At 44.3% G+C, this 69118-nt stretch overlaps 3 protein-coding genes and 2 long non-coding RNA genes across 12 annotated transcripts; 3 read left to right on the plus strand and 2 right to left on the minus strand.

The window, feature by feature from the left end:
* Positions 1–4908: 4908 nt before the first annotated feature.
* Positions 4909–11284, minus strand: HMGN1 (high mobility group nucleosome binding domain 1). Its single transcript, NM_001034772.1, is given in 6 exon segments — positions 4909–5758; positions 7466–7594; positions 10563–10613; positions 10696–10725; positions 10811–10843; positions 11174–11284. Coding segments are annotated over 6 exon segments (306 nt in total). The 5' UTR covers positions 11189–11284; the 3' UTR covers positions 4909–5710.
* A 691-nt stretch (positions 11285–11975) lies between these two features.
* On the plus strand, positions 11976–15381 carry LOC132345905 (uncharacterized). The gene is made up of 2 exons (XR_009495489.1): positions 11976–12838; positions 13323–15381. It is a non-coding gene; the product is annotated as an uncharacterized lncRNA (long non-coding RNA).
* A 5990-nt stretch (positions 15382–21371) lies between these two features.
* Positions 21372–31053, minus strand: LOC534913 (mariner-like transposase). Of its 5 annotated transcripts, XM_059885348.1 has the most exons (5): positions 30898–31053; positions 30593–30625; positions 27498–27549; positions 23351–25935; positions 21372–22486 (listed from the first exon to the last, which is right to left on the minus strand). In XM_059885348.1, exons 4-5 carry the CDS (start codon positions 23381–23383, stop codon positions 21470–21472), a joined length of 1050 nt encoding a protein of 349 aa, XP_059741331.1. In that variant the 5' UTR covers positions 23384–25935; positions 27498–27549; positions 30593–30625; positions 30898–31053; the 3' UTR covers positions 21372–21469. The 5 variants fall into 5 exon arrangements, with proteins under 5 accessions (XP_059741331.1, XP_059741333.1, XP_059741332.1 ...); XM_059885350.1 differs by lacking the exon at positions 27498–27549 and having other exon boundaries at positions 23351–24785; XM_059885349.1 differs by lacking the exon at positions 27498–27549.
* Positions 31054–31139: 86 nt separating this feature from the next.
* LOC132345906 (uncharacterized) lies at positions 31140–34238 on the plus strand. 2 transcript variants are annotated; one of them, XR_009495490.1, is made up of 2 exons: positions 31140–31644; positions 32449–34238. It is a non-coding gene; the product is annotated as an uncharacterized lncRNA (long non-coding RNA). The 2 variants fall into 2 exon arrangements; XR_009495491.1 differs by having other exon boundaries at positions 32452–34238.
* A 7681-nt stretch (positions 34239–41919) lies between these two features.
* On the plus strand, positions 41920–56914 carry GET1 (guided entry of tail-anchored proteins factor 1). 3 transcript variants are annotated; one of them, XM_010801620.4, is made up of 5 exons: positions 41920–42074; positions 49935–50100; positions 51082–51177; positions 54187–54301; positions 56018–56914. In XM_010801620.4, exons 1-5 carry the CDS (start codon positions 41973–41975, stop codon positions 56052–56054), a joined length of 516 nt encoding a protein of 171 aa, XP_010799922.2. In that variant the 5' UTR covers positions 41920–41972; the 3' UTR covers positions 56055–56914. The 3 variants fall into 3 exon arrangements, with proteins under 3 accessions (XP_010799922.2, XP_059732531.1, NP_001029531.1); NM_001034359.2 differs by having other exon boundaries at positions 41970–42074; positions 51110–51177; XM_059876548.1 differs by lacking the exon at positions 54187–54301.
* The last annotated feature ends 12204 nt before the right edge of the window (positions 56915–69118 follow it).

Below are 69118 nucleotides of genomic sequence, written 5' to 3' on the forward strand. Positions count from 1 at the left end.
TCCCCACAATGAGAGGTCTGAGCACCACAGTAGCCCCTGCTCGCCACCACTAGAGAAAAGCCCGAGCAGCAACAAAGACCCAGTACAGCCAAAGATAAATTAAAAAAAATTGTAAAGAAAACCCCAAACATATATGAAGAAAATCCAACATGTTGAAAACAATTATTTTTAGCTTCCAGGATTAAATGATTGTATTTTTCAATTTTTAAAAAAAATGTAATCCTAAACAATTATGATCTGAAAACCAACTTGTTACTTTCTGAGCTGCTTCCCATCATCTATTTAAGATTCTTTTTTACCTATTTAAGGTTAATGTTTTCAAACTCTCAGCTGCCTTGCAATTAAGTGATGGAACAACTCTGGATTGTAATAGGCAGATATATACTTAGAATTTATCTGTAGAGATTAATAGAAATCACCCATATTTCAGTTTCACAATGCTTGTTTTAATGGGGAAAATGTCTGACAAATTACATTCCTGAAATAAAATACTACGCAGTGCTTACAAATGCTATGGAAGAATACTCATTAACCTAGGGAAAAAGTTCACAGTATGGGAGAGACTACAAAACTGGATGTAGAGGGAATACCCTGGCGGTCCAGTGGTAAGGGCTCTGTGTTTTCACTGCCAGGGGCCCAGGTTCTATTCCTGGTTGGGGAAATAAGATCTGTAAACTGTGTGTCTCAGCCAAAAGCAAAAAATAAAAATGGAAAAAAGGACTTTCCTGGTAGTACTCTGGATAGAAGAATCACTTGGCCAATGCACGGGACAGCGGTTTGATATTTGGTCCGGGAAGGTCCCACATGACTCAGAACAACTAAGGAGATGCGCCACAACTACCAAGCCCGTGCCCCTAGAGCTAATGCTCTGCAACAAGAGAAGCCACCACAATGAGAAGCCAAAGCTCCACAGCTAGAGTATCCCTCACTCTCTGTAACTAGAGAAATCCCTGCTCACAGCAATGAAGACCTAGCACAACCGAAAAAAGAAAACCAAAATGTATGACGCCAATTTTGTAAATTCATACAAGCATAGAAAAGGATCTGAGAAAAACGCATCTTTAAATAGTTGCCTAGAGAGTGATTTATAATTTCAGGTGTTTTTAGCTTGTCTGTTTCCTGCAGTTTTCCCCCCAGTGAGCATGGATTGCCCCTGTACTCGAATTAGACACACATACATACATATTTCTCCTCCCTGCACCTGCCAAATCCCCTAATTCCTGTCCCCAACCTCACAGACTTTTGCACATGCTTCCCAACACCCCTACAACTCTTTTCTGGGGCTTCTGTGATTATCATGCATCTCTGCATCACGCACCAGGCTTTTGTCTTTAAATCCTCTAATTGGATTCATCTGAAGGTCAACTCCAACCTCAGTTCAGTTCAGTTCAGTCGCTCAGTCGTGTCCGACTCTTTGTGACCTTTGAGGCCATGCCAGGCCTCCCTGTCCATCACCAACTCCTCGAGTTCACTCAGACTCAGGTCCATCAAGTCAGTGATGCCATCCAGCCATCTCATCCTCTGTCGTCCCCTTTTTCTCCTGCCCCCAATCCCTCCCAGCATCAGACAAGCCCAAATACAGGGCTCTTGCTGACTTCCCTAGGTAACAAATGAGACTGTAAGATTTGTCAGTGAAGTGAAAGTCACTCAGTCGTGTCCGACTATTTGTGACCCCATAGACTATACAGTCCATGGAATTCTCCAAGCCAGAATACTGGAGTGGGTAGCCATTCCCTTCTCCAGTTGGGATTTTCCCAACCCAGGGATCAAACCCAGGTCTCCCACACTGCAAGTGGGTTCTTTACTAGCTGAGCCACCAGGGAAGCCCTGGTTCTATTTGTCAGCATTATTACTAAACAGTTCTCTTCCTTGTCCTTTGAGGTTTGCTGTACTGATGTCCACTCAACCATTCCTATCACTTGGTTCTCGTTGTTCAGAACTAGTTGTTCAAAGTGTAGGAGATGAAACTTTTCCTGAGTACTGATCCCAGAAAAGATGCCTCAAAGTGGTGTTCTTTTTCCTATTTTTTCAATTGAAGGACAGTTGCTTTACAGAATTGGTTTCTGTGAAACATCAACACAAATCAGCCATAGGTATACATACCTAAGACATAGTTTTTAAGTAATAGTTTTGACAGCTGAGGGGAACATCCACTTAAGAGTTCACTTTTTAAGAAAACTAATGTCTCTTTAAACATACTATTATAGCAATGAGTTCAGAATAAGAAAATAGTTGTGACTGTAAACATGTATCATGTTCTTAGGGGTGGGATGGTTGGGTAGTACAATAAAGACTGCCAGATGGGTTACAAGGTTAAAACTATTTTCTTTGTTTTTTTAGATACCCCTTAACCTGTGAGAAACAGCTGCTAGAAATTCTGGTACCCAAAAACTGCATAAGTAGCCATTCACACAGCAAAATGTTTCAGCTCCTTTAAGTTTGCATATGCACTTTGACCTATTCTATCAAAACTCATAAAAGTGTCTGAAAGGAATGGCCATCCACTCCAGTATTTTTGCCTGAACACCCCATGGACAGAGGAGCCTGGCGGGCTACAGTCCATGGGGTCCCAGAGTCAGACATGACTGAGCAACCAAGTTTTATTAGCGTCAGGATCAAGAATTTTCACATTCTCCAAGGGTTGCCAAAGCCCTCTTTTTTTTTTTTTTAATTTAATTTTTAAACTTTACAATATTGTATTGGTTTTGCCAAATATCGAAATGAATCCACCACAAGTATACATGTGTTCCCCATCCTGAACCCTCCTCCCTCCTCCCTCCCCGTACCATCGCTCTGGGTCGTCCCAGTGCACCAGCCCCAATCATCCAGTATCGTGCATAGAACCTGGACTGGCGACTCGTTTCATATATATTATATTATACGTATTTCAATGCCATTCTCCCATATCATCCCACCCTCTGCCTCTCCCACAGAGTCCAAAAGACTGTTCTATTCATCAGTGTCTCTTTTGCTGTCTCGTATACAGGGTTATTGTTACCATCTTTCTAAATTCCATATATATGCATTAGTATACTGTATTGGTGTTTTTCTTTCTGGCTTACTTCACTCTGTATAATAGGCTCCAGTTTCATCCACCTCATTAGAACTGATTCAAATGTATTCTTTTTAATGGCTGAGTCATACTCCATTGTGTATATGTACCACAGCTTTCTTATCCATTCATCTGCTGATGGACATCTAGGTTGCTTCCATGTCCTGGCTGTGATGAACATTGGGGTACACGTGTCTCTTTCAATTCTGGTTTCCTCAGTGTGTATGCCCAGCAGTGGGATTGCTGGATCATAAGGCAGTTCTATTTCCAGATTTCTAAGGACTCTCCACACTGTTCTCCATAGTGGCTGTACTAGTTTGCATTCCCACCAACAGTGTAAGAGGGTTCCCTTTTCTCCACACCCTCTCCAGCATTTATTGTAGACTTTTGGATCGCAGCCATTCTGACTGGTGTGAAATGGTACCTCATAGTGGTTTTGATTTGCATTTCTCTGATAATGAGTGATGTTGAGAATCTTTTCATGTGTTTGTTAGCCATCTGTATGTCTTCATTGGAGAAATGTCTATTTAGTTCTTTGGCCCATTTTTTATTGGGTCATTTATTTTTCTGGAATTGAGCTGTAGGAGTTGCTTGTATATTTTTGAGATTAGTTATTTGTCAGTTGCTTCATTTGCTATTATTTTCTCCCATTCTGAAGGCTGACTTTTCACCTTATAGTTTCCTTTGTTGTGCAGAAGCTTTTAATTGTAATTAGGTCCCATTTATTTTTGCTTTTATTTCCAATATTCTGGGAGGTGGGTCATAGAGGATCCTGCTGTGATGTATGTCAGAGAGTGTTTTGCCTATGTTCTCCTCTAGGAGTTTTAGTTTCTGGTCTTATGTTTAGATCTTTAATCCATTTTGAGTTTATTCTTGTGTATGGTGTTAGAAAGTGCTCTAGTTTCATTCTTTTACAAGTGGTTGACCAGTTTTCCCAGCACTACTTGTTAAAGAGATTGTCTTTAATTCATTGTATATTCTTGCCTCCTTTGTCAAAGATAAGGTATCCATATGTGCGTGGATTTATCTCTGGGCTATTTTGTTCCATTGATCTATATTTCTGTCTTTGTGCCAGTACCATACTATCTTGATGACTGTGCAAAGCCCTCTTTTTGGTACCAGTTCAACCCAAATCAATGTCCTCTGGATTTTTTTCTGTAGTTTCACTTTTTAAGATGCCACATCTTGCCACTCCCTGTGAACTCTGATCTTCTGGGGACATTCAAATGGCACACAGCCTTTGCAGAGTTCTATGACCCTGTAGGAGTCATTTCTAAAGCACTCATGCATCCTACTCATCAAATCCATATGTGGTGTAACATCAAGTGTAGAGAGCTCTAAAGTCTCTTCCATGGCTTCGCCCTCTTCAGTGCTGACCCTTGCAAAGTGCTATCTCTGGCCCCACTTCTGCATTTACCAAATCAGCACAGGTGTCCAGTATTATCTCTGAAGACTATTTAGATGGGAAAACAGGACAATACACATGAAAACAAGTCTTGAAAATATGCACACACACCTAGTTCTAGCTTACTCATTATTTAAAGCTTACTTCGTAAGAAAAGTAGTAATTAGGTATTTATTTTGCTTCAGAGGACAAGGCGCTCATTTCCCAAAAAGCCAATTTAGTCACAAAAATATCTGCAAGGTACACTGTAGAAGTATTATAGAAAAAAGGAAGTAAGAACAAACGCGGAAATTCTTTAAAATCTAGGGAACTCCCTGGCGGTCCAAGGGTCAGGACACTTCAGGCTTTCACTCCTGAGAGGGAATGAAGATCCTCCAAGTCACTGAGCCAAAAATAAATATATATATATAAAATTTAAACCAGAACTTAATACATGCATTTCATGAAATTCTTTTATAACTGAGATTTTATTGGTTGTTTTGAGGATCACTACACAGACATTTCAATTTGTACACAATTCTTCACATATGTACCAGAAATCTAAAATATGTAGTTGTGATTCATAACAGATATTCCAGTGACTTTCCAGCTTAAAATTTGGAGCAAACTTTCCTTAACAGGATATCAAGTACCAATATCTTCAAATATTGATATGTTGTTACATCATAAGTCCCACTGATTCACAATTTAATATCATATACACTACATACCGAAACTGTCAATCGTTCACAGCACATTAACCAAGTTACTAGGAAAACTGGACTACCACGACCAAAGATGTTATAGTATAGTGCACAAAATTCTGACCAGGAGAGCCAAGATCAAAAAGTGGTTTGCTGTATGAAATAATTCTACCAAAACGATATGGGAAGAGAAGTAATTTAAAGTGTTCAAGACATTAAATGCACAACTGACTCCAAACTGCCATTTAGTATGCTTTTGTGTTACAGGATATAAAAGCTACCCCCCATCTATGGAATGTTAAGCTGACACCCAAGACAATCAAAGCCTCCCGTATCCAATATCCCACTATTTTCTGGTTGTACCAAAAAATAAACAACCAGCAAATGATTTCACCTCTTAAAAAAAAGCATTTACACTTAAAAAATGGGATGAGGTGGGATTCCCTCCTTTTTAAAAATGTTTCTAGAGCTACTAAAAAACTTGCATTTACAAAATAGTTGATAAAAATATTCCTCTGGATTGTACAAGAAGGGAAACAGGGACCACTGACAGGACTCGGTATGTGGTTATTAATCAGACTTGGCTTCTTTCTCTTCTGCTTCATCAGAGGCTGGGCTCTGCAAATCAATGAAAAAAAGTGATCAAACATTTGACTCCTGCATCATTGCTATAATAAATGCTATATTTAGCATTTATAATAAGTTTTCCTCATTGTACTATTAAGTCTTAAAAATACATTCAACTCTCAATATTTGTAGATTCTGTACTGGTGAATTCACCAACTCACTACAAGTTATTTGTAAACCCAAAATCAATACTGATGGCATTCCCACGGTCTTGTGCAAATACACAGCAGTAAAACCACGAGTCACGTGACATGCAGTCTCAGCTAACCCTGCTTGTTTCAGCTCTAACGCTGTAAACAAGCATTTATTTCACAGTCTATTTAGTGCTACACGTATCAATTTTTTTTGTCCTCATGGTGGAGAAAATGTTGACTAGACAAGTCTAGTGTTTTTCAAGACTATGTGCAACAAGGCTGTGGTATACATCTGTGTATATGGAGAAAACCGACAACGGACAGCTTGACTGAAGCACAAGTTACACTGCTGCCTCTCTTGGCCCTGCGTTCTATATAATTTCTCAAAAACACGTATTAAGCATGAAAGCACATAAGGTTGGGGGCTTCCCTGGTGGCTCAGTGGTAAAGAAGCCACCTGCAAGGCAGAAGATGCGGGAGACTCAGGTTTGATCCCGGGTGAGGAAGATCCCCTGGAGAAGGACACGGCAACCCATTCCAGTATTCTTGCCTGGAGAATCCCATGGACAGAGAAGCCTGGGAGGGTACAGTCCATGGGGTTGCAAAGAGATGGACATGACTGAAGCTACTAAGCACACACGCACTTAAGGTTATGGTTTGATCTGTTGATGGAAATGTTGCAATGAGTGTATTTTGAGACTCTAACCCTGTATTTCCACTACGTTCAACTATCCAGTACTTGGAGCAACCTTATAGAATACAACCATCACAGATAATGAGAATCAACTATAGTTTGATAAAAGGGATTAGAAGGTGACATTCTCCCCTTATAATTGTATTAGTTATTTACCACAACCTTGAAACCCACTTATTTTTATAGGTAAAATCTTTTTTTTCAGAGCTTAAAAGGATAGATTGAGGACATCAACCCTTTTAATTGATCGAAGTTACTACCTAAATCTAGACAAGTGGCTACTTTTAAGAAAAACTTCATTATATAAAAGTTAAGAAAAATGTGAAAAATTAAGGGAATGGATTAAAAAAATTTTTAAAGGAACATCCAGAATATTAGAAACTAACAAAGGGAATGTATGTATACCTATGGTTGATTCATGTTGAGGTTTGACAGAAAACAAAATTCTGTAAAGTGATTATCCTTCAATTAAAAAATAAATTTATATTAAAAAAAGAAACTAACAAAATTATTAAGATCCACAGATGGCAATTTGGTTAAAAAAAAGACCAGAATGTTTAAACAAAATCCCTACATTATGTAAAGAAAAATAATTTAGTAAAAGAAATCTTTAAAAAAAATCTAGCAATTAATAAACATATATACAATAAAAATGGTGAATCTGAATGTAAAATTCTGTGTACGATTTCATGTTTACAGTTAAAAAAAGAACCCATTAAAGGTAAAATTTAAAATATTATCTAAATTCATAAAAAATATTCTGCCCACTTGGAGCAAAATACAATCTTTGTTCAATATTATAAAGATTGTCTTATCTGCTACATTATTCACTGTTGAGAGTCAAAATTAAATCACACACACACTCCTGACCTCCTCGTTTTTAGTCTCTCCATTTTCTGCAGGTAAGTCTTCTTTAGTCTCCTGGTTGGCCACTTCCGCCTGTTTTCCCTTTGCTCCTCTTTTCCCTTTTGTTTGCACTTTTTTGTCTGAAGATTTATCCTGTGATAAGATAAGAGTATATTTAAGTATCAACTCTGCACTTATCAACATTTTTTGACTTGCTAGGAATTGTCCCTACCATAGCTGCAGTGTTAGTGCTGCCGCTTGCCAGTCTGAGTTACAGGACACACTTCAAGGTCAGCCCGTAGCCAACAGGACCACATAGCATGCTGAGGTCCTAACAGCACCTGTATACCAAGCCTCACCAGACTCAAGACAATTACATCTAAAGCCTCAGCAACTCCCCTTCTCCACTGTTCTCTGAAGTTCCAACAGGAAAGAACAGACAAACTGAAGAATTTTTGCAAGGCTCTCTCCCAGCCCCCAACCCTACCCACCCCCAAACTTCTTTTAAGTGGGAACAACAATCAAATTATCAAATAACCACTGTCCCGAGGATTCACCTGAGAAAAGCACCATGTTGTAAGGTCAGATTGATTATCCTGCTCCAGTTAGTCCCTTGATACATAATCAATAGCTAAAAAGATCGAGTTTATAATTTCATTTAGGCATATGAAGTATCTGAAAACACACAGGTATGTGATGATAAAAGACCTTCAAAGGTTATGCCGCTTTAAAATAATATACAACAGTATTTCTGGATTCGATCCACCAGTGGGGAAGGAGAAATCTAACAAATATTTATTTCCTATAAGTAGAGGATGTAGTTAACAGTCAAATTAAGTCAAGTCACCAGTGAGTTGCGTAATACTGACCAATACTTGCATTAAACAGCCACAAAGATACAGAAGACCTTACAACTTTAATGCTAAGGGAGCGGGGGATCAGTGGAATGGATTCTGTGCCAATAGTGGCATTCCATACATGACAGCAAGTCAACCACTAGCAACTGAGTATCTTTAGAATAAACAATAAATCATCTAATAACAAACGTATTTGGGGCAACACTGCTACATACAGACACACCATGAAGTGTCACAACACTTTCTGCATTTAAAAATAATTCTTTAACAATCTGATGGCTTTAGATTTCTCATTAATTTCATAACCGCTATCAGAGCATCATGAAAGTATAAAACCTTAAGTGGATAACAGCCTAGACTGAAATATTACTTTTAACTACTAACAGCCGGAAATCGAGATGAAAGAAAATAAATCTACGCATCTATAGAATGGTAATCAATACACCAAAAGCTTTACCTTCTGTTTAAGGCTTTAAAGTGGATCAATTATGAAGACAATACTACTTTATTAAAATTAAACGGAAGAAAAACTTCTCCCTTTTCCCATCACTTTTCCTTTAGGAAACTGAGCCGACAGGTTTGTTTCTCAAGGAACACGTGAAAACTTACCTGTTGGCCTCTGAAAGGGAAGAAGAAAAACGTTAATTACATCTAATGGCCCCAAATGCAACTGATAGTAAAATTTGATTTTTTTCTTTTTGGCCGCACTGTGCACCGTGTGGAATTTCAGTTCCCTGACCCGGGATCGATCTGGGGTCCCCTGCATTGGGAACTCAAGAGTCTTAACAAACTTACTACCGGGGAAGTCTCTGAACTGTTTTCATTAAAAACAAAATAAAACCCCAAACTTTTAGGACAGATTAAAACAGAGACAGGTAAATAAAAAAGATGTAAAAGAAAACAAGCATAGCATTTTAGCCAATTGGTTTATTGAAAAAGTAAATAATAAAAGACGAGTAGTAATAGTATACTTTACAAGTGGATACTTTCCAACAAGATCTATTTTCCCTGCATTCATGAAGTTTCCCTTTACTGATTTTTCGTATGGAATTCTTCATTTTCAGGTCTGAGAAATTCCAAGTTGGCCTACTACACCTATACCTTCTTTAAATCCACTTTGAAAAGATCACAAAACAACTTTCTATTGGGAAAACGCTGAAATTTTTACACTCAGCTCTGTACAATGTTTAAATAAAGACAAAGGAAAATTTTTTGGTATTATTCAGTATTTAGCTTTCACCTATACTCTTAGGAAAGGGGAGATAACAATGAAGACTGAGGGGAGAGGAGGCTTCTAATAGCAAACTTTCATCTAAGTTTTGAGTTAACAGAAGTTAATCACACCATGAATTTCCCCTGAAGAACAAAGAAGAGCTTTAGAGGGTGGTATCAATGCTAGATCCAAAGAGTCACAAATGATGTACACATATTTTGCTGTCCCAACTTAGATTTTCAAAATACAAACATCCAACAACTACCCAAACACTCTCCATGTGAATAAAGCAATCAGGAATCTATTCCAGAGCAACACTATTTACGATCATCTTAAAGAATGTCAGGATAAAACAATTTAGAGAACTTTCACATGAACTATACAAAATAATCTTAAAAGAGGAATGTTCTCAGAGAATATAATTTTTGATCTCCCCCTGCACATAAGGTATAATCCCCTACCTTGCTTTGCAAACCTCATATGCAAAAACAGTCCCCATCTCCTGGCTTCAGTCCTAGCTTTTCTGATACTCAGAATAGGAAGGCCAAACATGCAACAGAGAACCACCAACAGGGAACCATTAACCATAACATACACATTACAAAGAATGAATTACCCTGGTGAGTGAAAGTTATTCAATATTTTCAGTTTCAGAATTTAAATTTCCCAAATTCTGGAGCAGCACTAATGTGATACGTTATACTCTCGTAAGCCAGGATGATGACTACATTCACTGAATTTTTCTCATACTAAAAAAGGCAGTTGGTGATGGACAGGGAAGACTGGCATGCTGCAGTCTATGGGGTCGCAAAGAGTCGGACACCACTGAGCCACTGAACTGAAAAAAGGCACTGTTTATTGAAGTTATATAACATAAAACTAAAGTGGTAAATAAAATAACCCTCCGACGACTTTTCGGCAGACTGTGACAACAAACTGTGGTTGATTTGCAGAGTCTCAAAGTTAAGACCTCCGTTGCCAGCAGTAACCGTTAGAGACCTGCAACAATTCAAAGACACCATGATCTCTAAAGGCTGAGTCTGAAACCTACCTTTCCCGCCGCCTTTTTTGGCTTCGTTTCCACTTTTGCAGGAGCCGGTTTCTGAAAGACAAAGGTAACACTGAGCTTCTTCCCTAGGTTCGAACCCACGGAAAAGAAAGGTTAGGGGGCTTGCTTTACTTACAGCTGACAACCTCGCCGACCTCCTCTTGGGCTTTGGGAGAAAAAACGAAAATGAGCAAGGAATACGCGGTGCGGAGCAAACCTAGCCCACCCCCGGGAGCGGAGCGTGTTCTTACCTCCTCCTTCGCCGCCCCCTCGGCGGAGCTGACCTGCGGGAGAAAGAAGAGGGCGAGTGGGCACAGCCCGTGAACAAAAGTGCCCGCGCGCCCCGGGCCTGTCTGAGCGCGAGAACAATGCCCGGCCGCGTGACGTCAGCGGATTCCCGCCGCCGCGTTCGAATCTCGCACCCGGCTCCTCGAGCTGCCGAACGTTCCAGAACGCGGCACGGAGGCCGCCGTGCGCTAGCCCTCCCGCCCGCCGCAAGTTCGGCAGCCTTCCCGGCCCAGCGCTGCAGAGGAAGCGGCGGGCCTGGGCCTCGCGGGGCTCTGGGGACGGCCGGGCGGCGGAGTGGGCGTGTGCGGGACGCGGCCACTGCTCACCTTCCTCTTGGGCATCGTGGCGACGGGGCGGGCGAGAGCCGGGTGCCTGAGGGCCGCGGCGCGCCGAGAGCCTTCGCGAAGCTGAGTAGCCTGACCGCTGCCGCTCCTCCCGCCGCCCGAGCTGCTGGGACCCGCGGCGGGGGTGGTGGGAGAACCGGATGGAACCGGATTGGGAGCCCGCCCCCTCCTCCCCCCGCGTCCCCCGGCCGCGGGCTCCCCCTCCCCGCCGGCCGGGCCGCCCCTCGCCCTCGCCCCCGCCCATTGGCTGCGGGGTCCACCGCTCCGCGGCCTGCACCCCGAATAGGTGAGGCCGGCCGTCACTCGACCACTGCGCCCCGCCCCCGCTCTCGGCGCCCCCACCCGCCCGCCGTCTCGCGGGGCCCCAGACCCAGGCGAGGGGGCGGGGCCCCACAGGCCGCTCTCGCCTGACGGTAGTTTGTTTGAAGCCGAGCCGCAAAGTGCGGTCTGCACGCTGATTGGCGGACGCCCGCCACGTGGTCTCCGTGTGCGCCCACCCACAACCCCTCCGGGGTACCTGGTCGCCAGCCAGCGCCAGGGAAACCCCGAGGTTGAGTCCCTTCTCTGTAGGGGCAGTTGGGTCGGAAGGTTTATAGTTCACAGAATGGGAAGGGAGAGACAACGGGTTTAACTACGAACCAATTTTGCCCACCTCAGTCGGTAAGAAAAGCTATCTACTAGGTTTACAGTCTTGCTGGCCTGCGGTCTTAATGCGCAGGCGCGGGATGGAAGGTCGTGGGAAGGAACGTCCGCGCGGGGCGCCACTGCGCAGGCGCGGATCTTTGCGACGGCGCTGGATTCCCAACCAGTATACCCTGGTCGGGTCTTTTCGTATAGCTTTTTAAAAAAAGTCGTCCGTCCCTTGAGGGGCTCGGGGTGCTGGCGGTTCGTCTCAGGAGCTCAGTGGGCGTCTGAGTCCACACCCACCAAGCCGAGGACGCGCGGACCCACTCTCAGATCCCTTGGCCGGCCGATCCTCTCCTGCGCTGAAGTGAAAGGGCAAGAACGCCCACCCAGTTCTTGTTTGTTTTCTAACCACTTCCTGACCCAACTACCTTTCTGAGGTGGAAAAAAAGAGTTTCACGCTGGGAGTCAGCTGGGAACCAGTGAGAGCACGTTACCCAGTTTCTTTACTGAATAAGAAAATTTTGCTTGTAAGGACCACTTGAGTTACTGCAGAAGAAGTTTTTAATCAGAACAGTGTTAACTGGAGTTCATGGAGAGGAAGAAACAGACTGAAAACAGACTGAAAGTCCACGACTGAAGAGCTCCAGATAAACCATGACACTATCACATAGTGGAATAATGAGCTACTGCGAAAAAGAATGAGGCTGCTCTTTGTAGAAATGAATTTTCGAAACCACTAGTCAGACTCTAACTCCTGATCCATAAGTACTGCCTTCCCAGCTCATTCAAGAAAGTCTTGGACTGCCCTTGCGGTCCAGTGGTTAAGACTCGGGGATTCCACTGCAGGGCTTGTGGGTTTGATTCTTGGTCCGGAAACTAAGGAGCTTCCCAAATGGTGCAGCGGTAAACAGTCATGCCTGCCACTTCAGGAGGTGGGGATTCCTTCCCTGAGTGAGGAGGAGGAAATGGCAACCCACCCCAGTATTCTCGCCTGGAGAATCCCATGGACAGAGGAGCCTGGTGAGCTATATTGTCTATAGGGTCCCAAAGAGTTGGACTCCACTGAGCACACATGCATGCACTGGGAACTAACATTCCCAGATGCATGGGAATGCTTGGCCAAAAAAAGTCTTAAGTTCTTAGAGTGGTTTATATGGTCCTCTGCCAATGGGCCCACTTCAAAAGGTTTTTCCCCTTGGTTCTCATTACCAGTCTCAAATAGGCTGGGCATCACTGTTTCAGGCCTTGTCACTTGCTGTTCCCTCTGCCTGGAATGCTTCCTGTGCTGCTTCAGACCAGTGCCATCTCTTCCTCACCATCTGTGGGTCTTTCCACAAATGTCACCGTGTCATTGAGACCATTACTGAGCTGTCAGTTGAGGATTGCACCTCCCAATCTCTAGTTCTTGCCACATCTGTTAACTAACTAGCTGCTGCTGCTGCTGCTGCTGCTGCTGCTGCTGCTAAGTCATTTCAGTCATGTCCGACTCTGTTCGATCCCATAGACAGCAGCCCACCAGGCTCCGCCGTCCCTGGGATTCTCCAGGCAATGACACTGGACTCTTGAGAGTCCCTTGGAGTGCAAGCAGATCCAACCAGTCCGTTCTGAAGATCAGCCCCGGGATTTCTTTGGAGGGAATGATCCTGAAGCTGAAACTCCAGTAATTTGGCCACCTCGTTCGAAGAGTTGACTCACTGGAAAAGACTCTGATGCTGGGAGGGATTGGGGGCAGGGGAAGAAGGGGACGACAGAGGATGAGATGGCTGGATGGCATCACTGACTGGATGGACCTGAGTCTGAGTGAACTCCAGGAGTTGGTGATGGACAGGGAGGCCTGGTGTGCTGTGATTCATGGGATCGCAAAGAGTCGGACACGACTGAGCGACTGAACTGAACTGAACTGATGCTGAGTATAAAGTTACATGTTCGTTGCATATTTCAGCAAGGTGCCCGGAGAGGTGGTGCGATTGGTTGCTTGTGAGAACAATTGGGGGAGAGGGGAAAATGAAAATTTACCTTTTTCTTTTGGACAAGAACCCTAATTTTTTCTTTTCTTCTTGAGATCTATTCTGGCAATCCTGTCCCCCTTTAATGTAATCTCCCCCTTTTCAGTTCCTTCCACGTCACCTTGCAGTATTTCTTTTATGATTGGTCACATTCCATAATTGCTTTATGTGTTTAGTTATTTGCTGCCTGTCTCCCTCACAAGAGTGGGAGTTCTGTAAAGGTAGGAACCCTGTTAATAATCGTCCCCAGAACCTTAGATGTTTGTTCAGTTAGTAATTCTTTTGGAATTGAAGTATATTTGATTTACAATGTTGTGTTCATTTCAGGTGTATAGAATAGTGATACACACACATATGTAATCTTTTTCATATTCTTTTCCCTCACAGGTTGTTACTCGCTCCCACGCCCTGCTCCTGTTTACATTAAAAAATAATAGCGTTGGGACTTCTGGTGGTCCAAAGACTAACACTCCTGTTCCCAGTGCATGGGGCCCCAGTTCAGTTTCGTGTCAGGGAACTAGATTTCACATGCTGCAACTAAGACCTGGTTCAGGCAAGTAAATATTTATTCTAAAGAATAGCATCAGAGTGTTTCCAAGTTTTGGCACAAACATGTACTGAGCCCCTACCCTCTGCCAGTGGTTGTGATAATCCCTAGGTTCAGATCAGATCAGATCAGTGGCTCAGTCGTGTCCAACTCTTTGCAACCCCATGAATCAAAGCACGCCAGGCCTCCCTGTCCATCACCAACTCCCGGAGTTCACCCAGACTCAGGTCCATCGAGTCAGTGATGCCATCCAGCCATCTCATCCTCTGTCGTCCCCTTCTCCTCTTGCCCCCAATCCCTCCAGCATCAGAGTCTTTTCCAATGAGTCAACTCTTCGAATCAGGTGGCCAGAGTACTGGAGTTTCAGCTTTAGCATCAGTCCTTCCAAAGAAATCCCAGGGCTGATCTCCTTCAGAATGGACTGGTTGGATCTCCTTGCAGTCCAAGGGACTCTCAAGAGTCTCCTCCAACACCACAGTTCAAAAGCATCAATTCTTCAGCGCTCAGCCTTCTTTACAGCTCAACTCTCACATCCATACATGACCACAGGAAAAACCATAGCCTTGACTAGATGAACCTTTGTTGGCAAAGTAATGTCTCTGCTTTTGAATATGCTATCTAGGTTGGTCAGAACTTTCCTTCCAAGGAGTAAGCGTCTTTTAATTTCATGGCTGCAATCACCATCTGCAGTGATTTTGGAGCCCAAAAAAGTAAAGTCTGACACCGTTTCCAGTTTCCCCATCTATTTCCCATGAAGTGGTGGGACCGGATGCCATGATCTTCGTTTTCTGAATGTTGAGCTTTAAGCCAACTTTTTCACTCTCACTTTCACCTTCATCAAGAGGCTTTTTAGTTCCTCTTCACTTTCTGCCATAAGGGTGGTGTCATCTGCATATCTGAAGTGATTGATATTTCTCCTGGCAATCTTGATTACAGCTTGTGTTTCTTCCAGTCCAGCGTTTCTCATGATGTACTCTGCATATAAGTTAAATAAACAGGGTGACGATATACAGCCTTGACGTACTCCTTTTCCTATTTGGAACCAGTCTGTTGTTCCATGTCCAGTTCTAACTGTTGCTTCCTGACCTGCAACAGATTTCTCAAGAGGCAGATCAGGTGGTCTGGTATTCCCATCTCTTTCAGAATTTTCCACAGTTTCTTGTGATCCACACAGTCAAAGGCTTTGGCATAGTCAATAAAGCAGAAATAGATGTTTTTCTGGAACTCTCTTGCTTTTTCCATGATCCAGCAGATGTTGGCAATTTGATCTCTGGTTCCTCTGCCTTTTCTAAAACCAGCTTGAACATCAGGAAGTTCATGGTTCACGTATTGCTGAAGCCTGGCTTGGAGAATTTTGAGCATTACTTTACTAGCGTGTGCGATGAGTGCAATTGTGCGGTAGTTTGAGCATTCTTTGGCATTGCCTTTCTTTGGGATTGGAATGAAAACTGACCTTTTCCAGTCCTGTGGCCACTGCTGAGTTTTCCAAATTTGCTGGCATATTGAGTGCAGCACTTTCACAGCATCATCTTTCAGGATTTGGAATAGCTCAACTGGAATTCCGTCACCTCCACTAGCTTTGTTCATAGTGATGCTTTCTAAGGCCCACTTGACTTAATTCCAAGAACGTGGTGGTACTTCAGTGGGGAGAAAAGTATTAATACACAAATTGGCCTGAATTACTAAGTGGAAGAGGAAGCCACTAAAAGAGACAGAACATCCCAAGGCATATGTTCTTAGCAGAATGAGACAGCCATGCAGAACCCTTAGAGTGGCATGGATGGACACACTGACAGTGGGAAGGGAAAATGCGTGAAAAGAGGCAGAAAAAAGAAGGGCATCCTGCAGAGAGCACTTGACGCCAGGCTAAGGGATCTGGCTGTTAGCCTGGGAGACATTGCAAGGTTTGTTTTTCCTTTTTTCCCCCTGATATCCATTTGTGGGATTTTAGTTCTCTGACCAGGGACTGAAACTGGGCCCTTAGCAGTGAGAGCTCATGATTCCTAACCACTGGACCACTAGGGAATCCAACAAGGTCTTAAGGGAATGATGTGCTGAGAGCTCAGCCTCATGAAGGTCTTTCTTCCATGAGAACTGACAATGCACTGGGCCAGAAGTGATGACAGATGGGTGGCCCACAGGTGTTTGCTTTACTTGTGACTTTTCTTAAAGTTGCCAAGACAAGGATGTGGAGCAACTGGAAGACAGTAAGAAAAGTCTTAGTATTTTTTTAAAAAGTAAACAGATACTCTGTGACTCAGTAACTCCACTGCAAAAACATACCAAAAAAAAAAAAAAGCTTACATCTGTTCACAAGAAGACATGAAATAGAATTTTCATAACTGAACTATTTTATAAGCCCAACTGGCAGCAACTTAGATGCCTACCAACAAGAGAATGGACAGGTGGAAAAGTATGAGCAATGAGAAACGGCTGCCTGCAACTCCACCCAAGATGAGGCCAAGCACAGTACTGAGAGGCAGGCCAGACACAGTACTGTGTGATCCTGTTCATACAGTACAGAAAGGCAGGCAAAACAAATCCTGTGTGTCAGAAGTCAGGATAGTAATTGAGGTGGGTGGGGTGCTAGTGACTGGAAGAGAGCAATGGAGGGCTTCATAAGGGAGCTGGCCATCTTCTATTTAAAAAAAGGTTTTTTCAGTAATTTTGTATCTTGGCCCAACTTAGTTTTTTAATTTTTGGCCGAGTGGCATGTGGGATATTAGTTCCTTGACCAGGAATTGAACCCGGGCCCCATGCAATGGAAGCTTGGAGTCTTAACCACTGGACCATCAGGGAAGGCCCATCTTGTATTTATTTTTTTTAACGTTACACATTAATCTAAAACGTCAAAAGTTTAAAAAGACCAAACATATTGGCAAGGATATGGAAGAACTGGAAGTCCCAAACTCTTCTGGTAAGAATACAACAGGAAACAACCATTTAAGATTATAGTGTGTGCTGATGTGCTTAGTCATGGCTGACTGTAGCCCACCAGGTTCCCCTGTCCATGGCATCTTCCAGGCAAGAATGCTGGAGTGGGTTGCCATTTCCTTCCCTACCATCTTGTATTTCTTGATCTGTGTGTTACTTGTACTGTTGTGTTTGCTTTGTGAACGTTCATGGAGCTGTGCATGTGCATTTCTGGAGAGACGTCAGCAGTAAAGTTTGTAAAACTTTTTTTTTGTAACATGCCCGAATCAGGTAATTTCACCTTCTAATAGGGCGCTTCAGCTTCTCCTGGTCTCCTTTGTGTGTGATTCCACAGCACACTTGACCTTCTAACTTGTAAGGAGGCTTCCTTTTTCTAATGTGTCAGGGTTCCAGCCCTGGTGATTTTTCTCACCTGTGTCTTCTACCAAGCCTCTGAAGGCATTTTAGTTTGACCTGCCTGTATGTAAGCATATGTAATTATAGATGCCACTTGTTATATTTCTGTTTATTTTTGGAAGAAATATTTATATGGCTCAAAATTCCACAAGAGCAAAATGCTTTCCAGAGAAGTCTCCATTCTGCTTCTGTTCCCCCAGAGGTCTGGCTGTCTCAAGGAGCTGCCAGTGCTGCTGCTTCTTCTGGATCCTTCCAGAATGCTTTATGCAAATATAAGTGTATATATAATATATACTTATTTTTCACAGTTTGGCACCTTGCATTTTTCAGTTAATGGAGTTTGTTTCCTATGAGTACTTGTTAAGATTCCTCCTTTTTATTGCTGCATTGAAGTGCACTATATAGATGTACCAAATGTTTATTATTTTTTTTGGGCCATGTCACGCAGCCTACGGAATCTTAGTTCCCGAACCAGGGATAACCCTCGCGCCCTGCATTGGAAGCTCAGAGACTTAACCAGTGGATGGCCAGGGAAATCCTTGTACCAAAGATTTTAAAACCAAATTCTCCATTGACCAAACTTTACAAATTGTGCCCAGTGTTTCGTTCCCGCAAAGGATGTTGCAATGAATAACCACGTACATACACATCATGTGCATACTGTATAAAACAAATGTCCTTACAAGCCCCAGTACGGGCTGAAATGACTATTATAAAGTCCACTTATGCCTTTGCAAACTTAAGGTTGAAATGTTTAACACTTAGCAGTTTTAAATAATTATAAAGCTAGAACTAACTTTTGAGCCTCCCCAAATCTCTACAAAACCAGTAAAATTTAAACCAGTAACATTAACATGAATATGAGTTTTGCTAAAAGCAAATTGCTGCATGCATATGGTATTTGGCCCGTATGATCTCTGCAGAGATTGTTCTGGCACCTTGTGTGTAATTGACAAGCCATCCTTTATTTGGCCTTCTGTGGTATGACGTGGGTCTCATGTGATATACACTGTTTATGAATTAAAATCATTTCTACAGTTTTATTATTACCCATAAACTGTGGAAAGCTGGTCGCACTTGATGCCAAATATAAACACACACCCAAAACAGCACAAAAATGGTAATGCTTGGTCAAAAGTGGCAATCTATGTTGGGTGATGCAGAATGTCAGATAATCACCTGAACACACAAAGGTCTAAAAATTCCCCAAGAATCCACAGGACTTTTGTATACATTCACGAAAGTATCCTCACCACCACTCTACCCAGGGTCCACGTGACCCACTTTGGAAAATCATGCATTGATTCAGGCTAGTCAGGACGTGCTTGCAGGAATTTTAGAATTACAAGCTTAATGTAGGGCAGAAATGGTGGCGACAGAGAAGGTTCTGAGGGGAACTGAGAAAGAATGGATAAGAGGCGACAGTTTGCCTACCCCTTACCAGGTGGTGTCCTCAACCTAGGGATAGAGTGACCTAGGGATAGACAGGCACAAGAGTTAAATGCCTGTCCTCCTGGGGCTTCTGCTCCAGTGGGAATACCAATAAGGAAAGTAACAAAATTCTTTCCCATGGTGACGGCACCTTGAAGGAAGCAGTGTCCTAATATAGAATGTGCTGGAACCACACAGAAGGGAGCTGCTGTACATGGGATCGTTCGGGAAGTTCCCAAGGGAGAAAAGGGAAGGGTGAGATGACCTGTACTCTGAGGGATCTGAGGGAGAAGCCTCTGGACAGAGGAAACAGCTCCCACAAAGATCCTGAGGCAGGACCAAGCTTGGTGTCCACGAAGGAGGCAAACATGTTGTGCTTAGGGAAGGCAGCAGCCAGGATGTGAGAGCAGTGGTGGAGCTCTGAGGGCATCTGAAGTCATCAATCTGGACTCCCAAGTGGAGGCTGGGCTGAGAGGTTGGGATGTGAAGTCTGATCGCTGGGAGGAGGCACAGGAGACCAGGAGAGGTTTTAAAGTTGTCTAGGAGAGACTTCTCTGGTGGTTCAGTGTTTGACTCCAGCTCCCAACTCAAGAGGCCCTGGGTTAGATCCCTGGTCAGGGAACCAGATCCCACACCCTGCAACTAAAAATCCCGCCTGCCACAACTGAGACCCAGTGCAGCCAAATAAGTATTTTAAAATGTTAAAGTTATCTAGACAACAAAATGACTAGGATGCTAGCTGTGGGGATGGAAATAAATGGAGGGAGGGTCTGGGACCTATTTTGGTGCGGGTGGCTGACAGGACTCTTCAGTGGATTGGGTGGGTGAGAGATGAGAGTTTGGGTTAGGAGTTACAGAAACCCAGATCAACATGAACAATAAGCAAATAGATTAAATAAGCAAAACCATGACAGTGTTCCACACTGGGGGATTCAGTGGCTTACTGTATTATCACAATCACAGATTCTTTTCTACCCTCTGTCATGCTCTTGACTCCTCCCTCCTAAGCCAGCTTCCCCTTTGGTCCAGATGTTACATGCAGATTTATAGCATCCAGGAAAAGCATGTCTCTTTTATCCTAAGCCCTGACTAATTGCCTTTATTACTGGTTGGAACTGTCACATGGAAGGGAGATGGGATATCCTTAGAGAAAATCAAGCCAATCCTGGATTTGGGCATAGGGCCAAGAATGGGAATGGATGCCTGAACAAAAGAAGGGTTGTGTGAGGAAGGACGAAGAGGGGAACAGGCTGATCATCACCTGTGTCTAGTAGGCTGTGTGGTTAGACAGCCACTCGCCAGGCTAGGGACCTAGGGAGTTTTGGGGGAAGCAGGTGGGCTTGGTATTGACACACTGAGTGTAAAGGGCTTGGGAAATATCCAGAGTCTGGCAGGCAGTTGGATCTACAGGTTTGGGGCTCTGGGGAGGGACAGAGCTGAAAGAAGTGATGTGCTCTGGGGGCTGAAACCAAACGGATGTAAATAGTCAACCAGGGTTTGGAAAGTGTCACCACACTGAGAACTAAGCATGTCACCAATTGTCCTGATGAAGCTGTTTCAGCAAGTGGTAGGGAGGAACCAGACTCAAGTTAGAGAGTAGAAAGGAAGGTAAGAAGCAGAGTGAGTTTCAAACCCTACTGTGCTGGGCTATACTGTACTGCATCCCAAGAAGCCCAGTCTCGGCCAGTTTGTTCATGTGGTGAAGACTGAATATAAACAAGGACAGGTGTGAGCCAGCATGCAAAAGAAGGTGAGAGGGAAGACGACGGCCAGAGACTCAAATGCCTCTGTTCACTGCTATGCTGGATATCCAAGCTGCAGAAGGATGAGATGTAAGGGATGCAGAGAACAAAGATATGGGCCCTGATACGGGAGCTCTTGAGGACCACTCTGCTCAATAAGTTGGCCGGAAATGCTGCAACACAAAGAGCCCAAGGATGAACAACCGATATAGATCTTACCATGCAATACTCGTTTCTAGCCTGCTTGCAAACTGTATGGATACACGACTGTATAAATATTTGTTACTAGACAAGATCACTGGCGTTATTATTGTTACAAGCTTTCCTTTCCAGCAGTCCAATGTACTTACTGACTGTTATTTTAAAAAGAACATTAAGCCAGGAGGAACCTGGTCACATTATTCTTTCCTGCTCCCAGTGAAGTATGCCTTTCTAAATATGGAAAGGAAGTGTTTTAATATACTGGGGCTGCTATAACAAAAATGCCATAGACTGGGTGGCTTATAAACAACAAATTGTTTATTTGGTGCAAAAGTAATTGCAGTTTTGGACCATGAATTTTAAATTATTATAACTAGGCTCAAACACATCTTTATTAGTCAAAATAGGAACCATTACAATCAACACATTTTTGCCAACGAGAAGTAAGTTCGTTTATTCCTGTAGCGTAAAAACCCGTGCTTCGGGATTCGACAAACTCTTGGAAAGCATTTTCTGCATCCTGCTGGTTGTGGAAGCGTTTACCCTGCAGAAAGTTGTCGAGATGCTTGAAGAAGTGGTAGTGGGTTGGTAATAGGTCAGGTGAATGTGGCGGATGAGGCAAAACTTCGTAGCCCAATTCATTAAACTTCTGAAGGGCTGGTTGTGCGACATGTGGTCGGGCATTGTCGTGGAGAAGAACTGGGCCCTTTCTGTTGACCAATGCTGGCTGTAGGTGTTGTAGTTTTTGGTGCATCTCATTGATTTGTTGAGCATACTTCTCAGATGTAATGGTTTCACCAGGATTCAGAAAGCTATAGTGGATAAGACCGGCAGCAGACCACCAAACAGTGACCATGATCTTTTTTTGGTACAAGTTCAGAGTTTTCCCTCGATCCAACCTCTGAGCTGGTTGTCGCTGGTTATCAGATAAAATCCACTTTTCGTGGCATGTCACAATCCGATCGAGAAATGGTTCATTTTTGTTGCGTAGAATAAGAGAAGATGACACTTCAAAACGACGATTTTTTTGAATTTCGGTCAGCTCATGAGGCACCCACTTATTGAGCTTTTTTACCTTTCCAATTTGCTTCAAATGCCGAACGACTGTAGAATGGTTGACCTTGAGTTCTTCGGCAATTTTTCGTGTAGTTTTAAGAGGATCGGCATCAATGATTTCTCTTAATTGGTCGTTGTCAACTTCTGATGGCCGTGCACTACGCTCGTCATCTTCAAGGCTCTCATCTCCTTTGCGAAACTTCTTAAACCACCACTGCACTGTACGTTCCTTAGCAGTTCCTGGGCCAAATGCGTTGTTGATGTTGCGAGTTGTCTCTGCTGCTTTACGACCCATTTTGAACTCGAATAAGAAAATCGCTCGAATTTGCTTTTTCTCTAACATCATTTCCATAGTCTAAAGTAAACATAAACAGCAAATAGTAAGTCATTAGGAAAAAAACATACATCAAGAAATGCCCATTAAAGTGATGTATAACAAAACCACATTTAAGAATATACTGCATTATCAAATGGAAAATTTAAAAATGCAAAAACCACAATAACTTTTGCACCAATCAATACAACAGTATTTTTGGATACCATCCACCAATGGGGAATGAAAAATTTAACAAATATTTAATATTTATTTCCTTTAAGTAGAGAAGGTAGTTAACAGCCAAATTAAGTCACTAATGAGTTTTACAATACTGACCAATACCTACATTAAACAGCTACAAAAACAGATCTCACAACTTCAATGCTAAGATGGGGAAAAAAATCAGTGGAATGGATTCTGTGCCAATAGTGGCATTTCATACATGATAGCATGACAACAACTAGCAATTCAGTATCTTTAGAATAAATAATAAATTACCTAATAACAAACAGAATTGGGACAACACTGCTACACACACTGACACCATGAAGTGTCACAATTGTTTCTGTATTTAAAAACATTCTTAATCTGATTTCTTTCTGATTTCTCATTAATTTTATAACCACTATCACAGTAACATACAAATGTGAAAACTGAAAATATCCTACACTGGGATAATACCACTTTTAACTAATAGCTAGAAAACAAGAGGAAACAAAATAAATCTACATGTCTGCATCATGGTATTAAAGACACCAAAAGCTTTACCTTCTGTTTAAGCCTTCAAATGGATCAATTACAAAGATGACTAAAGGGAAAAAAGCTCCTTCCTTTCCCCATCATTTTTCCCTTGGGAAAACTAAACCAACAGGTTTGTTTCTCAAGGAACATGTAAAAACTTACCTGTTGGCCTCTCCATGGGAGGAAGAAAAACATTATTTACATCTGATGTCCAAAGCCAAACTGGAAGTAAAATCTTTTCTTCCCCCCACCCTCTTTTGGCGGCTCAGATCATCATGTGGGATCTCAGTTCCTTAACCAGGGAAGGAATCTGGGCTCCCTGCATTGGGAACTTGGAGTCTTAACCACTGGACCACAGGGAAGTCCCTAAACTCTTTTTAGGGACTCTTATTAACAACAACAACAAACTTTTAGGGCAGGTCAAAATGAAGCCAGGTAAATAAGAAAGATGTAACAGAGAATAGGCATACTATTTCAGCCAACTGGTTTACTGAAAAAGCAAATAGATACATAATAATAGTAAACTTTTCATGCAGATATTTTGCAACAAGATCCACTATTTTTTCCCCACCTTCATGAAATTTCCCTTTACTGCATTTTTGTACAGAATTCTTACAATTTTTCTGGTCAGAGAAATTCCAAGTTGACATACTATGCCTATACCTTCCCTGGATCCTTTTATAAAAGATCACAAAACAGAACCTTCTTTTGGAAAAACGCTAAAAATTTTACACTCCACTCTGTAGTTGGTTGCCAAGTTGTGTCCAATTCTGTGACCTCATGGACTGCAGCATGCCAGGCCTCCCTGTCCCTCACCATATCCTGGAGTTTGCCTAAGTTCACGTCCATTGAATTAGTAATGCCATACAATCATCTCATCCTATGTCATCCCCTTCTCCTTCTATCTTTCTCAGCATCAGGGTCTTTCCCAGAGAGTAGGCTATTCACATCTGGTGGTGAAAGTACTGGAGCTTCAGCTTCAGTCTTTACAATGAGCATTCAGGGTTGATTTCCTTTAGGATTGACTGGTTTGATCTCCTTGCTGTCCAAGGGACTCTCAAGATTCTTCTCCAGCACGAGAGTTCAAAAGCATCATTTCTTTGATGCTCTGCCTTTTTTATGGTCCAACGATCACATCCATACATTGACTACTGGTTTGACTATACAAACTTTTGTCAGCCAAGCAATGTCTTTGGTTTTTAATACATTGTCTAGGTTTGTCATAGCTTTCCTGCCAAGAAACAATCGTCTTTTAATTTCACGGCTGCAGTTACCATCCACAGTGATTTCAGAGCCCAAGAAGAGGAAATCTGTCACTGTTTGCACCTTTCCCCCTTCTATTTGCCATGAAGTGACGGGACCAGAGGTCATGAACTTAGATTTTTAATATTGAATTTAAAGCCAGCTTTTTCACTCCCCTCTTTTCACCCTCATCAAGAGGCTCTTTAGTTCCTCTTCACTTTCTATCATTAGACTGGTATCATCTGTGTATCTGAGGTTGTTGATATTTCTCCCAAAAATCTTGATCCCAGCTTGTAACTCATTCAGCCGATCCCAGCTTGTAACTCATTCAGCCCAGCATTTTCCATGATGTTCTCTGCATATAAATTAAAAAAGCAGAGTGACAATAAACAGCCTTGTCATACTCCTTTCTCAACCCTGAACCAGTCAGTTGTTGCATAAAGGATTCTAACTGTTGCTTCTTGACCGGCATACAGATTTCTCTGGTATTCCCATCTCTTTTAAGAGTTTTCCACAGTTTGTTATGATACACAGTCAAGGGCTTTATGGTAGTCAGTGACACAGAAATAGATATTTTTCTGGAATTACCTTGATTTCTCTATGATCCAGTGAATCCTGGCAATTTGATCTCTGGTTTCTCTACCTTTTCTAAACCCAGCTTGAATATCTGGAAGTTTCAGTTTATGTACTGCTGAAGACTAGCTTAAAGGCTTTTGAGCATAACCCTACTAGCATGGGAAATGAGTACAACTGGCCAGTAGTTTGAACACTTTTTTACTAATGCCCTTCTTGGGAATTGGGATGAATCGACCTTTTCCAGTCTTGTGGCAACTGCTGGGTTTTCCAAATTTGCTAATATATTGAGTGCAGAACTTAAATAGCATCATCACTTAGGATTTTAAATAGCTCTGCTGGAATTCCATCATCTTCACTAGCTTTACTTGAAGCAGTGCTTCCTAAGGCCCACTTGACTTTACACTCCAGAATGTCTGGCTCTGAGTGAGTGACCACACTATCGTGGTTATCTGTGTCATTGAGATAGTTTTTGTACAGTTTTTCTGTGTATTCTTGACATCTCTTCTTGATCTCTTCTGCGTCTATTAGGTCTTTACCGTTTCTGTCCTTTATTGTGCCCTTCTCTGCATGAAATGTTTGATATCTATAATTTTCTTGAAGAGATTTCTAGTCTTTCCCTTTCTGCTGTTTTCCTCTATTTCTTTGCATTGTTCATTGAAGAAGGCCTTCACGTTGCTCTGGAACTCTGGATTCAGCTGGGTAAACCTTTCCCTTTCTCCCTTGCTTTTTGCTTCTCTTCTTTCCTTCATAGGTCAGTGCCTTGTTGTGGAGAAGGAGCTTGCGTAACTCAATGAAGCTATGAGCCACGCCACGCCACGTAGGGCCAGTGAAGAAGGACGGGTCATAGTGGAGAATTCTGACAAAACGTGATCTACTGCAGAAGAGACTGGCAAACCACTCCAGTATTCTGGCCGCGAGAACTCCGTGAACTGTGTAAAAATGCAAAAAAGATACGACACTGAAAGATGAGCCCCCCATGTTGGAACATGTCCAGTATACTACTGGGGAAGAGCAGAGGACAATTACTAATAACTCCAGAAAGAATGAAGAGGCTCAGCCAAAGCAGAAACAATACTCAGTTTTGGACGTATCTGGTGAAGAAAGTAAAATCCAATGCTGTAAAGAACAGTATTGCATAGGAACATGGAATGTTAAGTCCATGAATCAAGGTAAATTGGACGCGGTCCAATCAAGGTGAATTGGAAGCAGATGGCAAGAGAAAACATCGTCTTAGGAATCAGTGAACTAAAATGGGTGGGAACAGGCAAATTTAATTCAGGTGACTGTTATATCTACTACTGTGGGGAAGAATCCCTTAGAAGAAATGGAGTAGCCCTCACAGTCAACAGAAGAATCAGAAATGCAGTACTTGTGTGCAACCTCAAAAATGACAGAATGATCTCGGTTCCTTTCCAAGAAAAACCATTCAACATCCAGGTCTATGCCCCAACCACAAATGCTGAAGAAGCTGAAATTGACCGGTTCTATGAAGACCTACAAAACCTTCTGGAACTAACACCAAAAAATATCCTTTTCATCACTGGATTGAAATGGAAAGCTAAGGAAGTCAACAAGCACCTGGAGTAACGGCAAGTTTGACCTTGGAGTACAAATGAAGTAAGGCAAAGGCTAACAGAGTTTTGTCAAGAGAATACACAGGTCATTGCAAACACCCATTTCCAATAACATAAGAGACTACTCTACAAATGGATATCACCAGATGGTTAACATTGAAATCAAGTGATTACATTCTTTGCAGTGAAGGATGGAGACGCTCTATACAGTCAGCAAAAACAAGACCAAGTTAACTATGGCTCAGATCATGAGTTCCTTATTGCAAAATTCAGCCTTAAATTGAAGAAAGTAGGGAAAACCCGGAGAAGGCAATGGCACCCCACTCCAGTACTTTTGCCTGGAAAATCCTAAGGACGGAGGAGCCTGGTGGGCTGCAGTCCATGGGGTCGCTAAGAGTCGGATACGACTGAGCAACTTCACTTTCACGCACTGGAGAAGGAAATGGCAACCCACTCCAGTGTTCTTGCTTGGAGAATCCCAGGGACGGGGGAGCCTGATGGGCTGCCATCTATAGGGTCGCACAGAGTTGGACATGACTGAAGTGACTTAGTAGTAGCAGGCCATTCAGGTAGGACCTAAATCAAATCCCTATGATTATACAGTGGAGATGATGAATAGATTCAAGGGAATAGACTCTGGAAGACAGAGTGCCTGAGGAACTTTGGACAGAAGTTTGTAAAAGTGTACAGGAGGTGGTGACCAAAACCATCCCAGAGGAAAACAATAGACTGGGAAAGACTAGAGATCTCTTCAAGAAATTAGAGATCTCAAGAAAACATTTCATGCAAGGATGGACACGATAAAGGACAGAAACAGTAAGGATCTAAGAAGCAAAAGAAATTAAACAGAGGTGGCAAGAATACACAGAAAAACTATGCAAAATAATCCAGATACCCACAATGGTGTGGTCACTCACCTAGAGCCAGACATGCCGGAGTGTGAAGTCAAGTTGGGGTTAGGAAGGCTTACTGCAAAGAAAAGTAGAGGAGGTGACGAATTGCATTTGAGCTATTTCAAATCCTAAAAGATGATGCTGTCAAAGTGCTGCACTCAGTATGCCAGCAAATTTGGAAAACTCAGCAGTGGCCACAGGACTGGAAAAGGTCAGTTTTCATTCCAATCCCAAAGAAGGGCAATGCCAAAGAATGTTCAAACTACTGCATAATTGTGCTCATTTCACATGCTAGCAAGGTAACGATCAAAATCCTTCAAACTAGGCTTCAGCAGTATGTGAACTGAGAACTTCAGATACACAAGGTGGGTTCCAAAAGGCAGAAGAACCAGAGATCAAATTGCCAACATCTGCTGGATCACAGAAAAACAAGGGAATTCCAGAAAAACATTTACTTCTGCTTCATTGACTATGCGAAAGCCTTTGACTGTGTGGATCACAACAAATTGTGGAAAATTCTTAAAAGAAATGCACAGACCAACACAGTTGTCTCCTGAGAAATCTGTATGCAGCTCAAGCATCAACAGTTAGAACGAGACATGGACCAACCCACTGGTTCAAAATTGGGAAAGGAGTATGTCAAAACTGTATATTGTCACTCTGCTTATTTAACTTCTATGCAGAGTACATCATGTGAAATCCTGGGCTGGATGAATCACAAGCTGGAATCAAGATTGCCAGGAGAAATATCAACAACCTCAGATATGCAGATGATACCACTCTAATGGCAGAAAGTGAAGAGAAACTAAAGAGCTCTTGATGAGGACTAAAGAGATGCATGAAGAAGCTGGATTAAAATTCAACATTCAAAAGACTAAGATCATGGCATCTGGTGCCATTTCTTCATGGCAACTAGAAGGGAGAAAAGTGGCAACAGTGACAGATTTTATTTTCTTGGGCTCCAAAATCATTGTGGACAGTGAGTACACTCATGAAACTAAAAGACGCTTGCTCCTTGGAAGAAAAGCTATTACAAAGCTAGACAGAGTATTAAAAAACAGAGACATCACTTTGCTGACAAGGTCCCAAGAGTCAAAGCTATGGTTTTTCCAGTAGTCACGTGCAGATGTCACAGTTAGACCTTAAAGGTGGCTGAGTGCCTAATCCTTTCAAATTGTGGTCTTGGAGAAGACTCTTGAGAGTCCCTTGGACAGCTTCAAACCAGTCAATTCTAATGGAAATCAACCCTGAATATTCATTGGAAGGACTGATGCTGAAGGGGAAGCTCCAATATTTTGGCTGCGTTAGGTGAAAACGCAGCTCACTGGAAAAGACCTTGATGCTGGGAAAGATCAAGGGCGAAGGAGAAGGGGGAAACAGGATGAGCTGGTTGGTTAGCATTACCGACTCAACGGACTTAAGTTTGAGTAAATCTAGGAGATAGTGAAGGACGGGGAAGCTTGGTATGCTGCAGTCCACGGGGCCACAAAAAGCAACATGACTTAGCAACAATACACATTACATAAAATAATTTTAAAACATTGTTGGTCATGTTCTCAAAGGACACACCTCTTGATCTCCCCCTGCATGTAAGGTATGACCCCCTATCTTGCCCTGGGAACATTACTTGCAAAAAGTTACACATTCCCCATTTCCTTGCCTCAGCTCTAGCTTTGCTGATATTGTCATATGAGGAAGTACAAGCATGTAACCAACAGATATACTAACCAAAATGCACACAAAGTAAAGAATGGATTTCTCTGGTAAGTGAAGGTTATGCTTCAGTATTTTCAGCTGTCTTAAATTTCCCAAATTCTGCAGTAGCATTAATCTGATACATTATATTAATATTACCATAAGCCAGGTAAATGACTGTGCCAAGTTGCTTCAGTCATGTCTGACTCATTGCGACCTTATGGACTGTAGCCCACCAGGCTCCTCTGTCCATGGGGTTCTCCTGGAAAGAATACTGGAGTGGGTTGCCATTCCCCATTCCAGGGGATCTTCCTGACCCAGGGATAGAACCCACATCTCCTGAGGCTCCTGCACAGCAGGGGGATTTTTTACCTTCCCTTGAGCCTCTAGGGAAGCCACAGAACAATGACTACATCTACTGTATTTTACCCAGACCAGAAACAACATTGTTCCAAAGGAACATTTCATGCAAAGATGGGCTCGATAAAGGACAGAAATGGTATGGACCTAACAGAAGCAGAAGATATTAAGAAGAGATGGCAAGAATACACAGAAGAACTGTACAAAAAAGATCTTCATGACCCAGATAATCAAGATGGTGTGATCACTCATCTAGAGCCAGACATCCTGGAATGTGAAGTCAAGTGGGCCTTAGAAAGCATCACTATGAACAAAGCTAGTGGAGGTGATAGAATTCCAGTTGAGCTATTCCAAACCCTGAAAGATGATGCTGTGAAAGTGCTGCACTCAATATGCCAGCAAATTTGGAAATCTCAGCAGTGGCCACAGGACTGGAAAAGGTCAGTTTTCATTCCAATCCCAAAGAAAGGCAATGCCAAAGAATGCTCAAACTACCGCACAATTGCACTCATTTCACATGGTAGTAAAGTAATGCTCAAAATTCTCCAAGCCAGACTTCAGCAATATGTGAACCGTGAACTTCCTGATGTTCAAGCTGGTTTTAGAAAAGGCTGAGGAACCAGAGATCAAATTGCCAACATCCGCTGAATCATAGAAAAAGCAAGAGAGTTCCAGAAAAACATCTATTTCTGCTTTATTGACTATGCCAAAGCCTTTGACTGTGTGGATCACAAGAAACTGTGGAAAATTCTGAAAGAGATGGGAATACCAGACCACCTGACCTGCCTCTTAAGAAATCTGTATGCAAGTCAGGAAGCAACAGTTAGAACTGGACATGGAATAACAGACTGGTTCCAAATAGGAAAAGGAGTACGTCAAGGCTGTATACTGTCACCCTGTTTATTTAACTTATATGCAGAGTACATCATGAGAAACGCTGGACTGGAAGAAACACAAGCTGGAATCAAGATTGCCGGGAGAAATATCAATCCAATGAGCAAGGAATGTGTGGTATGGTGCAAACCGAGACCACCCCCGGGGAACGGAGCGGGATGGCGTCTCACCTCTTCCTTTACTGACCCCTCCGCGGAGATGACCTGCAGGAGGAAAGAGACGACCAGTGGGCGCAGCTCGCGAACAATACTGCTCTGACAGCAGCCACGGGCGCGTGACATTAACGGCCTTCACCGCACCGGTTCGAATAGCCCACCCAAGCTCCTCCGGCCGCCGAAAGTCCCAGAATCGCCCGGCGCCCGTTCAGGCTGGTCCGGCCGCCTCCCCGGCCCAGCGCAGCGGGCCTGGGCCTCGCGGGGCTCTGGGGACGGCCAGGCGGCGGAGTGGGCGTGTGCGGGACGCGGCCACTGCTCACCTTCCTCTTGGGCATCGTGGCGACGGGGCGGGCGAGAGCCGGGTGCCTGAGGGCCGCGGCGCGCCGAGAGCCTTCGCGAAGCTGAGTAGCCTGACCGCTGCCGCTCCTCTCGCCGCCCGAGCTGCTGGGACCCGCGGCGGGGGTGGTGGGAGAACCGGATGGAACCAGATTGGGAGCCCGCCCCCTCCTCCCCCCGCGTCCCCCGGCCGCGGGCTCCCCCTCCCCGCCGGCCGGGCCGCCCCTCGCCCTCGCCCCCGCCCATTGGCTGCGGGGTCCACCGCTCCGCGGCCCGCACCCCGAGTAGGTGAGACCGGCCGTCACTCGACCACTGCGCTCCGCCCCCACTCTCGGCGCCCCCACCCGCCCGCGGTCTCGCGGGGCCCCCAGACCCAGGCGAGGGGGCGGGGCCCCACAGGCCTCTCTCCCCTCTGGCCGCTCTCGCCAGACGGTAGTTTGTTTGAAGCCGAGCCGCAGTGTGCCGTCTTGCGCTGATTGGCGGATGCCGGCCACGTGGTCTCCGGGTGCGCCCACCCACAACCCTCCGGGCTACCGGTTGGCAGCCAGCTACAGAGAAGCCCCGAGGAATGAGTCCCTTCTGTGTAGAGTCGGAAGGTTTATAGTTCACAGAATGGGAAGGGAGAGACAACGTGTTTAACTATGAACCAGTTTTTCGCCTCACTCAGTTGTTCAGTCGCTCAGTTGTGTTCGACTCTTTGTGACCTCATGGACAGCAGCACTCAAGAAAAGGTATGACTCAATGAACATGAGTTTGAACAAACTCCCGGATATGTGGACAGGGAAGCCTGGCGTGCTGCAGTCCATAGGATTGTAAAGAGTCGGACACGACTGAGCGACTGAAGAAGAAAACGTCTCCAGGGTCGGTGGTCTGCGGGAAGCGAGTCTTGGTGCGGGGACGGGGGGGTGGGGGGGCATCTTGGAAAGTTGGTGCGGGGCGCCACTGCGCAGGCGCGGGTCCTGGCCGTGCTTCCCTGATAGGTTTCTGGGTGGGGTCTTCGTGAGTAGCTTCTTTAAGTCGTGCATTGAGGGACCAAGAGTGCTGGCAGTTCGTCTCAGGAGCTTAGTGGGTTTCTGAGTCTCCCCCCCACACACACACCCACACCAGGCCCAGGATGCTCACCCTCTCTCAGACCCCACCTGGACCACCGATCCCCTCCTGTGCAGAAGGGAAAGCACATCCACCCAGCTCCTGCCTGTTTTGTTTTTTTTTTTTTAAAACACTTGCTGACCTAAACACCTTTCCGAGGTGGAAAAGAGCTTCAGGCTGGAGGTCAGAGCTGGAATTCCATAACTGGTGAGATCACATCACCCAGTTTCTTTTCTTGCTGTTGTTCACTCGCTGAGTCGTGTCCAATTCTTCGGGACCCCATGGACTGCAGCATGGCCAGCCAGGCTTCCCTGCTCTATGAGTTTGGTCAAACACATGTCCATTGAGTTGATGATGCCATACAACACTTTCATCCTCTGTCACCCACTTCTACTCTCAGTCTTTCCCAGCATGAGGGTTTTTTCTAATAAGTTGACTCTTTTCAGCAGGTGGCCAGAGTATTGGAGCTTCAGCTTCAGCATCAGTCCTTTCAATGAATATCCAGGGTTGATTTCCTTTTGGATTGACTGGTTTGATCTCCTTGCTGTCCAAGGGACTCTGAAGAGTCTTCTCCAGCACCACAGCTTGAAAGCATCAGTTCTTCAGTGCTCAGCCTTCTCCATGGTCCAACTCTCACATCTGTACATGACTACTGGAAAGCCCATAGCTTTGTCTATATGGATCTTTGTTGGCAAAGTGATGCCTCTGCTTTTTAATATGCTGTCTAGATTTGTCATAGCTTTTCTTCCAAGAAGCCAGGGTCTTTTAATTTCATGGCTGCAGTCATCATCTGTAGATTCTTTGCTGAATAAGAAACTTTTGTTTAAAAGTACCGCTTGAGAACACAAGAGAACACACTGGAAATATAGGAAATACCCTCTTTGAACAACACAAACCTTTCTACACATGGTCATCACCAGATGGACAATAGCAAAATGAGATTGATTATTTGCAGTCAAGGATGGAGAAGCTCTATACAGTCAGCAAACACAAGACCTGGCGCTGACTGTGGCTCAGATCATGAGCTCCTTATTGCAAATTTTAGACTTAAATTGAAGAAAGTAGGGAAAACCAGTAAGCCTTTCAGGTATGACCTAAATCAAATCCCTTATGATTATACAGTGGAGGGGATGAATAGAGTCAAGGAATTAGACCTGGTAGACAGAATGCCTGAAGAACATGGACAGATTTTTTTTTGTAACATTATATAGGAGGTGGTGATCAAAACCATCCCAAAGGAAAAGATAGGCAGGAAAGTAAAGAGGTTGAGAAGGTTTTAGAAATAGCTGAGAGAAGAAGAAAAGTGAAAAACAAGAAAGGGAAAAATACACCAAACTGAATGCAGAATTCCAGAAAGTAACAAGGAGAGATAAGAAAGCATTCTTTAGTGAACAATGCAAAGCAATAGAGGAAACCAACCAATAGAATGTGAAAGATGAGATCTCTTCAAGAAAATTGAAAATATCAAGGGAAGATTTCATGCAAAGATGGGCACGATAAAGGACTGAAGGTCTTTTTGTTAAGGACCTAATGAAAGCAGAATAGTTTAAGAAGTTTTGGCAAGGATACACAGAACTGTACAAAAAAGTCTTAATATCCTGGATAACCATGATGATGTGGCCACTCATCCAGAGCCAGACATCCTAGAGTTTGAAGTCAAGTGGGGCTTAGGAAGCATTACTAGGAACAAAGCTAGAAGAAGTGATAGAATTCCAGCTGAGCTATTTCAAATCCTAAAAGATGATGCTGTGAAAGTGCTCCACTCAATATGCCGCAAATTTAGAAAACTCAGCAAAGGCCAAAGACTGGAAAAGTTCAGTTTTCATTCTAACCCCAAAGAAGGGCAGTCCCAAAGAATTTTCACACTACCATGTAATTGGGCTCCTTCCACATAAACAAGGAGTACAGGAGTACATCAAATACAAAAAATGATCAAATAAATAACCTTTGGGCTCTTTAAAAAATAAAATATAATGTCGGACCATGCACCAGTTCTTGTACTGGAGGGAAGATGTTACAAAGGACGTTATTTGGTTAACTGACAAAACTGGAACACGAATTGCAGATTAGATAAAATACTGGATCAATGTTTACTTCACTGTAGTTGATAAATGTACTATGATTATATAAGGGAATATTCTTAGTTGTATATTGAAAGATATAAAGTAAATGATAAAGCATAGGGTAAAATGTTAAATGTTAAAGTAGGTGAATATTAAAAAAAAAGGGTACTGGGTTTTTTGGACACCATTTATATATTTATGTTTGAAATTTTTTTTACTTGTTTATTTTGCTGCATTGGGTCTTAGTTGTGGCATGTGGCACCCATCTTTCCTTACAATGCAGGGGCTCTCTAGTTGTGGCCTTCAGGCTGAGTTGCTCTCAAGCATAAGTAAGTGAAGTATCTCAGTCATGTCCGACTCTTTTCGACCCCATGGACAGTAGCCTGCACCAGGCTCCTCCGTCCATGGGATTTTTCTAGGCAAGAGTACTGGAGTGGGTTGCTATTTCCTTCTCCAGGGAATCTTCCCAACTCAGGGATTGAACCCAGGTCTCCCGCATTGTAGACAGACACTTTACTGTCTGAGTCACCAGGGAAGTCCATGAGGGATCTTAATTCCCTCGCCAGGGATGGAACTGGAGTCCCCTGCATGCTTAGGCAGATTGTTAACCACGGTACCACCAGGGAAGTCCCTGCTATTATTTTAAAATAACTTTTTAGAAGAAAAAGCTCATAACAGTTTTATTTAGAGATGCATTTCTGGACACAGTAAAAACCTATGAAAAATCGAGGTCTAGATGAGATTTATTGCACTAACAACAGTAAGAAGTTCAATTTTCACCCTACTGAATTTTGCATCAGAATGGCTTAGCATAACAAAGAGAATGGTTCTAGCAATATTTTTCTTAAATAGAGGTGAAATTCACATGACATGAATTAATGCCTTTAAAGCATACAGTCCTATTCAGCCATAACAAAATATCGAAATAATGCCATTTATAGTAACACAGATGGGCCTGCTGCTGCTGCTGCTAAGTCGCTTCAGTTGTGTCCGACTCTGCAACCCATAGACGGTAGCCCACCAGGCTCCACCGTCACCGGGATTCTCCAGGCAAGAACACTGGAGTGGGTTGCCATTTCCTTCTAGAGATAGTCATATTGAGTGAGGTAAGTCAGACAGAGAGATAGAAATATCATATGATATTCCTTATATGTGGAATCTAAAAAAATACAAATGAACTTATACAAAACAGAAAGAGTTACAGATGTAGAAAATAAGCTTATGGTTACTGGGGGGAAGGGGAAGGGATAAATCAGAAGATTGGGATGGACATATACAAATTAGTATTAATATTTATAAAGTATCTAACTAATAAGACCTCCTGTATAATACAGGAAACTCTACTTAACCCACTGTAATGGTCTATGTGATAAAATAATATAAAAATTTAGGTATCAATAGAAATGGTTCTTGACACAAATTGGAAAAAAAGTATACAGTCCATTGTCATTCAGTACATTCATGATGTTGTTCAACCACTATCTAGCAATAACCTCTCTGCCTTGAAAGATATTTAACATTTGCACTTTAAAATTCTGCACAAATGCTTTTTAAAAACTAAGAGTCAACAGTTAAGAAAAAACAACAGCTCAAATGACAATCTGCTACACTTTCCTTTCTAATTAGCTCCTTATACACACATGTGCAGGCACATGCATACACACACAAGAATGCTTGAATATTCAACTATCATAGAATGCAGTTTTTCAAGAGATCCTAATTCATTCATTGTTAGCCATCTTGGACCTAGGACTGGCTGCCAATATACAGACAAGTTGAAGCCTCTGACAGCCACTGAGCAAGATGATGACTATAAGATTTGTGTAAGCGAGGTACCTGCCTGCACTTCATTTGTGCCAGTCAATTACTGAAACAAACACTGCAGATTTTACTTAACTTACTCTGAATATCGATGTTCCCCTAGCTCCCAGTGGAAAGATTGTGGGTCATTTCCTTGGTTCAACCTTGTATGTGATCATCGTCATTATTTAGTACAACCAAGTGGGCAAAGCTAAGAAGAGGTGAATTCAGTTCCCACTAAACTGTTTCTTCTCTTTATTGCTTCTGTTTTCCCTGATTTGGGAATCCCTGAAGCTCATGGCATCTGGTCCCATCACTTCATGGGAAATAGATGGGGAAACAGTGGAAACAGTGTCAGACTTTATTTTTTGGGCTCCAAAATCACTGCAGATGGTGACTGCAGCCATGAAATTAGAAGACGCTTACTCCTTGGAAGAAAAGTTCTGACCAAGCTAGATAGCATATTGAAAAGCAGAGACATTACTTTGCCAACAAGGGTCTGTCTAGTCAAGGCTATGGTTTTTCCTGTGGTCATGTATGGATGTGAGAGTTGGACTGTGAAGAAAGCTGAGCACCGAAGAATAGATGCTTTTGAACTGTGGTGTTGGAGAAGACTCTTGAGAGTCCCTAGGATTGCAAGGAGATCCAACCAGTCCATTCTGAAGGAGATCAGCCCTGGGATTTCTTTGGAAGGAATGATACTAAAGCTGAAACTCCAGTACTTTGGCCACCTCATGTGAAGAGTTGACTCATTGGAAAAGACTCTGATGCTGGGAGGGATTGGGGGCAGGAGGAGAAGGGGACAACAGAGGATGAGATGGCTGGATGGCATCACTGACTCGATGGACATGAGTCTGAGTGAACTCCGGGAGTTGGTGATGGACAGGGAGGCCTGGCGTGCTGCGATTCATGGGGTCACAAAGAGTCGGACACGACTGAGCGACTGAACTGAACTGAAGCTATCTCATTTTCACCTTGCAGTTAGTTCAGTGTTGCCTTCTGGGTGTGCCTGTCTTGAGAAGACTCCACAGGTGGGCCGCCCTCAGTCACTGACCCTAAATCACTCAGTTCTGGGCATGTCTCTGGTTCCTGCTGAAGTTCCTCCAAGTATCTGACCAAGATTTGGTCTCTATTAGAAAACTCATTTCTCCAATTGTTGCCGGCCAAAATCTTGGCTTTCTCTACTCACCAAAGCCAAATAAAAAATACGGAGAGAGAGTTTGGAGGAAATAGAAAGGTGGCTTTAATCCTCAGCTGGAGGAGAGGGGAACACAGTAGGTTTATGCCTCAAGAACTGTGCCCCCCTCCCCATTTCCATGAGGAGTCTTGGTGTCGTCAGTCACTAAGCCGTGTCCAACTCTTTGTGGCCCCATGGACTGCAGCATGGTTGGGTTTCCCTGTCCTTCACTATCTCTTGGAGCTTGCTCAAACTCGTGACATTGAGTCAGTGATGCCATCCAACCATCTCATCTTCTGTCATCCCGTTCTCCTTCTGCCCTCCATCTTTCCCAGCATCTGGGTCTTCCAATGAGTCATCTCTTCCCATCAGGTGACCAAAGTGTTGGAGCTTTAGCTTCAGCATCAGGTCCTTTCAATGAATATTCAGGGTTGGTTTCCTCTCTGTATGAGGAGTCTAGGGACTGATATAAGATGAAGGCTCAAAGCCAGGGGTCGGTGATAAGGAGCAAAAGTATTAGGGCCTCATATTCTTCCATTTGCAATGTTTCAAAAACAGTCATTGGCTGGCCTCTGGTAGCCTCTGACAGTCTGGTATCCTGGTAGTTTGATCCATTGTCTTTTGTTTATTGTACTGTGGCCTTCTTTCTGATTTGTAAAAAGAGAAAAGGGGTGGTCTGTGAAGAGAGTGCTGCAAAGGTGAACAACAGCTACAGGTTGTAATTAGCACAGAGTCAAAGGAGAATAGGTGCAAAATGGCTTAAGGGGCAGAACAGACACTTAGTTACAGACAGGCAGAGTCAGGGGGCAGAAAAGCAAACTTAGTTACAGACTACCGATTAGGAACAGTTAAAGTAAAAACTAGGAATGTTTAGGTCTGCTCACTGTTCTCAAGAAAGGGAAAGAAAAACTCATTCCTCTTTTTTCCTTTTCACTGCAACAGTCTCAGTAGTCGTTTAACATTGACATAAAAGCCACTGATATAGGGCAGGAATACACAGAAGAACTATACAGAAAAGATCTTCATGACCAAGATAATCACGATAGTGTGATCACTGACCTAGAGCCAGACATCCTGGAATGTGAAGTCAAGTGGGCCTTAGAAAGCATCACTATGAACAAAGCTAGTGGAGGTGATGGAATTCCAGTTGAGCTATTTCAAATCTTGAAAGATGATGCTGTGAAAGTGCTGCACTCAATATGCCAGCCAATTTGGAAAACTCAGCAGTGGCCACAGGACTGGAAAAGGTCAGTTTTCATTCCAATCCCAAAGAAAGACAATGCCAAAGAATGCTCAAACTACCGCACAATTGCACTCATCTCACACGCTAGTAAAGTAATGCTCAAAATTCTCCAAGCCAGGCTTCAGCAATACGTGAACCGTGAGCTTCCTGATGTTCAAGCTGGTTTTAGAAAAGGCAGAGGAACCAGAGATCAAATTGCCAACATCTGCTGGATTATGGAAAAAGCAAGAGAGTTCCAGAAAAACATCTATTTCTGCTTTATTGACTATGCCAAAGCCTTTGACTGTGTGGATCACAAGAAACTGTGGAAAATTCTGAAAGAGATAGGAATACCAGACCACCTGACCTGCCTCTTGAGAAACCTATATGCAGGCCAGGAAGCAACAGTTAGAACTGGACATGGAACAGACTGGTTCCCAATAGGAAAAGGAGTACATCAAGGCTGTGTATTGTCACCCTGCTTATTTAACTTCTATGCAGAGTACATCATGAGAAACGCTGGGCTGGAAGAAGCAGAAGCTGGAATCAAGATTGCCGGGAGAAATATCAATCACCTCAGATATGCAGATGACACCACCCTATGGCAGAAAGTGAAGAGGAACTAAAAAGCCTCTTGATGAAAGTAAAAGAGGAGAGTGAAAAAGTTGGCTTAAAGCTCAACATTCAGAAAACTAAGATCATGGCATCTGGTCCCATCACTTCATAGGAAATAGATGGGGAAACAGTGGAAACAGTGTCAGACTTTATTTTTCTGGGCTCCAAAATCACTGCAGATGGTGACTGCAGCCATGAAATTAGAAGACGCTTACTCCTTGGAAGAAAAGTTCTGACCAAGCTAGATAGCATATTGAAAAGCAGAGACATTACTTTGCCAACAAAGGTCCGTCTAGTCAAGGCTATGGTTTTTCCTGTGGTCATGTATGGATGTGAGAGTTGGACTGTGAAGAAAGCTGAGCACTGAAGAATTGATGCTTTTGAACTGTGGTGTTGGAGAAGACTCTTGAGAGTCCCTTGGACTGCAAGGAGATCCCACCAGTCCATTCTGAAGGAGATCAGCCCTGGGATTTCTTTGGAGGGAATGATGCTAAAGCTGAAACTCCAGTACTTTGGCCACCTCATGTGAAGAGTTGACTCATTGGAAAAGACTCTGAGGCTGGGAGGGATTGGGGGCAGGAGGAGAAGGGGATGACAGAGGATGAGATGGCTGGATGGCATCACTGACTCAATGGACGTGAGTCTGAGTGAACTCCGGGAGTTGGTGATGGAGAGGGAGGCCTGGCGTGCTGCGATTCATGGGGTCGCAAAGAGTTGGACACGACTGAACGACTGAACTGAACTGCACTGAACTGAACCCCATTCTGTGAAGTGGTATGAAGAGGAATTGTTGTATTATGTCAGAGGTTCCAGTTTTTCTTTTTTTTTGAGGGTCCAATTTTGAAAAAGAAATGGTTTGGTGAAAGCCCCCAGTGGTGATAGTATCTTCTTCCAGTCTTGCTCTGGACTGAAATGCATTTGTGGCATTATCACAATCTTTATTTTCTAAGGGATGGCTGCTTTCTTTTTTTTTAACTTGAAAATAGTGTGATGCTTGGATAGTGTTGTCAGCCTTCAACTGTTGGTGCTTTTTTGTTGTTCAGTAGCTGAGTTATGTCTCTTTTCGACCCTATGGACTGCAGCACACCAGGCTTCCCTGTCCTTCATCTCCTGGAGATTGCTCAAACTCATGTCCATTGAGTTGGTGATGCCATCCAACCATCTCATCCTCTGTCATCCCCTTCTCCTCCTGCCATCCATCTTTCCCAGCATCAGGGCATTTTCCGATGAGTCAGTCTTTGAATCAGGTGGCCAAAGTATTGGAGCTTCAACCTCAGCATCAGTCCTGAGAATGAATATTCGTGGTTGATTTCCTTTAGGATTGACTGGTTGATCTCCCTGCTGTCCAAGGGGACTCAAGAGTCTTCTCCAGCACCACAGTTTGAAAGCATCAATTCTTCACCAGTCAGACTTCTTTATGGTCAGACTTCTTTATGGTCAGACTCTCATGTCATCCATCCTCTATGGTCCATCCTGTATGGTCATCCATGACTACTGAAAAAACCATAGCTTTGAATATAGGGCTCTTTGTCTGCAAAGTAATATTTCTGCTTTTTGAGAGCTGCCCAAATAGAGCAATAGGAGAGAGCTGAGTTACTCGAATTGGGTTGCCTTTGAAGACCAGGTACTGCTGGTCTTTTCTCACCACTGTTGTACTATCCTAGACTGGACACACTCCAGGTTTTTTTTTTTTTAAACCAAATCCTGGGGAGCAGGCAATACTGTCCTCTTCCTCCTGAAAGTGGAGACTGGTTTCGGGGAAATGGACACAGGAGGACCTGCCTTCACTTTTCACAAGGCTGTTGCTGCATCCAGTTCTAAACTTTTAGTGGATAGAGGTAGCCAGGGTGCAGCCTTGGCTGGTCTGGCTTCAGGGTAAGGCTATGGAGAAGAAGCAGGCTCCAAGCCTGTGTTTTGGTAAGCTTAGCCACCTTTCCATGAAAATAATTCACTGTCTCTATTGAACAGTCACATCTCACATGTCTTCTTTAACCAGAAATTTGTAGAACCACAGCTCCTCCATTCATTTGGATTGGAAATTAGTTCTCAGACTCCAGCCAGGCAGAAGAGACAGCTAATCATCTTTTGCTTTATCTACTACACATAAATGGGATTAGGATCCTTTTACTGCAAAAGCGTCATCTTCACCTACATGTGGGTTTGTGCGCAGTCGCTTCAGTCCTGTCTGACTCTCTGCGACCCCATGGATTGTAGCCTGCCAGGCTCCTCTGTCCACGGGATTCTCCAGGCAAGAATACTGGAGTGGGTTGCCATGCGAGGATGGAACCCTGCGTCTCTTGTCTCCTGCATTGTCAGGCGGGTTCTTCACCACCAGCGCCACCTGGGACGCCCTTTTTTATAGGTTGAATGTAACCATGGCCTTTTACGATACTACTTATTTTTCAGGTATGCAGTTTTGTAAATTACTTAGATTTATGGACTTCCCTGGTGGCTTATTCGGTAAAGCGTCTGCCTACAGTGTGGAAGACCTGGGTTCGATCTCTGGATCAGGAAGATCCTCTGGAGAAGGAAATGGCAACTCACTTCAGTACTCTTGCCTGGAAAATCCCATGGACGGAGGAGCGTAGTAGGCTACAGTCCATGGGGTCGCAAAGAGTCGGACATGACTGAGCGACTTCACTTCACTTAGTTTTGAAATGTAAAGACTACTTACTGAACTCTACTTGCAAAACGTTTTTACGTTTCCTTGCTACTGTAATGACGCTCACTATTTACGGGACTGTGTCTTTAAAAATACAGTTGCTTAGGAATAAAGCTGAGTCAATTTAAAGAAAGTATTAATTACATAATAACACAGGTAGTTTGCTGATAAAACAAAACTAAAGTCACGGTGGAGGCCGAATTTGGAAAATAGGTTCCGCAGAGATGAAGGAACCGGAGGAAGAGGGCTACGGAAGCCAGGAATGTCAAGAAATTAGAAGAAAAGATGGCCCCGCCTCCCGAAGCGCGGCTCAGTGCGCAGGCGCGGCGGCGCCCCTCTGCGGGTCGCAGTTCTCAATGCGCACGCGCGGCCGTCGGCGTGGTCCCCATGGAGCTGCTTTAGCTGACCCGGCGACGCCGCTAGCTTCCGAGATGAGCGCTGCCGAGGCCGACCGCTGGGCGTGGCTGCTGGTGCTCAGCTTCGTGTTTGGGTGCAATGTGCTCAGGATCCTCCTCCCGTCCTTCTCCTTTTTCGTAAGTGGCTACCTGGCCCTCCAGGGACCGATGGGGTCGCAGCTTTGGTCCTCGGCCAACCTGCGGTAGACATAGGGGTCTCCAGCTGGCCGCCTGAGGGCCGGATTCGGCCTGCTGAGGCGTCTCGGTTGGGCTGTTCTGTGTTCTAAGATGTTTTTGAGTGTGCTAGCGTTTGGGTACAAAGCTTTACCCCTAAATCTGGATTTCTGGATTCTCGGTGAGAAAAAACAAAACATAATAACCTGCCCACACTTGGCCACATTTTCACGTGGCAGCAGTCTTAAGCCTGGAGTGCCCAGTGCCTTTCTGCCGGCCTCCCCCCTCATTTCTGTTATCCTCTGGCCCCTGGGGGCGGAGAGCAGCCTTCGGGTGCTGAGGGCCAGGGCTCGGCAGCCGGGGCTCCGGGGGATCCCGCCTTGTGTGTAGTGTCTGTTGTGCCAGGTCCCAAGGGATGGGTCTCAGGGTGCGGGGGCTCCCATTCGTGGGGCGGGGGGGGGGGGGGGGGTTGGAGACAGCATAGACAGAGAATCTCAGTGCTCTTCGTGTTGTTTCCTGTACCCAGAGGAGCCACGGCCACCTCGGAGCACTTTGCGGGGCGTTTTGCCCATCATGAGTACAGTTCCTCGTGTTCAGTCGCCAGGACTGCTGTCACTGTCATCCCATCTTCCTACACCTCCAGGAGGAGGTGTCTGGCCCAGAGTCTAGTAGTTGTACTAAGTCATCCAGCTGGTGACTGATGGCTGGAGATTTGATCTTTGGTTTGTGATCCTCCAAGGTCTGCCCTTCTGGAGCGTGAATATGGATGGGGTTGGGTGGCACATTTGATGGGAGATGTGTTTGGGAGACGTAGGGAGCCGTTCCCCGGGGAAGGGCGCCCTCTGTATGCCCACAGTAGTTCTGAGGAGCTGTCTGACTCAGACCCAGACTTCAAAGGTGGGGAGCACCACACTGTAGCAGGATCCGGGGAACTCAGTTCTGCTATTCTCTCCAGATATAAATCTGCGGCGGCGGTGATGGTCGGGTGTTTAAAGATAGACAAGATTTCTACTTCTTTTTCTTTTACTCTACCCTGGAAGAGACCCTGATGCTGGGAAAGATTGAGGGCTGGAGGAGAAGGGGGCGACAGAGGATGAGATGGTTGGATGGCATCACCGATTCGATGGACATGAGTTTGGGCAAGCTCCAAGAGATAGTGAAGGACAGGGAAGCCTGGCATGCTGCAGTCCTTGGGGTCAGAAAGAATCGGTCACGACTGAGCGACTGAACAACAACTGGTATCCACCGAGTGCCTGTTTTATGTAAAACTCTATTCTAGGACCTTACCACCCAAGTGTGTGCTAGTCTTTTTGTGACCCCATGGACTATGCCCACCAAGCTCCTCTGTCCATGGGATTCTCCAGGCAAGAATACTGGAGTGGTGGTAGCCATTTCCTCCTCCAGGGAATCTTCCTGACCCAGGGAACGAACCCGCATCTCTTATGTCGCCTGCTTTGGCAGGTGGGTTCTTTACCACTACCACCACCTTGCCCTGAGGCATGGGGAATTCTGTCTTAATCCCATCCCCCATTCAGAATTTTTCCTGATGCTGCCTTGTCTTTAAGATGATGTCCCAAGTACTTAGCATTGCATAAAATACCCTTGAAGAGCAGGCCCTTGCCCACTTTTCTTTTCTTTTATTTTTTTTAAAATTGTGGTAAAATATACACAGCATGAAATTGACCACATTAACTATTTTTAGGTACATAGTTCAGTGGCATTGAGTCTGTTCACATCGTGCAGCTGTCACCACCATCCATCTCCAGAACATCTGCAGCTTCCAAACAGAGACTCTCTCCCCACTGAACAGGGGGAGTTAGCCCCATGCTGCTTTCCCCAGCGCCTGGCAACCACCAGTTTACTCTCTTGTCTCTCTGAATTTGACTCTTCTAGGCACCTCGTATAAGTGAAATCATATTTTTCTGTCTTATATTTCATGTCCTTTTCTCTCTGGCTTATTTCTTCACTTAGCATAATGTCTTTAGGGTTCATCCCTATTGTAGCCTGTGTTAGGATTTCCTTCTTTTTTAAGGCCAAATAATATTCCATTGTATTTGGAGTAGGAAATGGCAACCCACTTCAGTATCCCTTCATGGAAAGTTCCATGGACAGAGAAGCCTGGTAGGCTATAGTCCATGGGGTCGAAAAGAGTTGGACACGACAGAGCAACCGAGTATGCACTTACGTATATACTGCATTTTGATTTTTACTCATCTTTTGATGGACATTGGGGTTATTTCCACCTTTTGGCTATTGTGAGTAATGCTGGAACGTTGGTATTATAAGTGTTTGTTTGAATCTGCTTTCACTTCTCTTGGGTAAATATCCAGAAGTAGAATTGCTGGATCATACAGTAATTCTATTTTTATTTTTTTTTGAGAAACTGCCATACTGTTTTCCACAGCAGCCACATCATTTAAATTCTCATCATTTCAATTTCTCCACATTCTCCATCACTTGTTATTTTTAGGTTATTATTTTTTTCTTTTTGGATAATAGCCATCCTAATGGATGCTGAGTGGCTTATCTTCATTTTCCTAATGATCAGTGATGTTGAATACCATCTCATATGTTTATTGGCTATCAGTATATGGAAAATGTCTATTCTGATCTGTGGCCTTTTTTCTGGCCATGCCACATGGCTTGTGGGATTTTGGTTCCCTGACTAGGGACTGAACCTGGACCCTCAGCCCTCTCAGTTAGAGGTAGTGAGTTAGATGGTCTAACTGCTGGACCATCAGAATTCCCTGTGGGCCATTTTTCCATGGGGCTTCAGGAGCTGTCCCTGAGAGAAGGGTGCCCTCTGCGGGTGCACCTCCAGAGTAAGGGGCTGTGTTTTCATAGTTGAGTCAGACAGGGCTTCCCTCCTAGTTCAGTTAGTAAAGACTCTGCCTGCGGTGCAGGAGACCCAGGTTCAATCCCTGGGTCAGGAAGATCCCCTGGAGAAGGAAATGGCTACCCAGTCCAGTATTCTTGCCTGGAAAATCCCATGGACAGAGGAGCCTGGTGGGGTCCTACAGTCCATGGGGTTGCGAAGAGTCAGGCATGACTGAGTGACTAACACTTCAGTTCTTCACTCAGACGGTAAAGAATCTGCCTGCAAAGCAGGAGTCTTGGGTTTGATCCTTGGGTCAGGAAGAGCCCCTGGAGAAAGAAATGGCTACCCACTCCGGTATTCTTGCCTGGAGAATTACATGGACAGAGGAGCCTGGCGAGCTACAGTCCATGGGGTCACAAAGAGTTGGACACAACTGAGAGACTAACACACTAGAAGTTTTTTATATAGTCTGGATATTAACTCCTTATTAAATATATGACTTGCAGGTTTTTCTCTCATTTTGTGTGTTGCCTGGCACACCTATAGAATCATCTAGATTCTCCCGACGTACCCCCATCTCTCTCCGCTTCATGTTGGCTGCTGCTGCTTAGTCACTTCAGTTGTGTTTGACTCTGTGCAACCCTATGGACTGTAGCCTGCTAGGCTCCTCTGTCCATGGGATTCTCCAGGCAAAAATACTGGAGAGGATTGCCATGCCCTCCTCCAGGGGATCTTCCCCACCCAGGGATCAAACCTCATCTTAGAACCACATACAGAACTAATCTCAGTTGTTCAAAGAGGCTGTTGGTTTTGTATTCCTTAGTGAATTGTTCCTGGGCTTCCCAGGTGGCTCAGTGGTAAGGAATCCACCTGCAATGCAGGAGATGTGAGTCATTTTTTAAAATTAATTTATTTTTTAATTGAAGGATAATTGCTTTACAGAATTTTGTTGTTTTCCGTCAAACCTCAACATGAATCAGTCATAGGTATATGTATATATCCCCTCCCTTTTGAACCTCCCTTCCATCTCCCTTCCCATCCCACCCCTCTAAGTTGATACAAAGCCCCTGTTTGAGTTTTCTGAGATAAAACAGCAAATTCCCATTGACTATTGTACATATGATAATGTAAGTTTCCATGTTACTCTCTCCATACATCTCACCCTCTCCTCCCCTCTCCCCATGTCCATAAGTCTGTTCTCTATATCTGTTTCTTCATTGCTGTCCTGCAAATAAATTCTTCAGTACCATTTTTCTAGATTCTATATATTCATTAGTATACAATGTTTCTCCTTCTCTTTCTGATTTATTTCACTCCGTATAATAGGCTCTAGGTTCATCCACCTCGTTAGAACTGACTCAAATGCTTTCCTTTTTATGTCTGAGTAATAGTCCATGGTGTATATGTACCACAACTTCTTTATCCATTCATCTGTCAATGGACATCTAGGTGGCTTCTATGTTCTAGCTATTGTAAATAGTGCTGCAATGAACAATGGGATACATGTATCTCCTTCAGTTTTGGTTTCCTCAGGGTATATGCCTAGGAGTGGGATTGCTGGGTCATATGGTGGTTTTATTCCTAGTTTTTAAAGGAATCTCCGTACAGTCTTCCATAGTGGCTGTATTAATTTACATTCCCACCAACAGTGCAAGAGTGCTCCCTTTTCTGCACACCCTCTCCAGCTTTTATTGTTTGTAGACTTTTTGATGATGGCCATTCTGACCCGTGTGAGGTGATATCTCATTGTAGTTTTGACTTGGATCTCTCTAATAATAAGTGTTGTTGAGCATCTTTTCATGTGTTTGTTAGCCATCTGTATGTCGTCTTTGGAGAAATGTCTGTTTAGGTCTTTCCCCCAGTTTTTGATTGGGTTTGTCTTTCAGGAGATGTGAGTTTAATCCCTGAATCAGGAAGGTCCCCTGGAGATGGAAATGGCAACCCACTCCAGTGTTCTTGCCTGGGAAATCCCATAGATAGAGAAGCCTGGCGGGCTACAGTCCATGAGGTTGAAAAAGAGTAGGACACAACTTAGCGACTAAACAAACACAAAAATAACAGCTATAAATAAGACCTATCATCATCTCCAGCTCCTTCCCCAAGCTTACAGGAAACCTAAGCCCTGTAGCTTCCACATTCTCATAAGAAATTATTGCTGCAGCCTGCACATGCATGAGGCTTGTGCCTTATTAGATGGCTCTTTGTCATTCAGGTGAAAGATACTGGGTTTGTCCTTGGACCCGGGTCATTCCTTTTGCTGCATCCTACTGCTGTATAGGCTGTCTAATCTCAAGCCAGTTGTTGTCGTTCAGTCGCTAAGTTGTGTCTGACTGTTTTCAGCCCCATGAACTGCAGCACACCAGGCTTCTCTGTCCTTCACCATCTCCTGGAGTTGGCTCAAACTCATGTCCATTGAGTCGATGATGTCATCCAACCATCTCATCCTGTGTTGCTTCCTTCCCCTGCCCTCAGTCTCATCAGTCTTTTCCAGTGAGTTGGCTCTTCGCATCAGGTGCCCAAAGTATTGGAGCTTCAGCGTCAGCATCAGTCCTTCCAATGAAAATTCAAAGTTGATTTCCTTTAGGATTGCAGTCCAAGGGACTCTCAAGAGTCTTCTCCAACACCACAGTTCAAAAGCATCAATTCTTTGGCGTTTGGCCTTCTTTATGGTCCAGCTCTCACATCCATACATGACTACTGGAAAAGCCATAGCTTGACTATAAGGACCTTTGTTGGCAAACTGATGTCTCTACTTTTTAATGTGCTTGTCTGGGTTTGTCATAGCTTTCCTTCCAAGGGGCAAGCGTCTTAATTTCATGGCTGCAGTCACCATCTGCAGTGATTTTGGAGCCCAAGAAAATGAAATCTGTCACTGCTTCCTCTTTTCCCCCTTGTTTGTCCTAAAGTGGTGAATCAGTAGGGTAACCGCCACAACAATCAAGATAAAGAATATCTCTGTGACCTCTGAAAGTCCTTTTCCCCACCCAGCAGTTTCTTGGTTTACAAAGTTTAAGCAGCATCTATGAACTCCTTCCTCTTAAGATGATTCTGTGGTTTTTAGAGCTAGTTGGGCACATTCCTGTGTTCTTCTCTAGGGTGGATCTGGCCGGAGTGTATGTCCTTTAGTTAGAGTGTAGGGCAGTGGTCAGTCCAGGGCAGAGTGGACAAGACGAGCAGAGCGGAGCTCTGGCTGCAGGCTCAAGGCCTGCAGGAGGCTTCGCAGTGGTAAACACGGTGTGCTGCGGCGCAGGCGCCCTCTGGCGACCGAAGGGCCTCATTGCTCGGGTGCTGGAAAGCGGCCCTGGTGGGGCGTTGAGGGGAGGGGCGCGTCTGCGCACCTGGAACTGAAGAGTCACCACACTGTGTGCCGGGCAGCGGGCATCGGGGCTAGAGGAACAGACTCAGTTATTGTGCACCTGCTATGTACCAGTACACTGAAATATGTTTATATGTTTTAAAATTTGAAACAAACACAGATGTGCAGAAAAGTTCAGTAGAAAGAACTGGTTTTGTTTCCTGAGCCATTTGAAAGTAAGTTGTGACCCTGAACACCCTCTTTCTCTTTCCATGAGGCTTCAGCGTATAAACAGCGGCCTCGTCCACAGTCCAAACGTTAGGTATGATCCTCCTGTCCCATTCAGGGTTCTCTGTCCTGACGAGGTCCTTCCGAGCAGAAGGACCTTAGTCAGTGTCGTCTGTAGCGCATACTTGTCAGGCCTCTCTAGTCTGGAAGGAGTCTTGGTCCTTCCCTGACTTGTGTGGCTGACGTTCCCGAGGCTCGCAGGGCAGTGGTGTTGCAGGATGGCAATCTGCGGACGTCTCTGTCCGATGTTGGCGGGTTTGTCACATGAAGGATGCTGTGTTTCATTACATCTCATCAGGTGCTGTGGGCATGGATTTGGGGATGTACACGCATCACTCCGGGCCAATCCCTAGGGATTCTTAGTGCCCTACAAGGTTGCCCGTGGACCTCTGTGTGCCCCTGTGAGAGTGGTCACCTCTCTCTCCCCTTACTCTCCCGGGACCCTCACTCATCCTCCTCGGTTTGGCACCACCTGGCAGCCACTGCCATCTGGAGTCTGGGCCACTGGCGTTCCTGGCAGGTGTGTGTGTGTGTGTTGTGGGGTGGTGCCTGGGAAGGGCGTCAGGGGTGGCGAGAGTGGGTCCCCTCCACTATCTGGGCACTAGGAACACCTTGGGGAGGGCGCCTGGGCCAGCTGCTTCCCATGGGGGCCCTGGCTGTGCAGGCATATCCTTTGCAAACATTTATGTCTGTTGTTTCCTCTGTGTGTCTGGAAAGTCATGTGTCTCCAATTTTAATCTACCCCTGCAGGACTCATTCTAGTTCTCCACGGATTTTTATTTCTCACTCCCTTTTCTAACGATGAGAACGCTGCTACCATAATCCTTAGTAGGTTTACTTGACTAGCTCAGTGCTTTGTAAATGGTCCTCCGTCTCCAGCACCGCCCCATCTCTCTCTGGGGCTCTGACACCATGATAGGCTGGGTTCCTTCTTCCTGTCGTGTATGCTTATGTATGCCCCCCTCACCTGCTGGGGCTCTGACTCTCATGCCAGGCAGCTCCTCTGTAGGAGCGCTGTCTTCACCAGCCACCACTTCATCCCTGACACCCAGCACCCACTCCTGCTCTGCCCTAATTGAGGACAGAATTGAATTCTTAAGGGCGGGAAGAGGATGTGGGATCCTTGCCACCTGAGTGCAGCTCTGGGGGTGGAATCAGTGTTCACTCTATAATCACAGTTTTACAGTAAAAATGAAGGCTACGTACATTTGTGCTATAGCAGCTGAAGGAAAGGCATAGTTGACAGGGGACTTGCCTGCAAGGAGTCTTTATCTGTGCGGTGATTGTGGGCAGCATGCCCAGCACGTGCAGCGAAGCCAGGCTGTGGAGGTAAAGGGCAGCTCACCCAGGGGCAGGAGGCAGCAAGCTGATAGGATGGAGGAGGTGGGGGACAAGGCCCTGACCCCGCTGTTTCTTCCCCCAGATGTCCCGGGTGCTGCAGAAGGACGCAGAGCAGGAGTCCCAGATGCGAGCCGAGATCCAGGGCATGAAGCAGGAGCTCTCCACTGTCAACATGATGGATGAGTTCGCCAGATATGCCAGGCTGGAGAGGAAGATCAACAAGATGACGGATAAACTCAAAACTCATGGTACTGTGCTCAGCTGTAGCCTGGAAAGCTTTGTAAGAGCTAATTCACAGAGAAGCCTTTATATGAAGCTGGCATAGCATACACCCTTTGAGCTTCAATGTTCTGATGTTGATGGAGAGTTTTAAGTTGTCTGGAAGAGACCTGACAATAATTCTTACTTTCTCCTTAGTGTGCTGGTGAACCTTTGCTTTCTAAACACAGACACCTGGGAATTCCCTGGTGGTCCAGTGGTTAGGACTCTGCACTTTCACTGCTGGGGGCCCAGGTTCCATCCCTGGTCCAGAAACTAAGATCACGCAAGCCTTGAGGTGTGGCCAAAAAAAATTTTTTTTAACTGAAAAAACAAAACAAAAAAACCCACACAGAAAGCTTTAACATCCTCTTAGATTTTCTTCATTCTCTGTAGGCTGATATTCTCAAATTCAACACTTTTCTGAGAGAAGCCCAGGAAAATCTTACAGTGAATTTTCAAGGGCTTTTGTGAACACTCTCTAAAAATTGCCCGGGAGTCTCCTTATCTGAGTGTTGACTTCAGGGTGGGGATCAGGTCTTACTCAGCCACTGTTCCTAACTCTCTCATGGGATGGAGAGGAGGTCAGCCTGTGTGCCAAGAGTGTGCGTGGCTCATAAAACACACCGAGGGAGCTTCCCCAGGCCTGAGACAAACTAGACTGTGGATTAGTGTTCTTTGTGGGCTGGGAAGTCTGGAAAGAAAGTGTAGTTCTGTTGGTTAAGTGCGTTGTAAAATGAATCTCTGATTTAGATGAATAGTTTTAAGAGTTTTTAAAATTAAAGCTTCAGGTCTCATAATCTGTGATTGTATTTTAAATAATGGCATAGTGAGTGATTTTTAAGAAATTCCATTTTATATTTTCTAAGCATGGTGAGCAAATGTTGTATACATAGTTAGAAAATATTTAATGAGAGGAAAAAACATTTCTGTGTTCTTGAATATTTTCTTCATTTTTTTTTTTTTTTAAGGACTGATAGCATTTGTTTTTCCTTTCAGTGAAAGCACGGACAGCTCAATTGGCCAAGATAAAATGGGTTATAAGTGTTGCCTTCTACATATTGCAAGTAAGTGTCCCGTTGTGTCACCTGAGGCCATTGAAGTCCTCCAAAACCGAGTGACCCAGAATCCAGGCCTGGGAATTCAGGCTTTCCCGCTCCAGCTGCCGGCTGCTCCTGCTGGTGTGTGACTCTGAACACCGGCCTTTCTTCCTCTTAGCCTCTTTTAGCTTTCCTCTTTGTTGTTGTTCAGTCACTAAGTTGTGTCTGACTCTTTGCAACCCCATGACTGCAGCATGCCAGGCTTCCCTGTCCTTTACTATGTTCCAGAGTTTGCTCAGACTCATGTCCATTGAGTCAGTGATGCCATCCACCCGTCTTATCCTCTTCCGTTCTCCTCCTGCCTTCAGTCTTTTCCAGCACCAGGGTCTTTTCCAATGAGTCAGGTCTTCACATCAGGTGACCCAGGTATTGGAGTTTCAGCTTTAGCCTCAGTCCTTCTGGTGAATATTCAGGGTTGTTTTCCTTTAACGCTGACTGGTGGTTTGATCTTGCTATCCAAGGACTCTCAAGAGTCTTCTCCAGCACTACAATTACAAAACATCAGTTCTTCAGCCCTCCACCTTCTTTATGGTCCAGCTTTCACATCTGTACCTGACTGCTGGGAAACCATAGCTTTCATTATACAGACCTTTGTCAGCAAAGTGATGCCTCTGCTTTTTAGTATGTTGTCTAGGTTTGTCTTAGCTTTTCTTTTTTTTTTAGCAAGCATCTTTTAATTTCATGGCTGCAGTCACCGTCCACAGTGATTTTAGAGCCCAAGAAAATAAAATCTGTCACTCTTTCCACTTTTTCTGCATGTATTTGCCATGAAGTGATGAGACAAGATGCCATGATCTTAGTTTTTTGAATGTTGAGTTTCAAGCTAGCTTTTTCACTCTCCTCTTTTATCCTCATCAAGAAGCTCTTTAGTTCCTCTTTGCTTTCTGCCATTAGAGTGGTGTCATCTGCATATCTGAGGTTGTTGATATTTCTCCTGGCTACCCCCTCCAGTATTCTTGTCTGGAGAATTCCATGGACAGGGGAGCCTGGAGGGCTACAGGTCATGGTATTTGTAGTCAGACGTGACCGAGCTTTTCTCTTTAAGAATTGTTAAACGTTGGAATTTTTTTAGCACCTGAGCTTCTCTGGAGTTCTTCCATGTTGCAGTTTTGGGAGCCGGGGGGTCAAGTCAGAGAGCATATTATTATTTTTTCATCTTCCTATTTGCTTTTATTTATTTTTTTGTTGGCGGATAATTACTTTACAATGTTGTGGTGGTCTCTGCCATACATCTGCAAATCAGTCATAATTATATACACATATCTTCTTCCTTTGGAGCCTGCCTTCTGCCTCCATTCCGCCCTTTAAGTCATCACAGTGCCTCGCTGGGCTCCCTGTGCTGTGCAGCAGCTTCTCACTGGCTATCTGTTTTACACATGATGGTCTATGCGTGTCAGTGCTGCTCTCTCTTTTCCACCCTCTTCTTCCCCTGCTGTGTCCACCAGTCCTTTCTCTGAATCTTTTTTTTCTTCTCTGTGATAGGTTCATCAGTACTGTTTTTCTAGATTCTACATACATGCGTTAATATTTGATATTTATTTTTCTCTTTCTGACTTACTTTGTATAACAGGTTCTGGGTTCATCCACCTCACTACAACTGACTCAACTTCGTTCCTTTTTATGGCTGAATAATATTTCATGGTGTGTATGTACCACAGCTTCTTCATCCATTCATCAGTTGATCGACATCTAAGTTGCTTCCATGTCCTGGCTATTGTAAATAGTACTGCAGTGAACATTGGAGTGTGTGTGTGTTTGAACTGTGGTTTCTCCAGGTATATGCCCAGCAGTGGGATTGCTGAGTCACAGGGTGGTTTTATTCCTAGTCTCCATACTGTTCTCCATAGTGGCTATACCAGTTTACATTTGCACCAACAGTGCAGTAGAGTTCCTTTTTCTCTACGTCCTCTCCAGCATTTATTGTCTGTTGCTTCTGTTGTTTAGTCGCCAAGTCGTGTTTAGTGCCAAGTCTTTTGAGACCCCCTGACTGGAGCCCACCAGACTCCTCTGTCCGTGGAATTTTGCAGGCAAGAACACTGGAGTGGGTAGCCATTTCCTTCTCCAGGGGATCTTCTGACTGAGGGATCAGACTTGCATCTCCTGCCTTGACTGGCAGATTCTTTACCATCTGAGCCACCCAGGGAAACCCTTTTGTTTGTAGTTGATACTTATTTAGACATTATATTTTCTAAGGTGGTCAGTGATGTGGCGGTCGCTTGTCCCCGTGTAGATGACGAGTAGCTGTCTCTCCGTCAGGGGATGCCTTATTCTCACCCACGTCCAGCACCACTGCTTCCCAACTTTCTCATCCGGTGGGTTTTTCCTTGTTTCATTTCTCGCCCCTGCTCCTCTCCTTCCACCCTGAGGTTGTGGATGGGTTGCACCGGAGGCTAGAAGCTGCTTTCAGTGATCTCCAAGTGTCAGTGCTGGGAGCCCTGCCCCCACAGTACCGGTGGTCTGGGTGTGTGAGGACTTTGATTCTGGGGCAGTCACTTTGCTACAAGAGAGGTTTCACAGGGACAGGAGTTGCGAGAGCCACGCTCTTAGGTCTGGTCACCTGGGTGGCATCTTCAAGACCATGGAGAGGACGGAAGACAGCTGACAGAACGCTGCTGGGAAAAGAGGAGCCGTTGAACATCACAGAGGGCTGCTGCTGCGCTTGGGTTGAGGATGGGAGGAGCAGCTAGTTTTCTCAAGGGTCCGTGAGACATCACTTTTGTCACAAACGAGGTGTATTTAGCATAAGCTGGCTACTCAGAGGAGTTGCTTAATGGGAAGGGAACACTTACACTGTGGAGACCTTGGATAATGTATCAGCTAATTTAATCGTGTGTGTGGATGGTGAGGACTGGATTGGCTGGGAGTGAGGTCACTGATTGGGAGAGTTTCCTGTTTGTCTTCCTGTTTCCTTGTTTTCCGTGGTGGTGGGTTGTGTGACGGGCAGGGTGTCTCCGTTCACCAGCCGTATCTCCACAGGCCGCCCTGATGGTCTCGCTCATCTGGAAGTATTACTCTGTCCCTGTGGCTGTGGTGCCAAGCAAGTGGATAACTCCCCTGGACCGCCTGGTAGCATTTCCTACGAGAGTCGCAGGTGAGAGGGTTCTGGCAAGCGTGGTAGGGGAGTGTGGCTAAGGCTGATGTGGGGCGTGTGCAGTCAGATGACCTCCCCCTGCCGCCTGGGGTGAATAGTGCTTGTGTCCGCCCCTCCCACGAGGCTTGCAGCGAGGAAGCCAACACCAGGAGGATTTACTTAACTAGTCCCGCATGACCAAACTGTGAACTAGCAGAGCTATAATTCAGCCCAAGCCTGCCTCTGCAGTCCAAGGCCAACATCATGGTCTGATACCTGTTTTTTGAAACACCACTCCTAATTCCCAGATTCAGTGGCTCCTTTTGAATTCATACTATGCTTAGTCCCTCAGCAGCATTTCCTGCTGTTGGCCATTCTTTCACTTTTGAAAGGATTTTGTTCAGATGTTAAATCAGTCCATGTCCTGGGAATTCTCTGGCAGTCCAGTGATTAGGAATTTGTGCTTCCACTGCATGGGGCTCAGGTTCAATCCCTGGCTGGGAAACTAAGATCCTACATGCCGCCTGGCATGGCCAGAAAAAAGAAAAATTAGTGCATGTGTTTGTAGAATGAGTAGAAATATCAGAAAAATGTTTTTTAAAGACTTGGATATCCCTCTTAACAGTGTGGTGTATTTTTTCCAGTCTTCTTTGCTATATATTTTTATACAGTAAAAGTTATCTGGCACATATAATTTTTACCCTTCCTATTATTTAAGCCTTTTCCCACATTGGGCTTCCCTAGTGGCTCAGACAGTAAAGAATCTGCCTGCAATGCGGGAGACCTGGGTTTGATCCCTGGGTTGGGAAGATCTTCTGGAGAAGGGAATGGCCATCCACTCCAGTATTCTGGCCTGGAGAATTCCGTGGACTGTATAGTCCATGGGGTCACAAAGGGTTGGACACGACTGAGTGACATTCACTCTCCCATATCATTAAGTTTCTTCACATTAGCAGACTGAAATGCTGCTGGCTATGCTGAGAGGGCAGCTTATGGGGTTTCTTTATGAAGGACTTGGAGTAGCTGTTCTTCAGTTAGGTGTGTTATCATTTATTACTTTCCCTGCTAAAGGACGTTTGTTTCAGAACCGGGTAGTTGCTGTGGAGTGGATGCTGTAGGACACGTGCTGCTTGGCCAGTCTCTGGCTGTGATTTGTGGTCACACTGGAGGTGAATTACTACATCAGCTTAGCCAACCCCCTTCCTTCCCCTCCTCTTCCCCCTTTCTGGATTCAACCAGGAGGGCACGGCCGGTGGTTCTCAGTGGTTCTGAGCCGAGGAGCTAAGAGGCCACCCTTCCAGGCATCTTGTGGCCTGCCGTCCTGTCTCTCAGCATCAGTGGGGCAGGGAAAGCCCGGGGAAACATTGCTCCATGTTTGTAATGCTTTTGTGAGGAGGGAAAGACAAGTGGTCTGAGAGGGAGGTCCTACAGTCAGTTAATAATAATGTCAGTCAGTACGTAAATAATAAATAATACAGTCAGTCATAAATAATGATGCACAGCTCAGGCAGGAAAGAGAAATTCAAATCATTGTTTATTGTTCTGAGTAATTCCTGCAGGTCCGTGAATCGGTAGAAAGCATGATCAGTTTGAACCCACAGAACACAAACTTAGACCTAGCCCAGCATGACTCAGAGAGGACTGGCGTGCTCCGTTTGCCAGAAGTCAAAGGCAGCAGGGGCAGGAAATGTGGGCAGCATTCCTGCATGTTCTCATGTTGAATTTCTTTGTTTTTAGGTGGTGTTGGAATTACCTGTTGGATTTTAGTCTGTAACAAAGTCGTGGCTATTGTGCTTCACCCTTTCAGCTGAAAACGAAGATGAATTTGACTACAGCACTTTCAAGAACAAATTTTCACTTAGGAGGTTGCAAGTCTGACTTATCCTTTTTTTTTTTTAAAGAAACACAAGCCACAGATTAGTTGTTGTTGAACATGTTTGTTCTTGGACTTCATGTTGAGATTCTTAGAAGAATCACGATTTTCTATACTTGTCATGGGCCGTGAAGGTCAGTCTCACACATGTGCACTGGCCACCATGGCACCAGATTTGGGACGAGAAGTGTGTGACATTATGGGCTACATGTTGTTACTTGTGATCGGCACTCGTGACATGTTTTAAAGGTCATCTTGCCAACTGGAAAGTCAGACTTTTCTAGTAACATAAGTGCTTTAAAGAGTTGGAGCTATTTTTAATCCCGATTACCAAGTAGCTTAATTTTAATACCACTACTAGAATTTGAAAATCTGTGTTTTAATTTCATGCAGTAGTACTGGGAGAGTAACACTAATTGACAGTGCTCTTTTCTTCCTGTTTCAAGTCATTTGTTGGGCAAACCTTCAGATATTGTCTACGTATTTGAAGCGAATGTTTCATTGCTCTGTTTTATAAACGTATTCATGAACCCATAATGCATTGTTTTATGCTTAAACTGTGTGTTTTATAAAGTATTTCCAATGAAGGGTATTTTTTAAAGCATATAATTTTTATGCTCTGTAGAATGGAAGAAAGTTAAAAAACAAGCTAGGACCCCTGATTAAATTACTTTGAGTGACTGCTTGTTTGCCCCATCAAGTACAATTCTGCTACGTATTTTTTAAATCACTTTTTTCTAATTAAAATTTTTGCAAGCGCTTGTGTGACTTCGTTCCTTATGGCCACTTTTTGCTACGACTGATCTGTGGTGGGAGCTTGCACCGATGACTAAGTGGGACTCAGCCCTGTAAAGCCAAATACTAGCGTGAGTTTTTGTTTTGTTTTTAAAGTATTTATTTGAATTGAGGTATAATTGTTTTACGATGTTGTGTTAGTTTCTGCTGTACAACAGCATGAGTCAGCTATATGTAGACATATATCCCCTCCTCCTTGAGCCTCCCTCTCACCCGTCTGTCGCAGCCGCCATCTACGTCATCGCAGAGCACCGAGCTGAGCTCCCTGCGCTTCACAGCAGCTTCCCACTGGCTGTTTTACACGTGCTGGTGTGCGCGTCACTGCTGCTCTTGCAGTCTGTCCCACCCTCTCCTTCCCTGCTGTGTTCACCGGTCCAGTCTCTGCACATGTGTCTCTGTTCTGCCCTGTGGAGAGGTTCACCGGTACCGTTTTTCTGGATTCTGTATATATGTGTTAATATGTGGTATTTGTTTTTCTCCTCCTGACTTCATGCTGTATGGCAGACTCTAGGTCCATCTGCATCACTGCAGATGACCCAGTTTCTTCCCTTTTTATGGCTGAATACTCATTATATGTGTGTACCACACCTTCTCTATCGCATCCTCTGTCAATGGACTTCTAGGTTGCTTTCATGTAGCACGAATTTTAAAAAATCATGTGTGTATCCTTGTACTCCCTGATGCTGTGATAAGTAAGCTCATTATTATTTCTGCTGATCATGCTATGAAGGGACCAAGAACTGTGTTGCTTCAGTCAGGTATCACCAGAGTGGGTTTCGGGTTCATCTCAGACTCACTCAGCCCCAGGCTGCCCCAGCTCTGGGAGACGATGCAGAACGGGCAAGACAGCCATGCTTATGGCCAACACCAGTGTCTGCCATCTGGTCACCTCACGGTTTATTTCAGCCACAGGGGATGAGCCCTGACCTCGTCCTCATCAGTGGAGGCAATTACAGCAGCACAAGGAAGCTGTGGGGTCTCGGGCCCCTGGGAAGCCGCATGCCCAGTGTGATTTTATGAGCTGCAGGCATAAATGGCGGGTGACACAGTCCACAGTCGGGTGGCCAGGTACCCACCCCCAGGCCCATCCTGGGATCACTAATCCATGAAAGTCTCCTGGGCTAGATCCTCATTTCTCTACTAAGGATATAGTCTTTCTGCACGCGTTTTGACAGATCTCATTGAGGCTAGAAGAAAAGGTTTATAATTCACAGCTGTTCCCTTTTTTCCACATACATTAATAATAGTTTGTGAAGATTAAATAGGGGGCATTTAAATGTCTCATGTTTCACATCCTTGTGGTTTTTGAAAAGTTTTTTTTTTAATAGTAAATGTGTGACTGAATTCAAAAGATATAAAAAGCTGTGATAAAAGTACATCTTCTAAGCTTCTGCTGTCGCGTCCTCGTTTCCGGAGTTGTCACTGCTACCAGTGTCTTCTGGTGGTATTTCACACCTTTATGAAAATTGATACATGTGCTTTTAAGATAACTTTTCAAAAGTAACACCTAAAAAACTCTCCACAAAAAGTTTTATTTATTTTTTAAAAATCCTAGCTGGAAAGTGCAGGAAAGGAACTAGGAAGCGAAGTCTCCCGAGATTCCACAGAACTGGGACTGTGGTGTCATCGTTTGAGCATTTCCTTTCTTTCTAAAATTTTATGGATAGCTTTAGGTTTTGTGGTCCTATTAAAAATTACTGGATATGGTTTGTAGCTTCACATGAAAATAGACATCTGTTTGATTTAAAATACGTCTAAAGTGGGAATTCCCTGGAGATCCGGTGGTTAGGATTCTGTGCTTTCACTGCCAGGCCAGGGTTTGTTCCCTGGTGGGCGAACAAAGATCCCACAAGCTGCAGGCCGCAGCCAAAAAAAAAAAAAATCTAAAGTTCTCTTCATACCAGTTTGGTTTGCTCTAAATTTATGATAAATCAAGCAGAGGAATCTTTTTATATACAAACCTATAATCATTTTAGTATGTGGTTAATACAGTCTGTTACTGGCACAGGAGGGTGGAATGCTACCTCGGCTAGTTTACTCTTCCCTGACATGGCCAGACTGTTTGGCCGCCCATGATTTTTCTTATACACAGGTCTGTGGGGGCAGTGTGTGTGTGTGTTTGTGTGTGTGTGTGTGTGTGCGCATGCAAGTATGTGTGATGCCTCTTCTGTCCAATCTATATTTTGTATGCTGAGTCACTTCAGTCATGTCCGACTCTTTTGCAACCCTATGGACTGTGGCCCGCCAGGCTCCTCTGTCCATGGGATTCTCCGGGCAAGAATACTGGAGAGGGTTGCCATGCTCTCCTCCAGGGGATCTTCTGAACCCCAGGATCGAACCCCCTGTCTCTTATGTCTCCTGTTTATATTTTATTGGACCTTTAAGATTATTTATGAAGCTTTTTCTGACCACTTTAGATGATAGTGATTTCTTTTTTCTTCCCCTCCTCGTCTGAACATCTGAAGTAGCGTCAGTATGACTAATCTGTCAACAAATTTTGTATTGACTTGTGATATCTGCTATTGTGTGTTTTTATTCCTAACGTTTGGTGGTGGCTTAGTCCATAAGTCCTGTCTGACTCTTTTGCGACCCCATGGACTGTAGCCTTCCAGGCTCCTCTGTCCGTGGGATTTTCCAGGCAAGAATACTGGAGTGAGTTGCCATTTCCTTCTCCAGGGGATCTTCCTAACCCAGGGATCGAATCCCAGTCTCCTGCATTGCAGGCAGATTCTTTACCATCTGAGCCACTAGGGAAGTCTGATTCCTAATGTTTAGGTACTTCTTTTGTGATAAAGGGTTTTCCTTCTGTTGATGCTGTAAGTGCCTTTAGGGCCAGAGGCTGTTGCTTAGGCTTTTTTATACCCCTCCCAGCATGTTGTAAGTCAAAACCCAGGAATATTTAACTTAAAAAAAAAACACCAAATAATGGTTTTCACCTAAGGCCCATGTACACCTTTTCAGGGAGTATTCACAGTTGAGCTGTTACCAATTAGCAGTTAGGGGAGCTTCCTTGGGTGCTGTTCTCTTACAAGTTCATGGTGGAGTCTTTTGGTGGTCTCACCAGATCCACAGCTCTGTGTGTTTGCACCCCATGTGGATCCTGGGACACACGGCTCGTTTTCTGTCTGCGTTCACTGTTCTTTTCCTTTCGGGGGCGGGGGGTGTTGTGCGCACCATGCTGCTTGTTGGGTCTTAGCTTGTTGGGCCAGGGGTCAAACCTCTGCTCCCTGCAGTGGGAGTGCGGAGTCTTAGCCACTGGCCCTCCAGGGAAGTCCCAGGTTCACCATTGTTTGTGTGTGTCGGCTTTGCTGCCTGTGTGTTTGGAACGTAAAGTGTACGCATTCCTCGTTCAGTATGGAGAGCACCGGCTCTTGCTGTTGAGTCCAACCTTAAGTTGAATGAACGCTGTGTATGCTGCTGATGCTTTAGAGGTTGCTTGTGCTTTTGGTGTCATTCCTGACTCCATTGCCAGATCCAAGTTCAAGGTTTATGCCTCTGTTTTCTTTTCAGAGTTTTATAGTTTTAGCTTTTACATTTAGGTCTTTGGTTCATTTTGAGTTAATTTTATACACAGAGTGAGGTAAGGATTCAGTTTTATTCTTTTACATGTGGGTATCCTGTTGTCCAGGCTTCCCTGATGGCTCAGTGGTAAAGAATCCACCTGCCAACGTGGGAGACCTGGGTATGATCCAGGAAGATCCCCTGGAGGAGGAAACGGAAACCCACTTCAGTATATTTGCCTGGAAAATTCCCTGGACAGAGGAGCCAATAGTCTACAGTCCATGGGGCCACAAAGAGTTGGACACGACTCAGCAACTGAGAATGCACGCATGCAGCCTGTTGTGCAAGCGCCATTTGTTAAAGAGACTTAAATCAGTGGACTATAAATACATGGATTTGTTTTTTGGACTCAGTTCTATTCCATCCATCTACATATCATTCTCATACCAATTCCATGGTGTTTTGATTACTGTTGCTTGGTATTAAGTTTTGAAATTAGGAAGTGTGAAGCCTCCAATATTTTTCTTTTGAAAGATTTTTATTGGCTGTTCTAGGTCCCTTGTGATTCCATCTGAATTTTAGAATCAGCTTTTCAGCTTCTTCAGTGATGCTAGCTGGGGTTGTGTTGCCGTCTTGACATTATCTTTCAGTCCTTGTGCACTGAAAGGGTGTCTTTCCAGTTACTTCGATCTTTAATTTCCCTCAACAATGTTCTGTAGTTTTCAAATGATAGACATTGCATATCTTTTGTTAAATTTATGCATTAGTATTTTATTCTTTTAATGCCTATAAATGGAATTGTTTTAAAATTTCAGATTTTTTGTTTCAGGTATATAGAAATAGATTTTTGCATATTGATCATGTTTTATTGCTCCTCCCCTCACCTCCTTGGAGCAGTTCTCTCAGGGTTACTTGAGGTGCTGCCTCCTGGGCTTAAAGTCCTAAAAATTCTCAATGAATAAAACATAACTCTCAACTTTAAGGCTGTGAATATTTTTTTAAGTTCACACCCCATAACAACCAACTCTCTGGGACACCAGCTTGGTGTCCAACAAGTTAACTCAGTTCTGACAAACTTTACCTGGAGATGGTTTCAGATGCCACAGGTGAAGGTCTCAGTACCATAACACTGCCCCCTCCCCTTCCCCCACTTCAGATGCCAATCCCAAGTTAGGTTGTCATAGTGCTTCTGACCGACCAGTTGAATACCAGAGGTTCCCACAGCCCTCTCCTCAGCAATTGCAGTTTGATTAATTTGCTAGAGCTGCTCACAGAGTTCAGGAAAACCACGTACTTAACTGTTTTGCTGTTCAGTTGCTAAGTCATATCTGACTCTTTGTGACCCCATGGACTGCAGCACACCAGGCTTCCCTGTCCTTCACCGTCTCCCAGAGTATGCTCAAACTCATGTCCATTGAGTCGGTGATGCCATCCAACCATCTCATCCTCTGTCGTCCCCTTCTCCTCCCACCTTCTATCTTTGCAGGGACCTTTCCAGTGAGTCAGCTCTTGGCATCAAGTGGCCAAAGTGTTGGAGCTTCAGCTTCAGCTTCAGCATCACTCCTTCCAATGAGTATTCAGGGTTGATTTCCTTTAGGATTGACTGGTTGGATCTCCTTGCAGTCCAGGGGACTCTCAAGAGTCTTCTCCAGCACCACAGTTTGAAGGCATCAACTTTTCAGCACTCTGCCTTCTTTACGGTCCAGCTCTTACATCCATACATGACTACTGGAAAATCTATAGCTTTGACTATACAGACCTTTGTCTGCAAAATGATGTACATTTACTAGTTTTATTACTAGTTTTATTATAAAGGATGGGATAAAGAACCCCAATGAACATCAAGAGGAAGGAATTCGTAGTGCAGGGGCTTTGTGCCTTCTGTGGGCATGCCAGTCTCCCCAAATCTTCATGGGGTCACCAACCCAGAAGCTCCCCACCCCTGTACTGTTGGGATTTTATGGAGGCTTCATCATGTAGGCATGTAGGCATGATTGTCATTAACTCCATTTCAGCCCCTCCCCACTCAAGACAGTGGAATGCACGGCTGACAGATCCAAACTTCCAACCATGGCTTGGTCTTCGTGGTGACCAGCCCCCACCCAGGAGCCATTCAGGAGCCACCCGGAGTCAATTCATAGAAAAAAGACCCTCCCATCACCCAGGAAATGGCAAGGGCTTCTGGAGCTCAGTGCCAGGAGCTGGAGGCAAGGACCAAATACCAGAACAAAAGATGCCCTTGGTGATCTCATTACTGGAATCGCCAGTGTTTCAGGAGCCTTGTGCCCAGAACCAGGGGCAGAGACCATGACATGTTCTCTGTTTTATCTCACGATTACCTTTGTTTTTCACATCTGTCTCTCCCATATGTTTTGAAGTTGATTTTTGCTTTAGTGCTTACACTAGATTTTTGCTTTAGTGCTTACCCTAGATTTTTATATCAGAGCTTAAAAGTTAGTATTTTACTCTTATCAGCAGTATAAGACTCACAACACTTTAACTCCAGTCCTTTCCTCCCAGTGTGAATGCTATGCTTGTCATAAACTTATATGATACAGGATACTTCAGCTGTATCTTACCTTTTTGCAAGACCATGAGGGACCAATTATATAAAACTAAATTCCTTAACTTGTTCATCCTACTGTATAGCACAGGGAACTCTGCTCAATGTTATGTGGCAACCTGGATGGGAGGGGAGTTTGGGGGAGAATGGATACATGTATGGCTGAGTCCCTTTGTTGCCCACCTGAAACTGTCACAACATGGTTAACTGGCTATATCCCAATACAAAATAAAAAGTTAAATAAAAAACAGTAATGTCGGGGCTTCCCTGGAGGCTTGGTAGTAAAGAATCCATCTACAAATGCAAGAGACATGGTTCTGGGAAGAACCCACATGCTGCGGAGCAACTAAACCTGTGCCATAACCACTGAGCCTGTGCTCTGGAGCCCAGGAACTGCAACCACTGGGCCCATGTGCCCTGGAACCTGTGCTCAGCAGCAAAAGAAGCCACTGAAGTGAGAAACCCATGAGCCACAGCTGGAGAGTAGTCCCCTCTTGACCCAACTAGAGAAAGGCCTGCTCAGCAGTGAAGACCCAGCACAGCTGAAAATAAATACAAAATTTTTAAAAGCAGTAAGTCACTTAAAATTACACATTTACTACTCTCTTGCATGAGACCTTTTAAACATCTCAAGTCACTTTTCTCCTGCCTGAAGTTTATCTGTTAGGACAAGGTTCACAAAACACTATTTGCAAAATCAGGCAGCAGCTGGACTTGGCCTATAGGCTGAGTGTGTTTACTTTATTGGAATGCAGCCATGCCCTGAGATGTCTGGGCTTACTGAAACAATTCCTTTGATATACATGTTTACTCTCCAGGGCCTGTATCCTGTTTTTCTCCATCCTGAATTTCCCTCGGCCATCAGGGGCAGCTGCAGTGGCTGATGGTTTTCTGGCCCCAGCATCCTTTGTTTACTGAAATGGCAGATGAGATTTTTTGTCCACAGTGGTATTAACACTAACATGTTAATAACTTGCAGAGCTGACCCCATTATCTATTGTTCCTGTTGGTTCTCTTAGCACTTTGTTTTCTTGTGTCTTTCTCTTACCTCTCTTGGGAATTTCTTGAGGCCTGGATCAAAGCTAGCTTCTTCCAGAGAGGGTTTGCCTATCTACTGCCCTGGGGATACCACTTGCCTCGATCACTTTAAACTTTAGATTATAAATACTGGGTAACCATATGGTTAAGGCTATGGTCTATTAGCCATGTATGGATGTGAGAGTTGAACAATAAAGAAGGCAGAGTGCTGAAGAATTGATGCTTTTGAACTGTGGTGCTGGAGAAGACTCCTGAGCGTCCCTTGGACTGCAAGGAGATCAAACCAGTCAATCTTAAAGGAAATCAACCCTGAATACTCTTAGGAAGGTCTGATGCTGAAGCTGAAGCACCAAGGTGCTTTGGCCACCTGGTGGGAAAAGCTGACTCACCAGAAAAGACCCTGATCCTGGGAAAGATTGAAAGCAGAAGGAGAAGAGGGCAACAGGCAATGAGATGGTTGGATGGCATCACCGATTCATTGGACGTGAACTTGGGCAAACTCTGGGAGATGGTGAGGGACAGAGAAGCCTGCATGCTTCAGTCCATGGGGTTGCAAAGATTAGGACACAACTTGGTGACTGAACAACAACAACCCAATTCAGGCTTTCCTGAGGATGAATGCTGATTATGGTTACAGAGTTTCAGAGTTTAAGACAGTTTGGGAGCTCATGGAGGCTGGATGTCCCCTTATGTGGGAGGGAACTCCTCTGAGGCTCCTACTTGGGCTGGTTTTGTCCTCTGGGTTTTATCCTGGAGGCTTTTTGGATACTTATCAAATGCTCGGGGAACTAGAAATGTCCCCACCATGTCAATTAACAGAGGATGCTGCAGCCGCGGTGTTGCAGCCTCCCCAAGGTGAGCGCCAGTGGAACAGGATGCCCGCCATCTAGCGGTCAACTGCTGCAGCTGCCCTGGCAGTGCGCCCTGAGGAGACTCAGCATGTGAAAAAACAGGATCCTGGCCTCAGAACAAGTGTGCATCAAAGGAATGATTTCAGTGAGCCCAGACTCTTGCATCTTCTCATATGTAGGTGCACTAAATTCCTTAACTTTAGATGCCTGGTTTTCTTTAACAGTCATCTTTTGATGTTCTGACTACCTGGTCTTTGTTGTGAAAACTATATACCCTGGCTTCCCACCTTGCTCACCTCTTCAGAGCAATCCCTCAGAGTGACCTGAGATGATGAGTCCCAGGCTTAGGTCCTCAGTTTTGTCTGTGGAATAAAGCATAACTTTTTTTCAGTCGACAACCTGTTAGGCGGAAGCTGACTTCAGAGCCCTCCTTCCTGCCTCCCTGGTGCCCACTTTCCTGAGTGTTTACCCACTCAACAACTGATCAAGAAATGTGTTTATATAGTTACTATGGCATTTTTAGCCTTTTTACAGCAGGAGACCCAGAGGACCTTGTATACCAGCCTACATGAAATGGCTCTCTTGTTTTTATTTTGAAACCTTTTTTCCTCCTGTTTACAAAATTGTGTTCATTATAGAAAATCACAGTAAAAAAAAAAAAAAAAGCCAAGAATAAATTTAAAAATTGGCCACAATCTCAGAAATAAAAAAAATCATTTATTACTCTAACTTCCTACACCTATAATTTTTAAAATAAGATGACCAGAAAATAACCATCTTAGTTTATATTAGATTATATTTTAAAATATTCCCTACAGAAGCTCTTTTAGATTGCTCTGATTTAATGTTACGATTTGTGCTTCTCTTGTGGGCATAAGAAAAGATCCCCTGAAATTCTCCATCTGCTATAAAGCAGGAGTAGGTGTTGGAATATTGTAATATTACTCTGTACACCATTTCATTCAATCCTGTATATTCATTGGAAGGACTGATGCTGAAGCTGAAGCTTGAATACTTTGGCCACCTGATGAAAAGAGCTGACTCATTGGAAAAGACCCTGATGCTAGGAAAGATTGAAGGCAGGAGGAGAAGGGAATGATAGAGGATGAGTTGGTTGGATGGCATTATCAACTCAATGGACATGAGTTTGAGCAAACTTTGGGAGATGGTGAAGGACAGGGAAGCCTGGTGTGCTGCAGTCCATGGGGTTGTAGAGAGTTGGATACGACTTAGCAAATGAACACCACCACCACGACCATTTCTAAGAATCCTTTTAGTACATTTCTCCAGAATGTAGAGCTGAGCAGTTGTATAATGTCATGTGCATTAAGGTCTCTCCCTCTAGAAGCCTCTCAGAATTCTAACTCTCCTCCCTCCCTCTCTCCCCTTATCTTTTTGTTGTTTTTATCCCCCACTGTGATTTTCATAAAGATCAAAGCTTATACCAGTTCTAGTATTTAGAACTGGCATTTAGGGGCTGCAGCTGGCCCTTCTGAAGACCTCCAGGGAGGAGGGCTGCTGAGGGGCTCTAGAGAAGTAGGGGGGACCCCGCTTTTCAGTAAAATTAAAAAAAAAAAAAAAAGAACTGGCATTTAGAACTTTGGTTTTAAATATAATTCTTTTCCAACCATGACTTCTGTTTCCTTTGGAAAATTTATTTGGCTATTCCCAGTTTTCAAAAGGGTGTTGCTATTTCAAAAGAAGTAAAGCTCTTATTTTATGGTGAGACTTTAAACATAAACATTTCCTCTGTCCAATTGGGCCTTCTCCCTCCCCTTTGGTGTCTGTTGTGTGTCTGCATTAACCAGACCTCCTTAGGAGATAACATTCCTTCTTAGTCTCAGGAAGGATCACCACTGCTCAGGAAGATAACCTCCCTTCTTGATGTGACAAGATTATGGTGATTCACTGTTTGTATGTGTAGATCTGGATTGTGTAAACTAGCAACAGTAGATAATCTTTTGATAGATAACCCTTTGCCTTAAAAATGTACATAACTTACATAACTGCACAAAACTTACATAACTGCACTTTGACCTTTAGTGGGCAGAACAGTCCTAGAGCCTTCTGAAAGGTTGACTCCAGGTTTTAATCCTCAGCTTGGCTTGAATGAAGTTTAACATTTCTTAGATCAACTACAGTCTTAGATCAACAATATTACACACCAACTCATAAACATATTTGAAATAATATGGTCTAAATTATAAATCAGTTCAGTTTAGTTGCTCAGTTGTGTCCAACTCTTTGCAACCCCATGAATCACAGCATGGCAGGCCTCCCTGTCCATCACCAACTCCTGGAGTTCACTCAGACTCATGTCCATCGAGTCAGTGATGCCATCCAGCCATCTCATCCTCTGTCATCCCCTTCTCCTCCTGCCCCCAATCCCTCCCAGCATCAGAGTCTTTTCCAGTGAGTCAACTCTTTGCATGAGGTGGCCAAAGTACTGGAGTTTCAGCCTTAGCATCATTCCTTCCAAAGAAATCCCAGGGCTGATTTCCTTTAGAATGGGCTGGTTGGATCTCCTTGCAGTCCAAGGGACTCTCAAGAGTCTTCTCCAACACCACAGTTCAAAAGCATCAATTCTTTGGTGCTCAGCCTTCTTCACAGTCCAACTCTCACATCCATACATGACCACAGGAAAAACCATCAGATCAGATCAGATCAGATCAGTCACTCAGTCGTGTTCGACTCTTTGCGACCCCATGAATCGCAGCACGCCAGGCCTCCCTGTCCATCAACCAACTCCCGGAGTTCACTCAGACTCATGTCCATCGAGTCGGTGATGCCATCTAGCCATCTCATCCTCTGTCGTCTCCTTCTCCTCTTGCCCCCAATCCCTCCCAGCATCAGAGTCTTTTCCAATGAGTCAACTCCTCACATGAGGTGGCCAAAGTACTGGAGTTTCAGCTTTAGCATCATTCCTTCCAAAGAAATCCCAGGGCTGATCTCCTTTAGAATGGACTGGTTGGATCTCCTTGCAGTCCAAGGGACTCTCAAAAATCTTCTCCAACACCACAGTTCAAAAGCATCAATTCTTTGGTGCTCAGCCTTCTTCACAGTCCAACTCTCACATCCATACATGACCACAGGAAAAACCACAGCCTTGACTAGACGGACCTTTGTTGGCAAAGTAATGTCTCTGCTTTTGAATATGCTATCTAGGTTGGTCATAAATTTCCTTCCAAGGAGTAAGCATCTTTTAATTTCATGGCTGCAGTCACCATCTGCAGTGATTTGGGAGCCCTCAGAAATAAAGTCTGACACTGTTTCCACTGTTTCCCCATCTATTTCTCATGGAGTGATGGGACTGGATACCATGATCTTCATTTTCTGAATGTTGAGCTTTAAGCCAACTTTTTCACTCTCCTCTTTCAATTTCACCAAGAGGCTTTTTAGTTCCTCTTCACTTTCTGCCATAAGGGTGGAAAATAAGTTACCCTTATACATACAATACTTTGGCAACAAAGGTCCATCTAGTCAAGGCTATGGTTTTTCCAGTAGTATGGATATGAGAGTTGGACTATAAAGAAAGCTGAGTGCCGAAGAATTGATGCTTTTGAATAGTGGTGTTGGAGAAGACTCTTGAGAGTCCCTTGGACTGCAAGGAGATCCAACCAGTCCATCCTAAAGGAAATCAGTCCTGACTATTCATTGGAAGGACTGATGTTGAAGCTAAAAACTCCAATCCTTTGGACACCTGATGCAAAGAACTGACTCATTGGAAAAGACCCTGATGCTGGGAAAGAAGGCAGGAGGAGAAGGAGATGACAGAGGATGAGATGGTTGGATGGCATCACTGACTCAATGGACATGAGTTTCAGTAAACTCCAGGAGTTGGTAATGGACAGGGAGGCCGGCGTGTTGCAGTCCACGGGGTCACAAAGAGTTGGACATGATTGAGCGACTGAATTGAACTGAACTGATATTATGAATGAAGGTAAGTTAATTAACATTGGGAGTACAGTCTCCTCTGTACAGTCCTAATATAAAATATTCTAAGTATAATCAATATATTCATTAGGACTGAGCAGCTAACCCAGTGGACACTAATTATTACAATATACTGTTAAAGATTGATAGAAAAAGGGTTAAGTTACAGGTATTAAACACATATAAATAAAAAATATGGACTCTTGGGTGTACTTGAGGAAAGTGTTAACAACCAGGGCAGGATACTGGATACCCAGTTTACCTGAATAAGAGATGCTCAAAAA

The sequence above is a fragment of the Bos taurus genome, chromosome 1 (assembly GCF_002263795.3).
Source record: "Bos taurus isolate L1 Dominette 01449 registration number 42190680 breed Hereford chromosome 1, ARS-UCD2.0, whole genome shotgun sequence".
Classification (NCBI taxonomy): Eukaryota; Metazoa; Chordata; class Mammalia; order Artiodactyla; family Bovidae; genus Bos; species Bos taurus.

Coding starts and splice junctions, on each gene's coding strand:
- LOC534913 (XM_059885350.1), bottom strand. CDS start 23,383: ATGTTTTTCTTCCTCCCATGGAGAGGCCAACAG. Junction 22,487..23,350: donor TCCCATGGAGAGGCCAACAG/GTAAGTTTTTAC, acceptor TGTTTACTTTAG/ACTATGGAAATGATGTTAGA.
- GET1 (NM_001034359.2), top strand. CDS start 41,973: ATGAGCGCTGCCGAGGCCGACCGCTGGGCGTGGCTGCTGGTGCTCAGC. Junction 50,101..51,109: donor GGATAAACTCAAAACTCATG/GTACTGTGCTCA, acceptor TTTTCCTTTCAG/TGAAAGCACGGACAGCTCAA. Junction 51,178..54,186: donor TTGCCTTCTACATATTGCAA/GTAAGTGTCCCG, acceptor GTATCTCCACAG/GCCGCCCTGATGGTCTCGCT.